Consider the following 72,089-nt stretch of genomic DNA (forward strand, 5'->3'; position numbering starts at 1 on the left):
ACTATAGAATGTGCAAGGATGAATTAAAATTTGAAAAATATTTGGATATCCTACCCGGAAAAGATGCTATAACCTTTTGTAAATTTTGAACCTGTAATCATCACTTACCTATTGAAAGTGGACGCTGTCGAAACGAGCCCCGAGAAACAAGATATTGTAATAAATGTGATTTAAATGAAATTGGTGATAAATTCCACTACATGTTTATATAATTGCAAATCTCTGATTGATATAAGAAAAGTTAACAATGTTTGTCACCAAAACAAATACGTCTCAAAAATATCATCACTTTTAAAAATATAATGAATTCAAACAAGCAATCTTTTCTAAGAAAATTGTGTTCCTTTATAAGAAATATTAATAAACTATGCTCCCCGACCCAATGACTACTCGAATCTAAAATTGCACATGTTGCCTATCTCCATACTCATGCATGTCTTAAAACATTTAGTGATATATTACCATCACTTTTATATAAAATATATGTATTAAATCTCTGTATACAATTGTGTAATTGTGATGAGAAATAAATTCAGTTCTGGGAGGGTAACTCTTTCGAGCCCATAAGTCCCTTTAGTGACAAGAACCTCAATCTAATTCAAATTAGATCGTATGATCCGCTCATCAACTATCGCTTATGCATAGCGATTAATAGAATAGCGGATCATAGGATCAAATTTTAATTAGATTGCAAGAACCCTCACATGATTTGGACATATCTGTAAGGAGGGTACCCTATACTACGATATTACCAAGTATGAGGGAAATTCACTCAGACAAAGATGTTTTTCATGGCACTGTCCTGCCTATCCATAATATATTTTCATCATTGGGCAACAGAAAATGCCATGCATTAATGGTTGCTTCAGGTTCCTGTGTTTTCTATTAGTTGACTTTCGTTGAATGTTTTTGTGTATTTCTTTGAAGACATACCCTACATAAATGGACGCAAACGTTCACCACAGAACTCCCTACCAAGCCAGTGTGGATCAACTGACTTCAGTGGATTTAGGGGGAGCCGAGGAGACAGACGATGAAACAGAGGAGGAAGAAGGTGAAGAAGAAGGAGAGGAGGAGGAGGATTTGGATGAGCCCCTCAGCAGTGTGGAATTGTCTAGAAGAATGAGGAATTTGGTGGATCCAGGCCCATTCAAACACAACCGTAAAGTAGTCCTGGCAGCTCTCCCTTGTTTTCTCATCATTCTGGCCATTTGTGGAGAACCGTAAGGAAATACTTTGAATTCATCGTCTTGATAGATTTAGATTTCTCTTGTAATGTCTGGGACATTATTAAAACGATCTTTGTTTGCCCTTTCCTAATTCGATATTATAACTTTTCTTGAAGATGAAGATATATCTTCATATGGGCTCTAACACAGGCATCAGGCTCACTTGAAAAATGTTGACACCTAGTTTTATATATGCAGGGGTTCAAAAATTTTTAAGGGAGTATAGTGCCTGTGGACTCTGAATAACAAAAGAAAACTCGAGTACTAAATGAGGGAACACAGAGATACACATGAACCTATGAAATTCTGGACCAAATTTACATAAAAGTAATAATCCTATGTTAAAAAAGTACAAAAGAATCGCAGGAAACAAATTTGAAAGGGAAATTATTATTTTTTGGCAAAATCTGCAAGGACCAATGGTCATGCAGAAAAAAAACTGCATTATGATATTTTTGGGGTTGACTGCATATATTTCAAAACTGAAGAACATCACATCATAGGCTTGTATCCTGTATATAGTAATTTAGTGCTGTCTGTGATGAAACATTCTATATCAGTATATTGATTCCTGAAAAGGTGTCTATACATCAGTTAATTAACTTAATTGTATAACTTTAAAAAACAAAAATAAAAAAACATTCAGAGTAAGAGAGACAACACTACTAGTTTATTGAATGTTAAGATATTTTGTTGCTTTTCCACTTGTTAATAAATTTATTAAAAATGAGCAAAGAAAATTGCACAAAAACCAATATTATTTGAACAATTTTAACAATAAACTAAAAGATGTAACAAGATGAATGAGAAATTTTAAAAAGAGAATTATGGACTAGTATGTGAATTTTAAACGAAAACAAGAGCCTCATGGGCCATACGTAAATGTCAAACCGGACAGGAATGGAAGAGGAAATTCCAGAGATTTTGTTAAGGTAAAACAATGAGTATTGTATTTCAGAAATTTAAATCAATGATACTTTGATATGGAATCTGTGAACGACAGCTCTATAGACAATTACTATTAATTAAATGATCATTGTTAAGTATCATTAAAAAAAGAGGAGAGGGATTTGTATTAAAGTTGTTAGAACTTGTTCCCAATCCTTTTGATTTGATCAATAAAATATGTTCAAAACAAACAATTAAAAAAAGTATCAATGAAATTTTCTGGTCAAGTGAAAATGGAGTCTTGACAGGTACCTTAAATATTCTAATTTCATGTGACATGTACTTGTCTTGATAGAAGAAAAGGTATTACTGGAAAACATGGGGTGCCTACATGCATCAGTGTATATTCCATACTTATAATGACGTGTGGGTGTGAGCGCTTTAGTTAGAGTGAAGTATACAGAATAAAAGTAGATTTTGATAGAGTATTTAGAAATCATTGCTTGATGGCAATGCAAAAACTGTTTATGTTCATGATGTTAACAATTGTTAAGTTGTGGTTAACAGAGTCCAATCCAAAACTGGTACTCTGTCAAACACTGTCATACAGTACAAGTGTAAGATGTTTTATATATTTGTAGACTGTTGATGCTGGTGTCAGTGGGACTTATCCTGATTTTAGTGGTGGACACGGGGAGCAAAAACCAAAGGCAAGTCTGGCTAAAACTTAATTTTATTTTATGCAAACATTTTAAAAGGCTATGTACAAGTCTGATATTTCGACAAATTTGATCACTTGTAAGATATCTAACATGCCATATATAAACAGAAATATTTGGGTTTAAATCAATGTTTACAAACAACTGTATATGTCACTTTGACATTTGTAATCCATATTCAACAGAGACTCTGCAGTTGTCTTGAATTCATTATGCTGCATGATGTCAGAAAATGGAGGATGACTGTTTGTTGTTTTTTGTAGGACGGTGATGGTTTTCACCTTTGTATTCATTCCATGTCACATGACCATTCTGTATTTCACATTTCCTCTTGTGTGGTAAGTTTCACCTCATTTTCATTACGCAGAATTATTTCAGACAGACATCTAATATTTACATAATTCAAAAAACAATTTCTATTAATGATTCAGTCAGTGTAGCATGTAGGTCCAAAGGACTAATTCTAATGTACGTTCAATACCTGTATCATACCATTTAAGTGGAATATTTTGTGAGACACAAATTTAGCGATTTTTTCATAAGAATGGGTAGATTTATTTTGTGAGAGCTAATTTTAGCGACTTTATAATTCCAGGAAAGGTAACTATTACCTCTAATATGGAATAAATTGTTCGCGATATTCAATTACATGTATAGTGATATTATCACTTTCGGTAATAATTCCAAAATCAATCATTGCTAAAAATCTTATACAGTATTTACACTTTATTAGTGTAGAGAAAAACTTCAACAGCAAAGACGCACTGTGTATATAACAGATGTATAGGAGCCTTGGTTGTATTGTGTCTGATTGGAGCTTGAACATTTACAGGGTGTCGTTAGTGAACTTTGTGCTGATGATCATGATGAACTCGTTTATATTGCTGACTGGTGGATGGCTTCTGCTTCAGATGATCATCTTTAGGAAACAGGAACCAGAAATCTGTGTGGTAAGATTTATACTAAACTGTGTGGTAAGATTTATACTAATCAGTGTGGTAAGATTTATACTAATCTCTGTGGTAAGATAAGATTTATACTAATCTCTGTGGTAAGATTTATCGTATATACTCGCCTATAAGTTGGTCCGCCTATAAGTCGGTTGTATTTTTGAAGGTTATTTTGTAGGAATTTGCCATTCACCCGCATATAAGTCGGTACAAAGTATTGTCAAAATCGGTTGACAATTTCGAGTCAATGCTCTAGTGTTTGTACCTACATGTATGTTTCAAAAAATATTTTGAGAAATTAATAATTATGAGGTGCTCAATATCTAAGCCATATTTGTTTGGGGTTTAAACACAACCCTTGATCTGTTATGGGCAATGATCCCTTGTTTACCTAAGCAATTATGGTCTCCTAATTACCAGTACCTGACACTGTGTTTACTTAGTGGCATGTGGGATTCTGGTATAATTCATTGTATCAACAATAGAGTTTTTAAGAGTCAAGAATGATGATCTAAATTATCTGTTAACAATATTCAATCTTTTATGAAATATATTTCAGCCGGACCGGTATACATATGAATATTTCAATATTAATTCGGGTTTGTAATTTTGATAGCACATTTTGAAGTATTCAGATACAGGTAAATCGTTTTTGATAAACTCTATAAAACTGTCAATAAGCTTAAAGCAAAGATGCTAGAGTTCCTCATTGACAATATCTGCATAGTCTTTGGAGACCAGGTCTTCCAGCCAACGGTCTATTGACCGATAAACGATAGATTAGTTTAATAGAAAGTATTAGTTACATGTACCGGTATGTAAATAATTTTTAACTAGATAAAAATATGTAAATACTTGTACTTTATACATAATTTTAGAATACATAAACAATACAATATGTCTAGATATTTGTGAACAATAATCATTTGTGTGGTAGTCCATGATAACTGCCGGAGTTGTTTAAAAAACACTACATTATGCTGCCCAGAAAAATACCAATCTTAGGACGCGCCTATAAGTCGGACATAGAGTTTTGGACCAAAAATTTACTCCCAAAAATCCGACTTATAGGTGAGTATATACGGTATACTAATCTGTGTGGTAAGATTTATACTAATAACAAGGTATTAAATTATTACATAATAATTATATTCCCCATAAAGCAATTAAATTTTGATTTCAGCCGTAGTGCATGTTAGTTAGTAAATAAGTACATTAATTTACAAATGTTCTTGCAGAGTGAGGCACTAACTCAGGGTAGTAAGTCTTCATTTCAAGAAAAAAAATTTTTTAACTGTTTTACACCTAACACCATTTTACACTTGATAAACTTTGGGTGTAATCTTATTAATGGAATGTTCTCAGTGTTTATTTGTTTTTGTTTATTATTTTATTGTTTTCAAGTTGTGTTTCATTGTCTGTTAGCCTACTGTAATGTTGGGATATGGGGGTTCATTTTTCTGTTTGTGTTTTTATGTGACGTCACAGAGGGGTTAGTGCCATGCCAGGAATGGCACTAACCCTTAGTGCCATGCCTGGCATGGCACTAACCCTTAGTGCGCATGTCAGTAACCCTTAGTGCCATGCCTGGCATGGCACTAACCCCATCGCTTTGTTCCAAGTATTACCGCGATTCAAACTGCATTTCTCAGTTGTTGTAACAGAAAACAGCAATTTCCACAATTGATCATACATCCAGCCCCGTAAGATCTGCAATAGCTCGATATACAAGCCTGGCCTGCCCTCGCACTTCGCAACGTGCACTTGTCTCGGTTATAAGCAACCCGTCGCATAGAGGAGGAATAAACATACCTACACTTCATCATATCTTCAACTGCGACCATTTGCAACGATTTATAAGAGGCAATGCGACGTTCAAATTCTACAAGGACCAGTACGCCGCAATGTAAACACTCTCTCGATCTGGTATGGCCGCCGCGACCTCGCCTGCTGCAGACTATCTATTTAGCGACGTCACAAATTTAATTCTGACGTAGCGTACACTGATTCCCGTACTTTGGTAATATAACGTAGGAAATATCAACACATTAAAATGTTGCGAATTTTAAAGTCATTTATTCACCATTAAGTTCTCCTATATCATGGTAAACACATATCACGGGTGCATATCCCATGGTATTACGGATCAGCGAGAATAATGGATCGAAATCATTAGAGTTTCATGATCCGCCCCTTGATTTAGGCCCGACTTAAAAGCTCAAATTTAGTGTGCAAAGTCTTCAACTTGGAAGCCAGTGTGACGTGTCGTTGATTGTTACGTCATGGTGAACCATCCCTGTATCTTACAATAAATGCTGGCCGAGTTAGAAGGTGCCCCCCCCCCCCTTTTTTTTTTAAAAAACAGAACATGGTATATGTATGCGACTGTACGCTGATCCTCTTTGTTATCGTGTATATACAATTATGATGTATCATACAGGCCGCATCATATTTAATGACGATTGGATTAGCTGATAAAACAGTGATTCATGATCACAATTCTGTCATCGCCGATGTCTACATAACTCGGTAATTCTTCAATTTTCCAAGCATCGCATGTATTGTTTTTTATAATAATTAGTCTACTATTTTTTTAATTTGGTATTGATCGCATGTATTGTATATTTATTTTAATGATTTTATTATGTTTAGATATTAATTTATAGAGATTTTTTAAAAAGCGTATTTCATTATATACATGTAATATAAAGTTAGCTTATTTTTATGTATATTCATGAAATCTAATTCTGTGTCATTCTATGATATTAAGTTATATGACCGCAAGAAGAAACGGGCCAACAAGTACATTTTTGAAGAATTTGGCTTGAAGATGGAGTTCACCTCAATGATCGCGGGAATCGCCTGTTTAATCGCAGCATTGTATCAGCCCTTCGACTGATCCTGTGAAGTGCAGGTCCTGGGGAGACTCGTGTACCTGAATGGCATCTAACCTGTGCTGCAGACTATCAAGATCCAGTCAAAACGGCCTTTTTCAAGGCCACCAATATTTTAGAAAAGACACCACTATTACAACTTGCAAGAAAGGAATCAATATTGAAAAGTTATGATAAATTGAAGTACAAACGAATTTATATAGTTTTAATATAATTTGAATAACATTAAAGGCATAGGGTCTATCTTTTATCTCAAAAAATGACATCACAATATTTTGCAAGAACTCCAAAAAAGAAATTTGTAGTATTAATTATGAGTTATCTATTAGCCCTATATAAAAATTTTGTCTGGAGGACAATATATTAAACTTGTACCCCGCTGATTGGTGGCTACATACAAACATAAGAGATGCGAAATCAACAGGGTACCAGTTTAGGCAAATGAGAACAGGGAATTATTTTGTAATTACTATCGTTATCCAATGTGTTTGTAAACATTCTGAAGAACATTGTGTGATTTTCTAGTTATGATCTTAAATTTCGCCACCTTTTTGAAACATGCAAAATTTCACCAATATCTTAGACCCTATGCCTTTAAAATGTAACCAAGACTCCTTATAGTATCAATCATATGTAATTATATTTATTGATTATAATTTTCCTTTAATTTTTGTCTCTTTTAAAAGCCACTATGGGCATATCTCTAAAAACGTTTTTAAGGCGGTCAGAATTTACCTCAAGAATTTTTTACGGTTTTCTAAAATCTTATGAATATTGGGAAATCAGTTAGTAAATACTTTCAATACATATATCATCCCGTGGGGATCCGCGGGTTAGAATAGGTCCTCAGTACCCCCTTGCTTGTCGTAGAAGGCGAATAAATGCGGCGGTCCTTCGTTTGATACCGCAAAAACCGAGGCTCCATGTCACAGCAGGTGTGGCACGGTAAAGATCCCTCCCTGCTCAAAGGCCTAAGCGCCAGCATAGGCTTAAATTTTGCAGCCCTTCACCGGCAGTGGTGACGTCTCCATATGAGTGAAACATTCTCGAGAGTGACGTTAAACAATATTCAATCAATACATGTATAGTACATTCATATAAGTTGTCTTTGTTGCGGAAATATAGTAAAAGATGGGGCATTTTGAACCATTTTTGTTGTTAGATTCCATGTCTAATGTTGAATATTTCGTAGCATCATGCATAATCATGCATATTATGAAAGACTTTGTATTTATTATATCACCATGCATATGAAGAGGGAGGACTAAGTTTTTAAAACTTGGGCCCGAAGCCCGATCACTTTGTAATTATATTACACTAAACACATGTACGTTCAAACTAAGTTAGTATTTAATATATGTATTGAATATGTTATAATTGTGTGTGTGTGCGCGCACTCACTTTATTCTGATAAGTACATTCGTACTATTTGCTATGAATATATCAGCCTAATGGACTATCCCTACTTTAAATATTATTTTAATTCAAAGCGTTCAAGAGAAATGGAAGACAAATCTTCTACATGTACTAGATCACTTCCCCCTCATTTTCTTTCTTCTTTTTTTATGAAATCGTTGTTAGGCTAAGTGGACACATTTGGATATAGCTGTTTCGTAGTAAGCTTACGTTGAAGGTCTTTTTTTTTCAATAATAGAAATATGCAAGAATTTTTACCCCTCTATTCAATGTAAACTGCCGAGAACAGTGATCTTACCACACAATGTCTTGGATAGGAACGAATCACAGGGGTTAAGGCTTTTTGGGGCCCGAAATCTAGATATAGATATCTATATTTATGGTAGCACAGAGTTCGGGTCAAAGCGGGCATAGCGTCCCTGTGCCTGCTTGTTATAAGTAGAAATTATTTCAGTCGAGGCTTTATATCGATCGATGAGACAAGCATTATCTGTGGAAAGCCTGGTGTACCTGTAAAATGCGAAACGAAACCTACCCCTACCCCCCCCCCCAAATAAAAAAAAAAAAACAACCCAAATTATTATAGTTTATTGTGAAAAATATCAAGCGCCACTCCATTTTTCCGGCTTTGTCATTTTCTGGAACCCCCCCCCCCCCCATTATCAAAGTAGTTGGTTAAAAGAGAAAAAAACAACAAACTAAAATACTGAAAACGAATCATATAAATATAATATACTGAAAAAGTATTTGTTTTGTACCCTAAAATATAAAGTCTGATTAAAAGCAAGTCAGATATAAAATGGCTGTGTTAGGGGAAAATTGTTAAGGTAGTACTCTACATCGTCATAATGGCTGACTTCCTTTAAAAACATGGATGAAAAATCGATATCAGCAATATTTGACTTGTCCTTTTCAATTTAAATACCTAACCGAGTAGCGCAGCAGGTTAGAATACCGACTGCAAAAAGAGAAAGAAAGAAAAATAGAGAGGGAAAAAAAAAAAGAATACCGACTGCTGAACTGTAGGTCGCATGTTCGAGTCCAGCAGGGGTTTTAATTCTTTTCCAGATTATCTTCGACTAAAACTGTATTTGTTTGACAAAATAAAGTAAATGTGAAAAATTTCAACTTCAAATATTGTACATATTCTTCACTTTTCATCTAGATTAAAATTCTCTGGTGTAGCATACATCCTTAAGAAAATTATTACATATTTTTCAATGTTGTTTCGGGGGAGGGAGGTGGTGGAGATGAAAACCGATTCATTGATTAGGTTCATAAAATCGTCATTTGTTGTGGCAGCCATTAAAACATATAATAAAATTTGTTGAATTATAATTGAAGTCTTTTGCAGTATATCTGTTTCTTACAATATACTATCACAATCGGTGGGAAAAGGAAGGAAAGGGGTAGGGGGTAGGAAATGACAAAGCCGGGAGGCGAGGGTTGGTACCCACAGGCACTTGCTTGATATTTCTCATAATAAATTATGATGATTTTAAGATACATTACATGCATTTGCATGAAGTATATGAAACGGTGGACTCTGAGCATGACTTTCCGTTCTCTCTTTCCTTGTTCATAAGCTCTTTGGTTTTACAAAATGCCGACCTCCTTCCAATATATTTTCCGTGCTCCGTTCCGTTGTCCGTTTAAGTTCTAGACTTACTGCATATTAATAATAATTTCTAACCGAATTGTAATCATATTGCTGACATTTACATGAAAGATTCCTGACATAGTGCAGATTCAAGTTTGTTCAAATCATGGCCCCTGGGGGTATGATGGGGCCACAATAGGGGATCAACGTTTTACATACCAAGATATAGGGAAATATTTAAAAAATTTCTTCTCAAGAACCACTTAGTCAGAAAAGCTGATATTTGCATGAAAGCTTCCTGACTTAATGCTGATTCAAGTTTGTTAAAATCATGCCCCCCCCCCCCCCCCCCCCCCCCGGGTGTATGATGGGGCCACAATAGGGGATCAAAGTTTTACATACAAATATATTGGAAAAATCTTTAAAAATCTTCTGAAGAACCAAGAGGCCAGAAAAGCTGAGATTTACACGAAAGCTTCCTGGCATAGTGCATATTCATGTTTGTTCAAATCATGGACCCCGGGGGTTGGATGGGGCCACAATAGGGGATCGAAGTTTTACATGCAAATATATAGGGAAAATCTTTACATTTAGACCTAGAGTTTCAACACGAAAGAGAGGGGAACAAGGACTTAGTATTGGTTTTAAAAAAAAAAGGGGGGGGGGGGGCTATGGCAAAAATCAAGGTCTTTTTTTATGTAAATGTTTTAAATAAAATTAAAATTGACATTGACTTAGTGTAAGGGAGTTATTAATGTGGAAGAAAATAGTAGTACTCAGAAAAAGCTCACTTTTATACAGCCAGTACTTCGTTTGGGAGACTTTATTATCGGCAGATTATAATCATATGTTGTCTTTCTCATTAGAAATACTTCTTTGGGTTTGCTAATATGGTGTAAAAATTAAAAAAAAATGCATGTTTAGGAAAAGCAGAAAAGGATGTTCCAAGAGAGAGAGAGAATATTTTAATCTCGGTTAAGATTCGGCTGGGCTGAATATTTGGACTGACCGAAGCTGAAAGTAAATTTCCAGACATGAATTATGAAGGACTGCTCCGAGATTCGGTGAAGGCGTCAGTCCAAATATTCAGCCGAGCCGAATCTCAACCGAGATTAATATAAGAATATTTGTGCGAAGTGTGTATGTGAGAGAGAGGATGTGTGCGTAGAGAGAAAAATGGAGATGTGTGTGTGTGTGTGTGGCGAAAGAGAGAGAGAGGGGGGTGGGGGGTGGTAAAACTTCTTTGGAAATTCGAACACACTTTCTCCGTTCTACCCTTAACTCCACATCTAAATGTATGCTGAAAAATGGCACACAAAAGAATGAATGAATGTTAAAGGCGAGCTCAAAGACTTACTGGTTTTAAACAACTTTCAATACTGTAGAAATCGCATTATGGTTACACGATGTTAGTATACTTTTTAGCCGAGTTGCAACGAAGTTGAACTCGTTTTAATTGCTTAAGTGCCAAACCTGCATATCATCATTTTTATTGAATTTCAAAAAGGGGGATGGGGTGTGTGCCCCCCTCCCCTTTCCGGATATCTATGCTGTGTTTAACATATTTTGTATCTCACAAATATTTTATTTAAATAGTAAAATATTTTAAAAATTACAATCAATGCATTTTTTCCCCATATAAAACCATGAAATTCCCTCACCCACTAAATTTAGACCCCAGGTTATGTTTTAAATATTGTAGTAACTAACGTTAACTGTACATTTCCCGCTGTTTACAAATTACTTTATGAATAATTAAGTAACTTGCATTTACAAATTTATTATTCATGGCAGCTGCATATTTAAAAAATAATTCACTTCGTACTGTTGAGTTGTTGGCGGTCTCCAGGTAAACTATCTTCTTTTTACTATATTCAATGTTCATATTCATAATTTTCTTTCCAATCGGGATCGGATGCATCAGTTTCATATTCGTGTCAGATTCATGTTCATCTTCGATTCATGTTCAGAAACATTTCTATTACTGACAGAAAAAAAAACGTTCACAGGTATGTGTATATCTATTACATAACACTTCCTGTCTGCTTCAACACCCCAGACATCGATCGGCGCATGCTTTACCCGTGAAACAGCAAAAGTAACTATTCTATTGTGTAATTCTTACATCCTGGGTATTGTTATCTTCAATGTTTTATCAATTTTATTAGCATTATTTTTTCTTTCTGAATTACAAATGAAAGAAAATATAACAAATGAATGATGAGGCCAAATTCAACTAATTAGTAAATTATCAACCATTGTCACAAAAAATATTGGGCGGATGGGAGAATTTTATTTTTTTAATTTTTATTTCCCGGGGGAAAAAATCATGACAAAAGGCATCACACAATGTGTTAATCAAGTTAACATTCAAAGAATCCTTGGTAGAAGATGTAAAACCAACATTCTGTGACTTTGAATCATTCACTCAAGTCACTGGGAAGCAAGTTTGTTGGAAATCGTAATTTTTGCGAGGCTCTTTTTTGAGGGGCGGGCGGGATGGGATGATAATCAATCAATTAATTTTAATCAATCTATTTAAAATCAGACTTCTTAGATCCGCACCGAATACTCTGCGTATGGTAGCGATTGTGAGCGTAAATCTTAGGATCTGATTTTGATTAGATTAGATTTTAATTGGGCTTAAATAGGAGATATATTTCAAACCCCATAACTTCTGTAAAATCTAGTGCGGGGGGGGGGGGGGGGGGGGGGGGGGGGGGGGGGCAATAAAGTTGCACCCACTCCCCACTAAAGTTCCAGTAAATCTATCACTTACTAAATATTGTGACCCGATGTAATGGGCAGGCTCGCGCTAAGAAAAGAAACTTAGCCGAGTTTGAGTTATAAGGAAATCTTGGTTATACATTAAAGGCGTCTTCACATTAATATTTCCCTCAAAATTTCTTATAAACCAGCTTTACTTCCCCATAAATACATAATATAGATTCGTGTATGCTTCGATGTATCATTATACATTTGCAATTTATTACATTTCTTGCAAGTTGTAATAGTGGTGTCTTTTCTAAATTATTGGTGGCCTTGAAAAAGGCCGTTTTGACTGGATCTTGATAGTCTGCAGCACAGGTTAGATGCCATTCAGACACACGAGTCTCCCTAGGACCTTCACTTCCCAGGATCAGTCGAAGGGCTGATAGAATGCTGTGATAAAACAGGCGATTCCCGTGATCATTGAGGTGAACTCCATCTTCAAGCCAAATTCTTCAAAAATGTACTTGTTGGCCCGTTTCTTCTTGCGGTCATATAACTTAATACCATAGAATGACACAGAATTAGATTTCATGAATATACATAGAAATAAGCTAACTTTATATTGCATGTAGACCTATATAATGAAATACGCTTTTTAAAAAATCTCTATAAATTAATATCTAGATCTAAACATAATAAAATCATTAAAATAAATATACAATACATGCGATCAATACCAAATTATAAAAAATAGTAGACTTATTATTATAAAAAACAATACATGCGATGCTTGGAAAATTGAAGAATTACCGAGTTATGTAGACATCGGTGATGACTGAATTGTGATCATGAATCACTGTTTTATCAGCTAATCCAATCGTCATTAAATATGATGCGGCCTGTATGATACATCATAATTGTATATACACGATAACAAAGAGGATCAGCGTACAGTCGCATACATATACCATGTTCTGTTAAAAAAAAAAGGGGGGGGGGCACCTTCTAACTCGGCCAGCATTTATCTTATCAAACTTTTGTAAGATACAGGGATGGTTCACCATGACGTAACAATCAACGACACGTCACACTGGCTTCCAAGTTGAAGACTTTGCACACTAAATTTGAGCTTTTAAGTCGGGCCTAAATCAAGGGGCGGATCAAGAAACTCTAATGATTTCGATCCATTATTCTCGCTGATCCGTAATACCATGGGATATGCACCCGTGATATGTGTTTACCATGATATAGGAGAACTTAATGGTGAATAAATGACTTTAAAATTCGCAACATTTTAATGTGTTGATATTTCCTACGTTATATTACCAAAGTACGGGAATCAGTGTACGTTACGTCAGAATTAAATTTGTGACGTCGCTAAATAGATAGTCTGCAGCAGGCGAGGTCGCGGCGGCCATACCAGATCGAGAGAGTGTTTACATTGCGGCGTACTGGTCCTTGTAGAATTTGAACGTCGCATTGCCTCTTATAAATCGTTGCAAATGGTCGCAGTTGAAGAGATGAAGAAGTGTAGGTATGTTTATTCGTCCTCTATGCGACGGTTTGCTCATAACCGAGACAAGTGCACGTTGCGAAGTGCGAGGGCAGGCCAAGCTTGTATATCGAGCTATTGCAGATCTTACGGGGCTGGATGTATGATCAATTGTGGAAATTGCTGTTTTCTGTTACAACAACTGAGAAATGCAGTTTGAATCGCGGTAATACTTGGAACAAAGCGATGGGGTTAGTGCCATGCCAGGCATGGCACTAAGGGTTACTGACATGCGCACTAAGGGTTAGTGCCATGCCAGGCATGGCACTAAGGGTTAGTGCCATGCCAGGCATGGCACTAAGGGTTAGTGCCATTCCTGGCATGGCACTAACCCCTCTGTGACGTCACATAAAAACACAAACAGAAAAATGAACCCCCATATCCCAACATTACAGTAGGCTAACAGACAATGAAACACAACTTGAAAACAATAAAATAATAAACAAAAACAAATAAACACTGAGAACATTCCATTAATAAGATTACACCCAAAGTTTATCAAGTGTAAAATGGTGTTAGGTGTAAAACAGTTAAAAAAATTTTTTTTCTTGAAATGAAGACTTACTACCCTGAGTTAGTGCCTCACTCTGCAAGAACATTTGTAAATTAATGTACTTATTTACTAACTAACATGCACTACGGCTGAAATCAAAATTTAATTGCTTTATGGGGAATATAATTATTATGTAATAATTTAATACCTTGTTTAATCTCTGTGGTAAGATTTATACTAATCTCTGTGGTAAGATTTATACTAATCTCTGTGGTAAAATTTATACTAATCTGTGTGGTAAGATTGATACTAATCTCTGTGGTAAGATTTATACTAATATGTGTGGTAAGATTGATACTAATCTCTGTGGTAAGATTGATACTAATCTGTGTGGTAAGATTTATACTAATCTCTGTGGTAAGATTTATACCAATCTGTGTGGTAAGATTTATACTAATCTCTGTGGTAAGATTGATACTAATCTCTGTGGTAAGATTTATACTAATCTCTGTGGTAAGATTTATACTAATCTCTGTGGTAAGAGTTTAGGGTGATCTCAGAGGAGGAATTGTACAGAAGGCTTCATATTTGTTTTGAAACATTTAATATTTGGAAGAATATGCATGAAACAAACACATGGGAAATATTAATTGTAAATATTTTAATCATAAAAATTGTGTTCTATTTCATATGATAAAATGATACTAAATCAGTAAGCATATATGAATAGAAGACAGGTGTCTACTTTCAGTTTCTAGGTACCAATTAATCCAATAACATACTGATTTTGAAGCAATAAAGATGTATATAAATGTAATACAATTGTCTACAGGTTTTGATTCATTCAATAACTTTATGTTGAATCTGAAGTAATAAACATGTATAAATGTATTACAAGCAACTTTCACTTTGTACATGTAGGTCAACCAATAATTGAAGCAATACAAATAACTGTATACAAATGTCATACGATTGTCTACTTTCAGTTTCTTGAGGCGATCCTTTTCTCGGCGTACCCATCTCTCTCAGCATGCCTCATGACCTGGGCTACTGCAACATTTATCCCTCTTAAATATGTTCCGTTTGTTTTGCTGTTTATAGGGTGAGTTGGTTGTCGTGATTTGTGTACCTGTAGATAAACAAGAGCATCAGAACAGTAGAATCATGGTTCCAGATTCAATGCTTTAAACCTTTAATGAATGGTGTATATTTCGGCAGACCCTAGAATGTGATATTAAAGGTGACATGACTGGCTATTTCTGTTATACCCCATACAACGAGTTGTGGAGGGTTTAATGTTTTTGACCCATTAGTCAGTCCGTCAGTCCTGTTCTTGTCAGCGCAACTCCTCTGAAATTATAGAGTAGAATTTTAGGAAACTCTGTAGTTGATATGGTGCTGATGTGCACACTCGCAGGAAATTCTGATGTGATATTTTTTCTTGGAGTTATGTGAAATATGGCCTCCATCAGTCCTGTTCTTGTCAGTACAACTCCTCAGAAATTGCTTGACAGGATTTCATGAATCTTTGTATTTAATAAGAATTTGGATATTTGCAGGAAATTCTGATTTTATGGGGTTTTTTCTGAGTGTTATGCCTCTTTGAATTTAGAAGTTTGGCCAAAATTAAAAATGTTTGTCAGCACAACTCTGAAACTGCTGAACAGAATATCGTGTTAGTTTGTATTCAATAAGGGCATACTGAATAGATATGCACATTCATGAGATTCTCAGAAATTCTGATTTGATTTTTTGCTGGGTGCTATATACCTTTTGAGTATAGAAGTTTGGCCAAAGTATATTATTTTGTGCAACTTGCGTGAAACCAGTTTTTAAGCAATATGTACTTGTAATTGAATTATTTCTGTTTTAATCTTGTACACAATTTACATTTCTAAATAACATTATGTATCATTTGAGTAGCGTCATCTAAATAGTACAGTGAAGCACAGAGGCATAAGAATTATGATGTATTTATGCATAGCATTGTCATTCATTGTGTGTAGCATTGTCATTCATTATCTGTAGCATTGCCATTCATTGTGTGTAGCATTGTCATTCACTGTGTGTAGCATTGTCATTCATTGTGTGTAGCATTGTCATTCATTATGTGTAGCATTGCCATTCATTGCGTGTAGCATTGTCATTCATTATCTGTAGCATTGTCATTCATTGTGTGTAGCATTGTCATTCACTGTGTGTAGCATTGTCATTCATTGTGTGTAGCATTGTCATTCATTGTGTGCAGCATTGTCATTCATTGTGTATAGCATTGCCATTCATTGTGTGTAGCATTGTCATTCATTGTGTGTAGCATTGTCATTCATTATGTGTAGCATTGTCATTCATTATGTAGCATTGTCATTCATTATGTAGCATTGTCATTCATTGTGTGCAGCATTGTCATTCATTGTGTATAGCATTGCCATTCATTGTGTGTAGCATTGTCATTCATTGTGTATAGCATTGTCATTCATTGTGTGCAGCATTGTCATTCATTGTGTATAGCATTGTCATTCATTGCGTGCAGCATTGTCATTCATTGTGTATAGCATTGCCATTCATTGTGTGTTGCATTGTCATTCATTGTGTGTAGCATTGTCATTCATTGTGTGTAGCATTGTCATTGTGTGTAACATTGTCATTCATTGTGTGTAGCATTGTCATTGTGTGTAACATTGTCATTCATTGTGTGTAGCATTGTCATTCATTGTGTGTAACATTGTCATTCATTGTGTGTTGCATTGTCATTCATTGTGTGTAGCATTGTCATTCATTGTGTATAGCATTATCATTCATTGCGTGTAGCATTTTCATTCATTATGTGTAGCATTGTCATTCATTGTAGTGGTGTGGGGTAAGTGAGCTAGCTCACTTTATTTCATCTCTTTGGTTTATCATACAAAAATTCTAAATAAACAAATAGTGCACTTTCTTGACAATGTAACAAAATTTGTCCTGATTAACAATTGGAAGACATTTCCAGGATGACATGAAACGCTATTCGGCATTATTCAGTGTTGTCTCATAGGTGTTACATTTCACATGTTCAATGAGCTTATTCAGCTATGAATATCCGAATATTCAAGAAACTTTGTCTTATTTTTGATGTGGTACATGTACATGAATTTTTTTTTTGTAATTCTTTATGTTGTGTTGTCTTCACATACTACACATCACACAGAGTTTTAGTTTACAGGATTGTCAGAACTTTTGAGAAGCTAAAACGTGAATACATTTTTACTGTAAACTAAAATACGATTCTGAATTTACACACATGGCTGGTCATGTTGCTTCAGTTAAACTTTGATAGATCTTCTTTTTAATGTGAAAATCCAGAAGCATTTTCTTTTGAATCTTAAGTAATGCCAGTTTATGACCAACAAGATTCTATGAATACAGTTGACTCTCGATGGCTTAAACTTCAAACTCTCAATGTTGTTGATCTTTCAAAGTGAAATCCAAGTCCAATCTTCTTCTATATATAACTAAGGAAATTTATTCCTGATCTCTTACATTTTCGATCTCCTGAAGGAAAATCTGGGACAAATAGTATGCATATGATTATATTTCACTCTTCAAACTCCAGTTTGTTGTGTATTTCAGCTGTTAATGAAGTGGATAATTAATTCTGAGTGGACTTTACTTGGAAAAATTATATAGCTTGCATGGGCAGTGTGTTCATTTATTCATGTGGCACTTCATTGCTGATAGCCTTCCTGGTCACTGTAGGTGTTAATTACATATGTATGTGATTAAGATAATTAGTTTTAGCACTGAATTAGGTATGAAATTTGTATTGCCAATTTCTAGATTTAGCCAACTCTTAAAAACTTCAACTCTTGATATCTCAAAGTTTTTTAACAGTCCCTTGGACTTTAAGTTAACGAGAGTTTCCTTATTTCATATTTAAGTTGATGTGTGATTTCCTGCAAAGCTCTGTATTAATGTGTTTTTTTAATTTCAGGTTTGTTTTATTCCAAGTTTTCATGACCCCAGCATCCTCTTCTTTTAAACATAACCTGAAGGACCACAAAGATGATGTCAGTATTCTGAACAACAGAGTGATCGCTGTCATGGCAGCTGGATTTTGTTTACTTCCTGTTTTCATTCAGCTCCTCATTGGTCTTTATCAGAGAGGGATCGATGGAGTCATTCAGTTCGGGTTTTTTGTATGTATCATAGAGTTTCATTTTGTGAAATATACTTTCCATGATTGTACTCTGAGAAACCAGCTACTAAGTCATTTGTTGATTTAAAAATCAATTTTTTAAAGAATTTTTCAAGAAATTCATTTCCCTAAGGTCAGTGGCCCTATCAGAAAAACATTTAATTATGACTAAGGCAAAAGAAATTTCTTTCTGCCTTTCAAAGAAATATACATCACAAGGTCATAAGTAGGTATTCAAATTCCTTTAACCATGGATATTCTTTATACTACTTCAAAACATCTGTGAAAGATGAGATATAAGGAAACTATAGTGTTTCTAAGTTTTAATCTCATTCATAAGATTTTTGATTTAAGATGCATATTGTTTGGTCTTAGTGCTTTACACAGAAAGCTCTTTGTTGGTATTTGTGAGCTCATATATCAAGTATCATGTGGTCATTATAAGGTTAAACTCACAGAGATCAGCTGACGATACAGGGCTCAGATAATGTTTTGATGACTTTCAGGACCTTATTGGAGAATGTCATTGACATGCGTTGTTATGCGGTTCTTACAGAGCAAGCTTACATATGTACTGGGAATTTTATAGAGTAAGCTTACTGGGGATTTTATAGAGATGCTTGCTGGGAATTTTATATACCGGTAGAGCAAACTTACTGGGAATTTTATACAGAGCAAGCTTACTGGGAATTTTATACAGAGCAAGCTTACTGGGGATTTTATATAGAGCAAGCTTACTGGGAATTTTATACAGAGCAAGCTTACTGGGAATTTTATATAGAGCAAACTTACTGGGGGATGTTTTAATATGGATAAAAATGCCTGCATTATGACATTCAGTAGGGATTCTGAGAAGACCATTATTTTAATTTTACTATTATGAATCAGACAGAAGTTAAGTGTTGAATTGATTAACATAGAGACTTCACATTGATTAACATAGAGACTTCACATTTGGACAGAAATGTCAAAGACAAAGCTACACACCTGGTTAAGATCTAGGTCATATGTCAAGTTCAAATTTTTAACTACAGGGCTTGGCCTTACTTTTTAGCATTCAACTTTTTTCATTTCCATGAACACAGTCATGCTATTTCTGTTGATAGTTTATAAGATTACTGTTTGCAACAAAATGCATGGAATTTGTTTGTTAAGGTAACATAAAGTAATGAAAATAACTGATACATTGTGAAACTGTTTGCTTAATTGATACATATCAATGCTGTAATTGTTACTTTGACTTTCAGTGTGAGTTGGTCTTCCTGTTGTGTTTGGCTGTATTTTTAACCACGTTGATGAGTATCAGACACATTGTGGAGGTCCTGGGTAAGTGAATGGGCTTATGTCTGTCTGGACGTCTGTTATCAGTAAACTTCACATTTGTTGGAACCATTGCATCAATGTCTACCAAAGTATCCTTAAGTTTAGTAAAGGGAATTCAAGTTTGTATAACTAAAGGGTTTTCTTTTTGCATGGGGAGATAATTAAGAAAAGTGAAAAAGAGTGGGATATTGAGAACATTTTCTCCTAAGGCACTCAGGGTTCCAACTTTGACAAAATACCAAGTGGGCCCCTAAAGAAGAAATCTTTTTAGTCCACATGAAATTTTAGTAGCCCACACATATGAAATTTAATAAAATGTTGGGTTTTTTTACAATAAAAAAGAAACACTAGGTCAGACTGCAATTTAATTAAAAAATTAAAATATCAATATTCAAATTCTGTTTCCATTTCTGTAATTGTTTCAAACACTTCTCTCTCTCCTTTCCCTCTCTCATTTCCACTCTCATTTTGTTAACCTAGCAAAAACATCAGAGTTTATGGACTTAATGATCTTCGTGGTATCTGACTTCAACACACGCTTCTTCAGATTTTCTATGTGATTTCGAAAGTTCTCAGCTTTACAATGCTGTCAAGTTTATAACTTGGGCAAGCTGTTATAACAATTGGACCTTTTGTGTCATGTTTTGTACACACAGCACATGGCACCCCCTTTTCGCTGTCATCGAGCCATATTCTCCCTTCTTTCTACTTTGAAAAAACAGACGCTTTCTCTTCGTTTGAAGTAACCCTTGCGTTGTTCAACTTCTTCTGGTTTACATTTTGGAAGGTTTGATACCTTATACACCAGGAATGTCTCACAAAGTGGCAAAATCTCAACCGGAAATTGAACTTTGTTTATATTAGGACTCAGATCGGTCAGAAAGATTGATTGATTGTATCTTGCTTAACGTCTCGCTCGAGAATTTTTCACTCATATGGAGTCGTCACCAAGACCGGTGAAGAGCTTCAAATTTAGGCCTATGCTCGGCGCTAAAGGCCATTGATCAGTGAGGGTTCTTTAGCGTGCCACATCTACTGTGACACGGGTCATCCGTTTTTAAGGTCATCTCCGAGGACCCGTGACATTCACACCTGATGCCGAGCGTTTGGCAATGGAACTGTCACTACCTGTTTTAACAACTTAAGTCTGTCGCAGCCGGGATTCAAACCCTTGCCTTCTGCATGTGAGGCGAATGCTCTAACCTCTCGTCCACCGCGGCGGTCGGTCGGAAAGAAGAATGTTGATCAGACAATTACGGTCGCCAAGTGGGCAACGAGAACGTAATTTGGGTGCCCATAAGCGAAGTATAGTCGTCAATGCGAGTGGGTGAGTTGTAATTTGGAACCCTGGGCACTGAACCAAAACACCACAACTTGCTTAGAAGAGACAAAATAGATCAAACCAATGAACCATGAACTCCATGGCCTTGATGGCTGCAAGAGAATCTCATTGTTTTACATAGGAATACATGTATATAGAAACAATCTTTTAAAATATTCTGTCAAGAACTCTAAGGATGTAATTTGTAAAGTGATATGCAAGCATCCACTTGTAATGTAAATTAAGTTTTGCTCATGTCATGGTATGTTTGACAGGATTTCAGTACAGCCTTGTGATACAGTTACGCAGTCTGTGTGGGGGCGTGTCTGCCTTCCTGTCCTACCCAGTGTTCCTAGAGTTAGGAGTGACATCACACTTCCTGTCATGGCTGCCCTTTGCAGTGGGAGTGTATGCGGTGTATGGGACACTGCTCAGCTATAAAAAACTCAAGGTCAGAGAAAAAAAATCATGTCCTTAGTTTAGAACTTAAAAAGGAATACAAATGCAACAATTTGTTGGACTAAGGACACACTTTTGAGTTTGGGAATACACAGAAAAACACACGTATATATAGCATTGATAAATGACATATTTTCATAGTATGTGCAACTGAACTTTAGTTACTTTATTTGAATACAAAATTTTAAAGTACTCTTACTATGGGAATGAATCCTTTAATTTGCTGTTTGATGTCTTTTTCAGTTTGTTTCTACAGTATTCTTTGTAGTGGCCGTGGTGCTCTCATTGGTGTGGGCAATCAAATTGCCATGGAAACTTTCATATCCTTTATCTGAAGAAAATCATTCTTATTCACATGGAAATTTCAACAACGCCTTTCTTTCATATTTGTCTTAGTGAGCCATTCATGCAAGTATTGATAGACACAATAGAGGGTCACACCACTGATTCAAGAATGAAAGAAGTCGAGACGTAGATGCTGTTCATGCTGTTCTATGATACTGCAGTCTACATGATATTGTGTAATAGTAATAGATAATCGTAGGCATCTAATAGAAATTTTAGTTTCTTCCAACCATGGACCGCAGGGCCATATGGCATAACAACAATCTGAGATGTAATTACAAGATAATTTGATTCCTAGATACTCTTGAGATTGAAGAAAAAATTGGGAAAATCTGTGCATATATTAAACCATTGAATGGCTTTATTCACACATTATAAGTATATGACACCTTAACAGAAAGTTACTTATACGTTTATGTTTGGGATATCTCTGAAGGCCATTTTCTGCCTGATGATAGCTAATTCCGTACTGTGTCTGACGGCAGCCCACCTATCTACACATGGATCTCAAGCAAGCTTCAGTTTCCTAGTTGTTCTGCAGACCATAGGTAGGTGTCAAACCACACCATAACAGAAATGGAACTATAGTATACATGTAAAAGATTAGGGACACAGTAATTACTGCACATTTCTGTACGAACAAAGAATTATTCTTAAGCGATAAAACTTGCACACCAAACCTAGTGATGCTGAATTGAAAAATGTATAATCCTCATTTTGAAGAATTTTTGATATTCTAAGGATCAACAGAGTGGGAGTCTGACAAATCATTCTTGTGAGGGAGCTGATGTGAAATTTGTCTTTGTTTTAAAACCTCGTTTCAGTTGCCATTGATTGGATTTCATTTCAGTTTTTATCAAGTGTGAGGTGATCCTGTTTGACTCGGGTCTGTACAGCTGGCCCCTGTTCATGGTCACTGGCATTGCTGCGTCGTACGCTCTCCAGAGGTAAGTCAAGGCTTCTTCTACTTCACATCTCATACGCTCTCCAGACCTAAGTCAAGGCTTCTTCTGCTTTAGCTGCAGAACTGTAGCTCTCTTAAAAATATTTTGACATAACAGAGAGCTACAGATCCACCCCTTATAAAAACCTTCGATTTACGGCGCACAAAAAGCTGTGCACGGTTGAGGCCTTATATCGTTGTATTCTTGAGTTGCTGTCTCATAAATTTAATATAAAAAAATTCTTAACATATTTTCCTACTGTACTTGTGTCTAAACATACCTTCAAATATTCATTAAAGCCCCATACGACCCCAAAACTCCCAGCTTTAAATGATTTCGTTTGTTGACGTAGCCATGTTAGGTAGCCGGTCAATTCGAACCCTGTTGTTGTTGGTATCTATTCATAAAATTCGTTATATGTTATGTATTCGCTCTTCATTTATCATCAATACGAATAATTTATAGAAATTAAAAAATAGTTTTTCTAAAGGTAAAATAAACTCTTGATTCATGAAAATGCTACAAAAGTCCTTATTAACACTCGTGTGGCAGGGATGGAGACCGGACCAGACTAATGAAAGCTGCATTGTCGTGAGTTTAGCTATTTGAATAATTATTATTTAAAGGCACTGGGATGATATATTATTTAAAATATTTAGCTAAAATATTTGTGGGGATATTAGTTCACATCTAGAGGTTGTTGTGCAAGTATGGAAATTAACCGGGATTCGAATTGACCGGCTACCTAACATGGCTACTTCTGCTTCACATCTCATACGCTCTCCAGAGGTAAGTCAAGGCTTCTTCTACTTCACATTTGGGAATTAGTAAATCAATGAAACACACCAGAATGTGCACCTTGAAATTGTGAAATTAGAAGTAAAGAGATTTTCAATTTCTAATCTCTCTGTAACCTGAAATGATTTGCAGTGTACATTTATCATCTTGAAAAAATCAAATTGCTGAATAAACAGCTATTGTAAATGTGTGTTATAGATTGCCGAGTAAACAACTGTTGTAAATGTGTGTTACAGATTGCTGTGTAAACAACTATTGTAAATGTCTGTTACAGATTACAGATCGCTCGAAGGCTGCCTGTCAACTTGTCCTGTGCTTGCATGTCTGCCCACATCACAAAATCGGCACTGGTTGCCATGGTGATCTTCACCAAAGAGGCACGAGACTTGCCCTATACCAGCATTCTCACCATGTTCTTCTTTATCTTCATGATGATCAAGATGCTTCTCCTGGAAGTTCCAGTAGATATATCGAAGAAACAGGTTTGTCAAAACTTCAGCGAATACATGAAACTGCAAGGAGAAACTTTCCATAGCAGTCTTCCATATATAAGTCCATAGCAGTCTTCCATATATATATATGTAGTTATATTGAGTTGACTATATTCAATTTAAACTTTGATTGTTTATGAGTACTCAGGAAGGGTACATTATTCTACCTTAGCAAATGAGATGAACATTTATTGTGAACAGCTGCTACGGTCATTACATGTAAATGTACTTATCATTCGTCACTTTTAAAAATTGCTGCACAATATGTAGAAACAGCCAGGGGTTTTAAATATTTGAAAGGATTTGATACATGTAATAATTCCTAGAGATTTCTGCTGTGATAATTGGCAGAAAATACTCAGGATTATGATACATGGGTGTTATAAATGTATTGTATTTAGTTGATGCTATAAGTTGTGTTCATTGGGTGTGTTGTATTGTGTTTAGAAGGTTGGATGAATGTATTGTGTGTAGTGGGTTGGATAAATGTATTGCGTTTAGTGGGTTGGATAAATGTATTGTATTTAATGGGTTGGATGAATGTATTGCGTGTAGTGGGTTGGATAAATGTATTGCATTTAGTGGGTTGGATAAATGTATTGTATTTAATGGGTTGGATGAATGTATTGCGTGTAGTGGGTTGGATAAATGTATTGTATTTAATGGGTTGGATGAATGTATTGCGTGTAGTGGGTTGGATAAATGTATTGTATTTAATGGGTTGGATGAATGTATTGTGTGTAGTGGGTTGGATAAATGTATTGTATTTAATGGGTTGGATGAATGTATTGTGTGTAGTGGGTTGGATGAATGTATTGTGTGTAGTGGGTTGGATAAATGTATTACGTTTAATGGGTTGGATGAATGTATTGCGTTAATCAGATGTGATAAATGTACTGCATTTAGTGGGTGTGATAAATTATGGAAAATTGATTCATGGACAATGAACATAAATACTGTGGTTATATCAACTTTCATTTTCATCATGTCAAAATGTTCAGGTTTATAGGCAGCTTTAATGGAAATATACTTCTTTGTTTTTTCATATGCCAAATATATATATTTCAAAGAGCATTTAATTGATGGTCTGATTCTATCATAAAAAAGGTGAATTAACCTTTAGTTTATATATGTAAGATCCTGTGAGGTATATTGAGTACCAGAAAGCTTAATGTTAGATGTAATTCTTGGTTTGTTTCAGTTGGCTGTCAATGTGATCCTGATGTGTATCTCAGTATTACTGAACGCCAACCCCGCCCTGTTTATTCTGGGCTCGTACCTGTTCAAAGTCCAGGCGAGTGCTGCCGATGCGATGGGTAAGAACCACATCACATATACACGTAATAGTCGCATCTTCTTTTCAAGGTGAAGGTAACGAACAGTGATCGATCTCATAACTCCTATAAAGGTGAAGATAACAAACAGTGATCAATCTCATAACTCCTATAAAGGGCCTCCGTGGCCAAGTGGTTAGAGCATCACGCTCAAAATCACAAGGCCTCTCACCTCTGGCCAGCGTGGGTTTCTGAAAAGCAGTGATCAATCTCATAACTTCTATAAAGGTGAAGATAACGAACCGTGATCAATCTCATAACTCCTATAAGTAATACAAAATAGAGAATAGAGTGGACCCCTAGATATACCAGAGGTGGGATCTAGACTGATTGAAACAAACAGTAACCAGAGCAAATATAGACAAATTATAACATGGGAGGATGAGCTAGCCATTCTTCAACACACTTGCTCCTCTGTTTGATTTCTTGCTTTAAAACATCGTCATAGCAAATAGATTATCTCCTTCTGGTATCTAACCTGTGTAAAGTATTCTATGTCTATTATACTATGTACTTACACTATGTACTTACATTATGTACTTACACTATGTAATTGATGGGTGAAATCGTCATTCAGCATCTGTCTTTGATTCACAAGAAAGTAAAAATGTGAGTGCTATTCTCCATTGGATTTGAATTAGTGATAAATAGGTAAAAGTAATCATACTGATTTTGCTAGAGTGGCTCATCTGAAGTAATGTAAACATTCTATAAGAATCAAATGACCAACAAAAACACACAGGGTTGAGATCATGCATCAATACTCAGAAAAAATCAACACTGATTGTATGAAACTTGCAGATCATGTAAAACTTGTAGTGAATTTCTCCAGAGATTTGAAAATGTTCCATCTTTAAATTTTAAAAAATGAATTGAAAAAGGCAACATTTTTATTTGGAATTTTTATTGGGAATACTCAAGCATTTTATCTAATCATATCAGCAGTTATCTTTCCTTGTGTGTACTCTCAAAGTAAAAAACTTTGGTACCTAAAGAAAGGTCTTGTCAAAGACTGCTGTGGAGTGAAATAAACATCATTTGTCTGTTACAGCATCAAAGAAAGTGACAAATGAAGTGAAAAAGCAGACATCTTGTAAGGGTGATAATTATATACAATTTCTTTGCTAATCATAATTTAGATTGTCTCCTATTATTGGCTGTCTGTAGGAAATGAATCTTAGTTTTGTGGTTAGAGGAGTGAATTTTACAAAAGTGAGATACAGATACTGGAGTGTTTTTATGCTCCCATAATTGGAGATTGAGGGGCCTATATATATAGTCTTTGATCTGTCTGTTTATCTATTTGTTTGCAAAAACTTTAACCTTGCTCATAACTTTTGAATGGTTAGTGATATGACTTTGATATTTCACATATGTATTCCTTGTGATAAGACCGTTCTTGGGGTACCAAAGTTTTTTTCACTATGAGCTTGGGATTTTACCTACTTTTGAAAATCTTAGATATTGGCCATTACCAACTTTGGGGGGATTTTTTGTTTGTATTTTAGTTGTATTTTAGTTGGGTTTTTTTGTTTTTTTAAAAAGTGTTTCTGTTATTTCTATTTATAGGAATGTGTTTCATCATCTGTGGTATGCTGATTATAGCAACATGTGTCCTTCACCTGCCATCTGAGGTCAAGGTCAAACAACTAGGAATTCTAGGGGTGGTTACAGGAGTGATAGTTATCTTGTTTCAACCAGATGTATCACTGACAATGTATGTATAAGAATATTCATATCACTGACAATGTATGTATAGGAATATTCATATCACTGACAATGTATGTATAGGAATATTCATATCACTGACAATATATGTATAAGAATATTCATATCACTGAAAATGTATGTATAGGAATATTCATATCACTGACAATATATGTATAGGAATATTCATATCACTGACAATGTATGTATAAGAATATTCATATCACTGACAATGTATGTATAAGAATATTCATATCACTGACAATGTATGTATAAGAATATTCATTTTGTAAGACAGAGATATTTAAGCTGTGCATTACTTACCAATCTGATTAAACCAGATCTCTGATCTGCTCCAATGTTCTGATGTCACTAATACAAAGACAGTATAGGGTCACATCAGACTGAACTTTAGATAAACCAATCAAATCGCTGGCAAAATCCTGTAGTGTTTTCCGGATAATGACTTCCAAAGGAACCGTAACTGCTTGATTCAACATGTAAGAAAAGGTTTGAATGGTTCTTGTAGAAGCATTTGATTGGATAACCTTAGGTCACCAAAGTGCATGCAGATGTGACCCTATACAATCATGATGTATTAGCGACATCAGAATATTGGAGCGGATCAAAGATCTGGTTTCTATCAGATTGATGGCTCTCTGAATTTTACTGACATATTGGTGTATACACATACATTGTACATGACCACATTGCAGTTATCACTTTCACCATTGATTTACGAGGTAAAGGTGCACTCCAATTTGTCAGAAGGATTATGCTGGTGCACAATTTACTGATATGGCAGACATAAACCAATGTATTAAGTGCTCTACAGGGAAGATAAAGAACAGAAAGTAGATGTCTAAAATTGAATGTTATAATAACGTTTTCTTGTTTCCAAATCTAGGTTATGGTAATGTTTTCTGTACACAAAATGGTTAATTTACATGATGTATGTTTGATATCTTTGGCACGACCATCGTAAAATGGTTGAAATAACGCCAAATGGCATAAAACCACAATTAATCTTTGGTATGTTTTTACAGGACTGGCCTGTTTCAGTTATGTGAGGTGATCAGCATCATGTGTATGATTATCATTATGTATGCAGACACTATCAAGACCTTCCCCCACATTGTGGTGGCCTCTGTGTTGGTGGGAATCACGCCTGGGCTCAGGGCCGCTCTCTTTGTACGTTTTTTTCGTGGAGAAGATTTTTAATCCTTATAGTTCATTACAGAAAAGCTTTTTGATGGTTGATTTTCAATCAATCTAGCTGACATTCCTCTGAGGTTAATACTGTTCTGTATGTCTTTCAAAACTTGAAATATTGATGTAAGTCACGGGTGATCAAGAATCACAATTTTAAGTGGTGAGTCAAAGGAAATTAGGAGAACAAAATTGTCGTTAATGTGAAACAAAGGTTTCAATACTTGATCTTATTTTCGGCAGAAGTTTGATTTTGATGTAATCTTTGTGTCTTTACAGTTGTATCCTGAGGACCAGGCACCAATTGTTAACCTCATCTTGTTTGGACTGGTCTCCATGTGTCTTGTGTGTGCTCTCTTTGCTTTCTCTAAATCTGAACATCTTGGTTGCAAGTTTGAGAAAAATATTCTTACCGTGTAAGTGTTACAAGTATTCTGTAACTTTGTAATTCAAGTTAAAATCATACACCAGTGTGAAAACAATTGGCAATCCCAAAATGCAGTGCTTAAAAAGTATCTCACTCAACGGAGTCAAAATTGTAATTTGTAAGTGCTAAGGGCCACAGATTTCTCGTTAGAATGTACAAGTTTAATTCGGGGAGAACTTAATTTTTGAAGTGTAAAGTATTTTTATAACTTTGGATGAGTTATAATTGTGACAATATTTGCTGATTTCAGGTGCATGCTGGTGGTTGTCCTCAGTGTGCTATCATTGATTGTTGACTTGGTTACCAAGGAACGCAAGCAACCCATTTTGACCTTACCATCTTGGAAATTATTCCTTGCAGCCAATCTCATCATAAGCATATGCACCAAAATAGTTGTCTCTAGGGTAAGATACTGAAGTACTATACATTAAGTTGTCTCTAGGGTAAGATCCTGAAGTACTATACATTAAAAGGGGGCAAATGTCTAATGCAGTTCAGACTGTATTGCGCTAATGCTTGTAAATTGACTCACGTGAAGTTTTAGTCCACATCGTCACAAAACATTCAGATTAGCAGGTGGCAATTAGTGTTTATAAATTCCAGACAAGAACCGTGCATTATAAAGTTGTTTTCATTCTCATTCAGAATGCTGAATACATCCCACTGCATGAGAAGGATGACAAGGAGATCCCGTATCTGCCATTGGTAGGCAATCTCACCACCATCACCGCCTTCTTGTTCCTGTGCTTGCTGGGGCCCGCCACAGGGCTGCTTTATGATATATGGGTGAGTGTTGTAATTACACAGGGCTGCTTTATGATATATGGGTGAGTGTTGTAATTACACAGGGCTGCTTTATGATATATGGGTGAGTGTTGTAATTACACAGGGCTGCTTTATGATATATGAGTGAGTGTTGTAATTACACAGGGCTGCTTTATGATATATGGGTGAGTGTTGTAATTGCATGCGTAACGGGTGGTTATACTGAAATTCTGGTAATCTTTCTAGTCTCGTACTGATCATACAATAACTGTTACAGTATTTAGACAAAGAAGTTATTTAGACACCAAAGTTTTCTTTGTCAGTACTGCGTTTCTTTGTCAGAACTTTTTCATGGTTCTCTTGCATGTAGCCAGAGTGCTTTATGTACCATTTCAGAAGTTTAAGGAATAGTCACCCTACATTAACTGTTCTCTTAGCATATACAATACTTCATGTCCATAGTAATCAAATAATTGAAAGACTGATCATGACTAGTCGTTGATATAGTCTTTGAGAGATAACAAAAGAACCCATTACCTGATAGTTGTTAAATTTCATTGGCAGGCCAATCATTAGAAGTAAATGAATCATGTGTCACATGGTTTTCTACCATATAAATTGATGTACCAGTTACTAATATTTGGGCATTCTAATATCTAGTCATGTTTAGTGACCGACTCCTCGTCATTTTCTGGTGAAATAGTTAAAGGTTATGTGTTCTGTGGTTATGCTAGTGTTTGTGTGACTGATAACCTCTGACCCTGAAGCCTCTTACAATACCACCTGAATCATTCTGCTACTATTCCATTTTTAGTCAGGAATTGTTCCAGTTGCATTCTAAAGCATTTTACTCAAACTCTTAAGATAATTAAGAAAAGGCAAAAATAGGGTGAGGTCATTTAAAAATCTTCTCAAGAACCACTTGGCCAGAAAAGCTGAAATTTACATGAAAGCTTCCCAACATATTGCAGATTCAAGTTTGTTAAAATCATGGCCCACGGGGGTATGGTGGGTCCACAATATGGGGATCAAAGTTTTACATGTGAATATATAGGGAAAATCTTTAAAAATCTCTTCAAGAACCACTGGGCCAGAAAAATTGAAATTTTCATGAAAACTTCTTGACATGGAGTAGATTCATGTTCAAATCATGGTCCCTGAGGGTAGAGTGAACCCACGATAGGGGATCAAAGTTATACATGCGAATATATAGGGAAAATATTTTGATATCCTCTTCTCAAGACATGATAAGTGTTCTTAGTCATGTTAATATGCAAGCTTGGTATTTGCAGATTCAAGTTTGTTCAAATTATGCCTCTCTTAAGGAGGATGGGTCCACAATAGGGGAATCAGTTTTACATGTGAAGATGGTGTTTATATATCTCAACTGATTTGATACGCAAGAGTTTGTTCTGCATATGGTCAGTTTTTAAATTGAGGCAGGCTATTGACAAACAAGATGATGGTGCAGGGGTTTCATCAGTCTCGTTTAAAGTCAGCATTTCGCAAATTCAATGGTCATTATAATGATCTAGTTTACCAATACAACCTATCATTGGGTTAAATGCTGTCTAACTTTTTTCATACCGATTGTTAGGCCGTTCTTGGCACACTGATTTTGACAACAGATAACTCTGTTTACTTGATCAAGATATAGGGCTTACGGCAGGTGTGAGCGGTCAGCAGGGGATGCTTACTTCTCCTAGGCACCTGATCTCACCTCTGGTACATTGTATATCCTGGGGTCCGTGTTTGCCCAACTCTCTATTTTGTATTGCTAATAGGAGTTATGAGATTGATCACTGTTTGTTATCTTACATCTTTTTTTTAGTTTTACCCATATTTCAAATCTTTAACCTTACTCAGAACTTTTTAATGGCTAGAGATAGGATTCTCATATTTTATATATACATCCCTTGTGACAAAACTTTTTCATTACCTAAGTTTCCTTAACCTTGTAGTTCGACCTGCTTTCAAAATTTAACCTATTAAATGTCTCCTGAACCTAGGTAGTGCTTTCATATTTTGTAGATTAATTTCATATGGCAAAATCCATTTCATACCATGATCTTTGACCTTGATTTTCTCCAGAACAGCAAGGTCGTGTTCGTCATTTTGAGGCATCCCCTTGTTGTGTGAATTCAACTTCAGTTATGTCCTGACCCCTTGGCTTAGGTTGGGACCACAATATGGGGTCAAAATTTTTCATGGAAATTAAGATTGAAATAAAATTCTAAGAATCACAACAGCTAAACAACAGCAAGGCCAAGGTGATTCAGGGGAGCACTGTGGCCCATGGGCCTTATGTAAGAAATAGTTGTTCCTCTATTTCATATTTCAGTAATACATTAATATAGAATATGCTTTCACAAAACTTATAAATTTTGATATCCTTTAAGAAAACTCGAAACATTAAACATTCTTGTACAATATTCAAAATGTTTTTTTTTTTTTTTTTTTCTTAATTAGTACTTAAATCAATCACTACTTGTATTAAGGCAAAAGTGTTTAATTTCTCTCAACATTTGTCCTGTACTTGAAAAGAACTATTCCATTTAAAGTATGTTCAGCATTGGTATCCCCAATCAAGAGCATCCTGTTCCAAACTATTCAGCGTTCGTTCAGGATTCTACTGGTGCAGTAAGATGCTTCAAGATCCGTAGATTCAGAACAGTAAACTTCATAGACCTAATCATAACCGGTAGATGACCATTATTGATCTTATTGTCAAAAAGTCATCACATTATCTACAAGTAGGTGTTATTATGGGGAAAGAAGGGCTTGTATTTTTTAACAGACATCTCCGGTATGGATTGCAGGAAGAAACTTTTATAACTGAAGCGATAATGATGTAAATAGATTCATTACTTCATGCTTTTCTATTCTAGTGTTGTGGATCCAGTGTAATTTTAATGTGCTTACAAAAGGACATGAAGATATTTTACAACCTCAAGGACGCCAACCACACAGCCCCTACCAAACTGACCTCCATAGCAGTGTTAGTCCTCTCGTCAATATGTCACAGTGACCTCTGGCATTCAAGTTCATGGACATTCGTCAGGTCGTGTTTAGAGATGTTTCTAGTACTCGGCAGCACCCCTATTTATTATGTGTTGTGGGGCATATTATGGAAGTCCGTGGTGTTGCTGCCCGAGCCCGTGGTTGTGTTTTTATTGCCGCTAAATGTTGCTATGTTGCTGTACGGCAGCAGTTGGACTTGCTGGGCATTAGCCTTTGTAGGTGGTAGCTCCTCATTGTGGATGATGTCAACTCACTTTAAATTGCAACCTTATTCCGAGAAAAGATAACATATGATAAAATTAGAGACTTCATGGCTGTAGATTGTAGTGTTTTTTTAATATTGTATATGATACAGAATGTTTGTATTTTATAGTCTGTATGCTGACAACATTGTCAATAAAACGTTTCTTTCTTACTGGAGTACTCGCTTCTACTTGTTCTGAAGTCTCCCATATTTCTCAAAATCAATCAATATAAAAATACAATGTACACTAATTATAAAGAGCAGCAATCTTTTAGGATAATTGAGTCATTCCATTGAGCTCTATTTCCTCGTATTGATTTGGCGTGGCAGTTTCCTGTTCTGAAATCCTTCCTCGCAGTTGTGTGTTCACAGTATCTGAAACTCGAATCAACACGTAGGCCAGCATCAACAAAAATACCAAAATGGAAAGGGAAACGAGAGTTATTATTAGTGTCCTGTTTGTGAAGAATCTGGAACCTTTACTTCCTTGTCTTGTTGTGGAATCGAAACTTCCTTGTCTTGTTGTTGAACCCAGACTTCCTTGTCTTGTTGTGGAACCGAAACTTCCTTGTCTTGTTGTTGAACCCAGACTTCCTTGTCTTGTTGTGGAACCGAAACTTCCTTGTCTTGTGGAGGCCAGACTTCCTTGTCTTGTTGTGGAATCCTGCCCTTCTGTTGTATTGTCGTGGTTCACTGAAGTGTGTGAACCCGTTGTTAGAGTGGACTCTGTAGAAAGGAAACCACCCATGGCTAAGATTCAAAGTAATACACTGAATATGTCATATATTAATTTTGAAATAGATATTTCATGAGCTATAAGACATACATTGCACTCTGAACAGACATCAAACATAAAGTGTTACAGTAACATGATCTATATGTAAGTGCCTCTATGTTTTTAGTCTCTTTAATAAATATATATTGGAAAATGATCCCTTGTGCAATTTATCAATAGTAATTCAAAGGAAAAGCTATTTATAAAATAATCAGCATCATTTTATTTAAACACACGCACAACCTACATGTATATAGATGCAACTGTAGGTACATGTACATGTATGTATGTCCTTAGTGAATATTATACATGTAAATCATCTGCATCCTGGAAAAATACATGTTCTGTGGAGCGCCAAATTAACATAAACTGAAATAAATGAAGGTATCTTTAATTATTAGAATGTATCAATTCAATTATTGTGCGCAATAATTAAAATCTTGCACACATCCAATCAATTATTGCTCTGATGAGGTGAATTGATGAGCGCATCAATTCAATTAGATTCAATCAATGAGAGCAAAAATTTATTTGATGCGCATGTTAAATGAATTGATGAGAGCAATTATTGATTAGATGTGCGCATCAATTCAGTTATTGCTGTCGTCAATTCAAGTGATGCGCGCATCAAGATGATGGAATCATTGCTCGCAAATTTAATTTGGAGCTCGGTGATGATCTCTTTAATTCAAATGAAGATATCGTTAATTATTCACAACGCTTTTTTATAAATAAGAAATTGATACACGTATTGTAATTCAATTAAAGAGATATAATCCAAGTGCATCGTTGGAACCCACGGGTTTTCTCTCCGTTACATTACATTCTGGGAAAACCCGTGGGTTTCGACGATGATCTGAATGTGGATAAGTTGAATTGAAGATATCTTTAAACATAGATCAATCAAAAAGAACTCGTGCACATTTATTGAATTGATGCGCGCATTAATTTAATTATTTCTTTCTTCAATTCAGTTGTAGCGCGCATAAATTCGATTGTTGATACGTCAATTCATTTGAGGAGAGCAACAATTCGATTATATAGCGCTCATCAATTCAGCCATCCTCGCTAGCCAAGGGTTTTTGGTCCACGACGGGGAGCGGAGTTGACCGGAAACCCTTGACTAGCGAAGATGCAATTCAGCAGAAGAATTGATGCTATAAACAATTCAATTAATGCACGCAACAATTCAAAATTGAAGATATCAACATCTATTTGAAGAGATAAAATGAATTGTTGCATATATCAAATGAATTGATGATATCTTTAAATAATTAAAGATATCTTTAATTAGGTTTGAGTTTATGTTAATTTGGCTCTATAATGTTCCTATCATCCATTAACTACACCAGAACAACATTCTTAATTGTACCCGAGTTTTATAGGTTTGATTCAAGTGGAGAGTTTGAATCCCCAACCCCCACCAGCAATATCAACACACATGTACTTTTGATATCAGATAGGCACATTGAATATTTTTGAGGGAATTACTGTCTTGCGTTTACGGTATTAATTTATTGTAGAACGTAATAATTTGCATAAATAGCAAAGGTGTTTTAAAAACCAACTACCAACTGTGCTATTCAATTGACCATCCCCATCTACCCTAAATCGTAGACACTTATCCCCTAAAGGTACATTTTAACTAATAAAGATTTCTGTGGTGTTTTTTTATATATATATATAAATTAGATAATAACAATTACAACTTTTTCGTTAAGTGAAGGATCGCATTTGTCATATCATAAAGAAACTCACTCATTACGTGTGATTCTAAACAAAAGAAATAGTCACTATTCTGAATCTTAATGCTCTGCGTCAAGACTTTTCATGAGCAATACGTGGATGACAGTAATGGTAAATAAGGAGAAATCTTTGTCATAAAGATTTGACAGAGCGAAGCGTTTCTCATCCTTTACGACGAAGATTTCTCTTAATATCATCCTACATGTAATACATGTACCTATAGGACAAGCTGAAGTAACACGGGCCATATTTCCAAATTATACTGCAATAATACGGATACAAGGGACAGCATGCATCTGATTATGAATGATGACTGATATTACCTGTAGTGATAGGTGTTGGTCTACAACCGTCAAACCTGTTGCAGTTGGCCTCAGTACAATTACACACATACTGACAAAGCAGTCCATAATGGGGATACTGGCAACCTGCATGTACACTACCCACCGTAAATAAGCTTTTCACACATTTTGGCATGAAATTTATTCAATATAATGAAAAAGCGAAGAATTCACTGTGTATAACTTTCAATTTATCTCAGTAAAATAATCAGTTAAGGGTACAACTTCATTATATGAGTGAAACAATAATGGACATTCGATATTTTTGGCATAGTCTGTTAAATTGTGATAAAGGATCTTGTAAAAGTACACGTCAAATACACAATTAGTTTGAAACGGTTTCAAGTTAAGGTTTGCATAATATCTTTTTTTAAATAATTCAAAAAGTCAGAAAATCAAGTACTATAATAAAAATAAAGGATTTAGAAAGTTAAAAGCCTAACGTCATCTAGAGATAGGTATTTTGCATCAGAAGATCTGTATCTATGATGTAACCCTTTTTTATGCGCAAGTGACTTAGTTTGGTGAGTGTATATGGTACTTATTTAGACCTATGGTTGACAGTGTATGATTTATTCAAGGAATGTTAATGATTACAATATGATCTTTAACAATGAACAAACAAAACATCCATCTATACAATATTTACCAACACAGCTCTCTGTTTGGGCGTCCCATTTGTACCCTCTACAACATCTGGCTGGTCTGTAATAGAGACATTAGTTTTATTTTATGCACAGGCAATTATATCTCTTGGGTTCGAATTTACCATTAAAGGGTATTCTTTAATAGTAAATTGGAACCCAAGCGATGTAATGATAGTAAATTTGAACCCAAGCGATATGATTGCCTGTGGTTTCATGTAATGTATCTACAAATCCGATTTATCTATGCACAGTTCTAAGTGTTAATTAAGCCATGTTGAAATTTATATGATTTGTCCATTGTCATTGCATGATTCATTGGAAATAGACTCTTTCCATTTCACACTTTGAAATACCTTAATTAATCCACACCACATAAATGGAACGTGAATGTTTTAGGACTTCGACTATAATTGAATAAAAGGGTAGGGATTGAAAGTATGGGGCTTAATCCTTCCTAAAGTTTCACATCACTCAATACATATGTATACTCTTCTTAGTACACAGAATTAGTGAACAATGTTACCTTTATTACCAAAATGAGTATATCATACTAAATCCATAGTTACATTTGTAGGTCTAGTTTGCATCAAACTATGTGTTATATTAAAGCTATAAAGTTTTTTTTTTATTGTGAATTAAAGCAATAAAATTTGTAAATTTTCAGCTCAAATGGTGTCCATGCCCATTAACAAGAAGGCGCAATGTTATTAGTACATGACATAAAATCAAACTTTCATAGTACGTTATCACAATAGAAATTCACTGTTTCACAGTTTGTTGGTTTACTTGCTATTCGAGACTTTTAACGAGCCATTAAATAAAATATTGGTGTAATGAGCTTAATTAACATTTAGTAAACTATACATTAAAGGGATAGTAAAGGTACTTTTGTTCAGGTTTTTAAAAAAAAAGAATTAAAATGAGTCCAAATGACTCATACAAGTCATTTTCTGCAAAAAATAACAAGTTTTTATATCTATATGCATTTATTTCCAAATTTAAAACAATTATAATCTTGAAATTATGTCAACTGAATATTTTCTTTCTGGACAAAAGTTCAATCTGCTATGTAAAGTTGACTCCTAGCGTAACTTTTGACAAACATGCAGTCTTTTCAGAGCTTAAAAATATCTTTTATATATCATTTTTTAATTATATTAGAAAGGACCCAGACGACTTGGGTTGAGAATTTTTCCCCACCAAAATGAGCTTTACTATCTCTTTAATTAAATTCACGATATGATCGCTATTTTTAGCATTTTGTTAGGAATAAAAAAACCAGCTGGTATTTTATTACACAAACGTCCTGGTTTTAGTCATTATTCCATGACCCATATTGTCTAAAGGATATCTATACGGAAATATTTTATCTGCCTATTTAGTGCTTAAATAACTATATTCTATAAGGGTCCTTGGTAATTTCTCATGTTCAATTTCATGTGATCGTTATCAATGGATATATATATATATATATATATATATATATATATATATATATATCAACAACAAAAACCAGAAGCAGCCCCCCTTTTTAATTACTTTGACCTTCATAACCGATTGCTTTGTAGATTAGTGTAGTTGTAGTGCTAGGTGTATTTATATGTAGTTTTTGTTATTATTCTCTGTTGATATTGGCCACATTATGTAATTCTTTTCGTTTGTCCTGAAGAAGGGACGGGTCGTCCCGAAAATTTGACAATATGGTTGTTCGTGTCGTTGGTCATTTTAGTGCTTTTGTATAATTTTTTGTATTTGACCTTGTATCCATGTTGTGGATCCGACACTTTTAGGTATCGGGTGTTGTGGGAACTTAGTGCTTTTATATAAATATATATATATATATATATATATATATATATATATATATATATATATATATATATATATAAAATCCAGAATTAAGTATAGAAAAAATCTAACCAATTAATAGTATAATAAAATATTCTCTTGAAGGTCAAGTATACTCAACCGGCTATGTAACATTTTTATATAATGAATACAATGGAACCTTTGATTTAATTATATATTGATACATTGTATCTCTGAAAGTTAACACTAAAGCTTAAACTTTGAAAAATATGTTACTATTCTTTCTTTGTTTATCACAAACTCTAGAATCTAAGTCTCCTTAATTTGTATATACAAAAGGTAATCTTTCCGTGCTTAAGGTAAACGATACTTACAATATTTGCATCAATTAAATTTATCAGAATTAAAATTAGTGAACATACCCTGCACAGAAACCTATCCGTTCTGATGCTGATGCACACTGTAATAATGTAGATAAACAGGTTATGATGCAGAATGTACAAATCATGGTTTGAATCAGAGTAATCCTGAGCTTGATGTAAAATTTATACATGTTTTCCTCATTTCCGGCTCATACAGTTGTAATTGGTTGACATATATTTTAAATCAATCGTTTCACAATATGTTGTATTTGTGAAAAGTAAATCTCTATAGAAATTTACATGGAATGAATGAAGGGAGAAAATGTCAAAGATCAAAAGAAACAAATGGTGACATTCAACTTACATGTATCCGTGGCAGACATACGGGTTAGATCACCTCTGGCCAATTAACTCAGTTGGTAGAACATCTGACTAGAGATTAAGGGGGCCCAGGTTCGAATCCTTATCTTGTCCTTTGAGTTTTTCCCTTCCTGTTACATTTAGTGCCATGACTAGTGCCTGGAACTGACAGATGAAAATGCCTGCCAGCGAAAAATATTTCTGGGTTAATGTCTTCAAGTCGTGAAAGCATTTAAGGAGGGAGGAATATGGCAGTTAGACGGTTCAATCGCAAGTGACGAGGCTTGAGTTGATAAAGCACCTGGCTGGAGATTCAGGAAAACCGGGTTGGAATTCCGGTCTAGTTCGTTGCATTTTCTTCCTTTATGTTACATATCTCATAGTTTTGTATGTTTTAAAAAATCCATTTGTTCCCTGAAAAGTAATGGAGTTTATTGTCAGAGAATCAGTCATGGAACATACTGGTATGACACGCATGAACTGTTCTGCGATGAGCAACACGGTTGTGTTCCTGGGAGATCATGTATGACACAGCTGTTGGTATGCATTGACGACTGGACAGAAGCACTGGATAGAGGGAACCCACTCGACTCGATATATCTCGACTTCAGGAAAGCCTTTTATACAGTGCCCCACGAGAGACTGCAGAAGAAGATAAGAAACTATGACATTAAAGGTAAAATCAGCACCTGAATCACCGACATTCTTCGAGAAAGATAACAGAGAGTGTCAATCAATGGAAGTAGCTCAGGGTGGTCGGAAGTGAAGAGTGGAATCCCACAGGGGAGTGTGCTTGGACCAATTCTGTTTGTCATCTTCATTAACGATCTGCCAGATGTCGTAACTCGCGTGACACCTATATTTGCTGACGATATCAAGGTGTATGGCAAGGCGGCCACGGACGATGATCGAACAAAACTACAAGCGGACATTGTCAGGTTCTTGAACTGGTCAGACGAATGGCAATTGGGATTTAACGCCAACAAGTACAGCGCCATGCACCTCGGTCAGAACAATCCACAATATAACTATCACATGCGAGACAAAGATGGGCAACGTTAACAACTGGAAGTCACAGAAATAGAAAAGGATTTGGGCGTCTATGTGGACAACAAACTGTCATTTCACCAACATGTGACCACGTCAGTAGGGAAAACTAACCGGCTTGACTGGAAAAGATAGATCGGACCAAGACAAGCTACTGCCTAGGTCACACACAACCAGAACGAGAAGCCACGGCATAAAACTGGCAAAGCAACAGAGCAGGCTCAACATCAGGAGATTTTCCTTCAGTATGAGGGTAGTAAACAGCTGGAACAAGTTACCGGATTGTGTCATTTATACCAAAGATCTCAACGATTTCAAGATCAAATTAAACAGGCATTGGGGTGATAAGAAGTATAAGACCAGATCCACGCATGCAAATGTCAACTGACTAGAAAGATTTGAGTAGGAGTTACAGGCTTAGGCCATTTTCCCGAAGAAGAGGTATCAAGTTATATATATTTTAAAAGTAAGATACTCACCAACAGCTTGTCATTTCCGGTCCGTTTTAATTCACGGGTGATAATGGATACGACCGAGTCTTTACCAAGTTCTTCCATGTATCGGAATAGCGCTCGCTGATGTAGACAGATCGGTCTCTTATTGAAACGAACATTATTTCGAAGATTTGATGAGTCATTCTATATATACTTATGAGAAGTATTAAAAAATTGTGTATGTAAAGATCACTAAAATCACAGGCTTTTTGAATAAACATTTCTTATTTCGATGAATTTTGCCTTTTGAATTTTGGTCTAAGACATTGAGAAGTTTTTAGAGGATATCTGACTATTCTTTACATTCCATTCTCCGTCTCTGCTGGATTCTGATATAATTATGCTGTAAGGAAGGAAGAAAATGCAATGGACCAGACCAAAATTGGAATCCCAGTCTGGTTCATTGCATTTGCCCCCATCCTAATACATGTACATTAGGTACTGTAGACCAGCCACTGGAACTGAGAGTTGAAAATGTTTGCCAGAGGATATAGATACTGGGTTGCGGTTGATGTCTTCAAGGCGTGAAGACATTTAAGGAGGGAGAAATATGGCGGTCAGACAGCTTAGATCGTCGGTGTCCAGATATCTCAGTTGATAGAACACAGTTTCAAAAGGACCGGGATCGAATCCCAGTCTGATTCGTTGCATTGTCCCCCCTCCGGTTACAATGAAATTAAAATTTGTAATGAATTTACCTGTTGGTTCCTTTATTGTGGTTGACATTGTCACCCTTGGTTTTGTGGTGTGTTGTGACGCATTGGGTGATCGGGTTGTTACCAGAAAAGACGACGACATGTCTGTACGCAAAGTGTTCACCGTGGATGGGAAATGTTGAATAATCATACCTGAGCATAAAATCACATATACAGTAATGCTGTTTTTTCTCAAAAAAATTTGGATTAGGAAAAATTCAATGATTACAAGATTAATAGACTTACTTAAGAAATAAAATTTTGAAAATACCTGAGGATATGAAGTGCGACGCTCCACGCAGGCCCACTTCGTGACGTGCCGTTGAGAAGCGTTACACTTCACACCCTCATGTATTTTGAAAAATAAAATTAATTTCTGATATTTACATTCTACTTTCATCTTTGTCGGAATTCCTAGCCGTTGAAATAGACGTCCTATATTTATCTTTATATGTTGATTGTTATCAATTGCAACTCTTTCACAAGGAAATGACTGTCCTCACAATTTGTAGAAATATTAAAGGCAAAAACATTGATTATGTAAATATTGAAGAAATAAATTTCAGTTTTGAAAATACTTTATGCCAGCATACTTCATAAAGCGCATTTGTACTTCATGAAATTCAAGGTATGCCGGTGTAGAGGCAAATTTTGACTCTCATAGAATAATGACCGGGGGTCATTTTTCGCCGTCGAAAAATGACCCCCTAGCCGTAGAAAAATTGGATAATTTTGTAGAATGAAGACCCAGGGGTCATATTTTGCGTGTCATACCTGAAAAATATTGACCCCCGTAGAAAAATGACCCCCCCCCTTTCTTAGCAGATTGATTTAGAATAAATGCTATTGGATTTCTTATAAATAATTTGAAGGGGAGCGACATTGTCCACGCATTTTTTTGAATGACCCTCGTACATTTACAAATTGTAGAGGACAAAAATCAAAACGAGAATATCTCCCCTGACATAAAGTAAGATATGTATGATGAAGTACACAAAGAAAGTATGCATGTGCAAAACTCTAACTTGAACTGTTACCTATCATTTCAAAATAACCTGAAAAGGTAATCAAAAGTCGAGATATTTCATTTTTGACATATACATTCAAGACTATAAAGTGCAATATATGTACACGCGCGCGCGCGCGCGTGTGTGTGTGTGATACAGGACCTCAGTGTTTTATGGTCATTCCGAAAGTATGTGCCATTTAGTAGCATATTCTATGACAAGCAAAGGATGCTAAAGACTTATTGTTGGTCGGTCCTCAAAAATATTTCATGTCATGCAATGCATAAATATGCATATCCATTGTATCTTCCGATTATGAACCTGTCTCAACCAATTGCATTCATAACACTGTGAACCGCATACAATCCTCAAGGAACGTAATTGCTTACATTAACTCTAAGAAGTCATAGTCAATATACCTAAAGCAGTGAAATGCTTACACATGAAAATTTGCTAAGTGTTTTAGATCTGTCAGTTACAAATTTTAATTTCGATTTGCAGTTTTTGCCAAATCTGACTTTGTTAAGAATTTCTAAAGTCAATAATAAAGAACAAAAGTGAAAAAGAGATAAATTTTGACATTTCATGAGGAATGCTCCCGGAATTATTCATTTCGTTGGTATCATTTGAAAATACACCTGTTGTTGATAAATAGTTACGTATTCCTCTGCCTGCTCCTCTATGTCTCAAATTTCCTTTTAATTAGTGAATTGCACCCAAACTCTTGGATTTTTTGCAAATAACGTAATCCACAACTATTCGACTCAGTTCGAGTACCCCCTCCCCTTGCTTATAGACACATATAAGGTGGAACGTGATAGAGACCTTTGAGGAAGTTACAAAACTATATACTTAAATTATAAAACAAATATGTATGCGGATTTCTTCATGAAATTACGTTCAAAATGTGATTTAAAAATGTTCCCTTCAATATTTATCATAACCGACCCATACAATGGTACACGAAGCAAATATGTCAAATCAATAAATGTTTTATCGTTGAGCATGACATTTATATGAAGTGCGATAGCTCTGCAGACAAAATCCCTATCATGCGTGTTAAGTGCATCGTAGAATATACCATCAGAGTAATTGCACTTCATTCTTCATTTCTTATATGATAGACATTTCACTTTTCGATTCATATCACAGTACTATATCACAGATATGATTCAATATCATAATATGATTAAATGGAATAGCATCATATGTATCAATATAACATCAGCCTGGAGGTTATAAAACTTTTACCGCACTCATACTCAAACTCAGCCATTTTTGTTTTAGGTATAATTCTGAGCAAGATTCAAGCATACTCGAAAAAGTTTGAGCATGTACTTCATTTGAATGTGAGAATAATTTTATTAAAGTTTTATAACCTTCACTTTTGAGTATGAGTACAATTTAGAGGACAGAGTTTTAGTTTATATATATATATATATATATATATATATATATATATATATATATATATATATCAAGACTCGTACTTGGTCACAGCTGTATCGCATTAATCAAAATTATAAATTCAAAGGGCTAATTCAATGGTTCAATGTACTATGGTGTTCCCCCAAATTCAACATTAAAGTCTCCTAATCTACTCTATCATATTTATCAAATTATATCTGTTGAAGTTTGGAATTAATTTTCCCCCGTAGAGTTCTATGTTAAACCCAATACCCATTTGACACCCCCCCCTCCTCCCCAAAGAAATATAATCTAACCCTCTTCAATCTGAAAACTGCGAACTCTGACGGAAGTTTGTAATACACCCAATCAGATCACGCGCTCGTCCTTTTCCGTAACCGTACGGGAATAAACGAGTAGTTACGATTGTAATACATCCTCCGTATAGAGACGTAATATAAAAAATTTCAGGACGTCATGTGATTACATATGCAGCTTTTATCCAATCAATTATCTACAAATTTGGCTGAAGCGGGATCATATAAAGATATATGGCTTAGCCTGTTCTCCATAATTTACTTTTACATCTTTTTTAATATCTTATTTTCATACTCTTAACTTGCATAATTTGTATCCCTGTCCAGAAATTCATGTTTGTATGTTATTCATTGACCTCATGTATCATGTGTTATTAATGATTCTGAGGGAATAAATGATATTTGGTTTGCTTTGGTTATAGTTTTTTTTTCCTTTGTTCGTTTTAACAGTGAATTGATATTGTTTTCTTCTTTAGCCATTTTTATTGCACATGTTAGCACCTTTTTCTAGAATATGCTTGAATTTCAATTCACAAGAAAATCTAACTTATTTGCACTTATGTTTATGCTAAGCGCTCCGGGTTCTTTAACATGCAAACTTCTGTCGTGACACGGAACCTCCTTTGTTTCGTGGTTAAAACTGAGAAACCCGAGACCCGTATACATTTAAATAACGAGCATTAGGTGAAGGAGCGATCACTACATACATGTATCTGCTGAACCCCTTTCAATTTCAGCTCACGGACTTACATACGTACAATTAAAAAGTAAAGATACACGTAACAAACATTGGTCAATTTCATAATTCCTATCAAGAATTATATTACGGATTACTCCGTTTACCTGATCAAGACGTAGGATATACCAGAGGATGGATCAGGTGCCTAGGAGGAGTAAGCATGCCCTGTTGACCAGTCACACCCGCCGAGAACCCTATATCTCTACCAGTTAAACGAAGTAACCCGCTGTCAATATGAGTGTGTAAAGAACGACCTCAAATGGTATAAGACATGTCAGACAGCATTTGACCCAATGACATATTTTATCGGTAATTTAGATGTTATAGCGACCATAGAATTTGCGAAATGCTGACTTTAAACAGACTGTTGAAACACTTGTAACACCAACGTATTTGTCAGTAGCCTGTCTCGATTTAAAAACTGACCGTACGCAGAACAAGCTGATAGATTTACTGAATAGAAATCAAAACCTTTTCTTTCTGTTGATGATCGCGACTGCATGGTAATGAATTATAAGCTCTAAATCACATCCGGAAATTTTTCGAATGTACCTACCGGTAACATAGTATCCACCTCAACTAATGTTTTATATGTTAACTGACAACTGTTATTTCTTTCTTTTAATGTTCTATGTATCAGTTTGAAATTGAAATAAGCTTACTAATCAACCGCATGAATGATACCCTTTAAGCTTCAAAACGTAATATTATTTCATTTTTGAACTTTGAAGTTACATGTACAGATATTGCACCATTAGTATATTTTCTGAGAGGTAATGTTAGTATTAAGAAAATATACTGTATCATGGTGGTATATTCGGAATAACTTTAGATATCTTTTATTTAAAGTAGTAAGATTATGTGATTTTATGTATAATGAAATTCAGAGTTTACTACAATATGATACTTGTATTCACGGGATGAAATTAACCCAGGTCGGGATATAGTAATTATTCAATATTATATATCCAGCCAGGATACAAATGGAACTTGTTACTTATTGGTATTACCTGTAGGTATAGGTGTTGTTCTACAACCGTCAAACCTGTTGCATTTGACCTCAGTACAATCACACAAATGGCGACAAAGCAGTCCAAAATAGGGATACTGGCAACCTGCATGTACACTACCCACCATAAATAAGTATACACATAAGATTTTCACACATTTTGGCATGAAATATATTCAATATAATAAAAAAGCTGAATTTACTGTGTATAACTTTCAATTTATTTAGAAAGGAAAGCACCCATGGCTAAGATTCAAAGTAATACACTGAATATGTCATATATTAATTTTGAAATAGATATTTCATGAGCTATAAGACATACATTGCACTCTGAACAGACATCAAAAATAAAGTGTTACAGTAACATGATCTATATGTAAGTGCCTGTATGTTTTTAGTCTCTTTAATAAATATATATTGGAAAATGATCCCTTGTGCAATTTATCAATAGTAATTCAAAGGAAAAGCTATTTATAAAATAATCAGCATCATTTTATTAAAACACACGCACAACCTACATGTATATAGATGCAGGTACATGTACATGTATGTATGTCCTTAGTGAATATTATACATGTAAATCATCTGCATCCTGGAAAAATACATGTTCTGTGGAGTGCCAAATTAACATAAACTGAAATAAATGAAGGTATCTTTAATTATTAGAATGTATCAATTCAATTATTGTGCGCAATAATTAAAATCTTGCACACATCCAATCAATTATTGCTCTGATGAGGTGAATTGATGAGCGCATCAATTCAATTAGATTCAATCAATGAGAGCAAAAATTTATTTGATGCGCATGTTAAATGAATTGATGAGAGCAATTATTGATTAGATGTGCGCATCAATTCAGTTATTGCTGTCGTCAATTCAAGTGATGCGCGCATCAAGATGATGGAATCATTGCTTGCAAATTTAATTTGGAGCTCGGTGATGATCTCTTTAATTCAAATGAAGATATCGTTAATTATTCACAACGCTTTTTTATAAATAAGAAATTGATACACGTATTGTAATTCAATTAAAGAGATATAATCCAAGTGCATCGTTGGAACCCACGGGTTTTCTCTCCGTTACATTACATTCTGGGAAAACCCGTGGGTTTCGACGATGATCTGAATGTGGATAAGTTGAACTGAAGATATCTTTAAACATAAAGATCAATCAAAAAGAACTCGTGCACATTTATTGAATTGATGCGCGCATTAATTCAATTATTGCTTTCTTCAATTCAGTTGTAGCGCGCATAAATTCGATTGTTGATATCGTCAATTCATTTGAAGACAGCAACAATTCGATTATATAGCGCTCATCAATTCAGCCATCCTCGCTAGCCAAGGGTTTTTGGTCCACGACGGGGAGCGGAGTTGACCGGAAACCCTTGACTAGCGAAGATGCAATTCAGCAGAAGAATTGATGCTATAAACAATTCAATTAATGCACGCAACAATTCAAAATTGAAGATATCAACATCTATTTGAAGAGATAAAATGAATTGTTGCATATATCAAATGAATTCATGATATCTTCAAATAATTAAAGATATCTTTAATTAGGTTTGAGTTTATGTTAATTTGACTCTATAATGTTTCTATCATCCATTAACCACACCAGAACAAAATTCTTAATTATACCCGAGTTTTATAGGTTTGATTCAAGTGGAGAGTTTGAATCCCCAACCCCCACCAGCAATATCAACACACATGTACTTTTGATATCATATAGGCACATTGAATATTTTTGAGGGAATTACTGTCTTGCGTTTACGGTATTAATTTATTGTAGAACGTAATAATTTGCATAAATAGCAAAGGTGTTTTAAAAACCAACTACCAACTGTGCTATTCAATTGACCATCCCCATCTACCCTAAATCGTAGACACTTATCCCCTAAAGGTACATTTTAACTAATAAAGATTTCTGTGGTGTTTTTTTATATATATATATAAATTAGATAATAACAATTACAACTTTTTCGTTAAGTGAAGGATCGCATTTGTCATATCATAAAGAAACTCACTCATTACGTGTGATTCTAAACAAAAGAAATAGTCACTATTCTGAATCTTAATGCTCTGCGTCAAGACTTTTCATGAGCAATACGTGGATGACAGTAATGGTAAATAAGGAGAAATCTTTGTCATAAAGATTTGACAGAGCGAAGCGTTTCTCATCCTTTACGACGAAGATTTCTCTTAATATCATCCTACATGTAATACATGTACCTATAGGACAAGCTGAAGTAACACGGGCCATATTTCCAAATTATACTGCAATAATACGGATACAAGGGACAGCATGCATCTGATTATGAATGATGACTGATATTACCTGTAGTGATAGGTGTTGGTCTACAACCGTCAAACCTGTTGCAGTTGGCCTCAGTACAATTACACACATACTGACAAAGCAGTCCATAATGGGGATACTGGCAACCTGCATGTACACTACCCACCGTAAATAAGCTTTTCACACATTTTGGCATGAAATTTATTCAATATAATGAAAAAGCGAAGAATTCACTGTGTATAACTTTCAATTTATCTCAGTAAAATAATCAGTTAAGGGTACAACTTCATTATATGAGTGAAACAATAATGGACATTCGATATTTTTGGCATAGTCTGTTAAATTGTGATAAAGGATCTTGTAAAAGTACACGTCAAATACACAATTAGTTTGAAACGGTTTCAAGTTAAGGTTTGCATAATATCTTTTTTTAAATAATTCAAAAAGTCAGAAAATCAAGTACTATAATAAAAATAAAGGATTTAGAAAGTTAAAAGCCTAACGTCATCTAGAGATAGGTATTTTGCATCAGAAGATCTGTATCTATGATGTAACCCTTTTTTATGCGCAAGTGACTTAGTTTGGTGAGTGTATATGGTACTTATTTAGACCTATGGTTGACAGTGTATGATTTATTCAAGGAATGTTAATGATTACAATATGATCTTTAACAATGAACAAACAAAACATCCATCTATACAATATTTACCAACACAGCTCTCTGTTTGGGCGTCCCATTTGTACCCTCTACAACATCTGGCTGGTCTGTAATAGAGACATTAGTTTTATTTTATGCACAGGCAATTATATCTCTTGGGTTCGAATTTACCATTAAAGAGTATTCTTTAATAGTAAATTGGAACCCAAGCGATGTAATGATAGTAAATTTGAACCCAAGCGATATGATTGCCTGTGGTTTCATGTAATGTATCTACAAATCCGATTTATCTATGCACAGTTCTAAGTGTTAATTAAGCCATGTTGAAATTTATATGATTTGTCCATTGTCATTGCATGATTCATTGGAAATAGACTCTTTCCATTTCACACTTTGAAATACCTTAATTAATCCACACCACATAAATGGAACGTGAATGTTTTAGGACTTCGACTATAATTGAATAAAAGGGTAGGGATTGAAAGTATGGGACTTAATCCTTCCTAAAGTTTCATATCACTCAATACATATGTATACTCTTCTTAGTACACAGAATTAGTGAACAATGTAACCTTTATTACCAAAATGAGTATATCATACTAAATCCATAGTTACATTTGTAGGTCTAGTTTGCATCAAACTATGTGTTATATTAGAGTTATAAAGTTGTTTTTTTTTTATTGTGAATTAAAGCAATAAAATTTGTAAATTTTCAGCTCAAATGGTGTCCATGCCCCTTAACAAGAAGGCACAATGTTATTAGTACATGACATAAAATCAAACTTTCATAGTACGTTATCACAATAGAAATTCACTGTTTCACAGTTTGTTGGTTTACTTGCTATTCGAGACTTTTAACGAGCCATTAAATAAAATATTGGTGTAATGAGCTTAATTAACATTTAGTAAACTACACATTAAAGGGATAGTAAAGGTACTTTTGTTCAGGTTTTTAAAAAAAAAGAAGAATTAAAATGAGTCCAAATGACTCATACAAGTCATTTTCTGCAAAAAATAACAAGTTTTTATATCTATATGCATTTATTTCCAAATTTAAAACAATTATAATCTTGAAATTATGTCAACTGAATATTTTCTTTCTGGACAAAATTTCAATCTGCTATGTAAAGTTGACTCCTAGCGTAACTTTTGACAAACATGCAGTCTTTTCAGAGCTTAAAAATATCTTTTATATATCATTTTTTTAATTATATTAGAAAGGACCCAGACGACTTGGGTTGAGAATTTTTTCCCACCAAAATGAGCTTTACTATCTCTTTAATTAAATTCACGATATGATAGCTATTTTTAGCATTTTGTTAGGAATAAAAAAAACCAGCTGGTATTTTATTACACAAACGTCCTGGTTTTAGTCATTATTCCATGACCCATATTGTCTAAAGGATATATATACGGAAATATTTTATCTGCCTATTTAGTGCTTAAATAACTATATTCTATAAGGGTCCTTGGTAATTTCTCATGTTCAATTTCATGTGATCGTTATCAATGGATATATATATATAAAACCAGAAGTAGCCCCCCTTTTTAATTACTTTGACCTTCATAACCGATTGCTTTGTAGATTAGTGTAGTTGTAGTGCTAGGTGTATTTATATGTAGTTTTTGTTATTATTCTCTGTTGATATTGGCCACATTATGTAATTCTTTTCGTTTGTCCTGAAGAAGGGACGGGTCGTCCCGAAAATTTGACAATATGGTTGTTCGTGTCGTTGGTCATTTTAGTGCTTTGTATAATTTTTTGTATTTGATCTTGTATCCATGTTGTGGATCTGACACTTTTAGGTATCGGGTGTTGTTGGAACTTAGTGCTTTTATATATATATATATATATATATATTCCAGAATTAAGTATAGAAAAAATCTAACCAATTAATAGTATAATAAAATATTCTCTTGAAGGTCGAGTATACTCAACCGGCTATGTAACATTTTTATATAATGAATACAATGGAACCTTTGATTTAATTATATATTGATACATTGTATCTCTGAAAGTTAACACTAAAGCTTAAACTTTGAAAAATATGTTACTATTCTTTCTTTGTTTACCACAAACTCTAGAATCTAAGTCTCCTTAATTTGTATATACAAAAGGTAATCTTTCCGTGCTTAAGGTAAACGATACTTACAATATTTGCATCAATTAAATTTATCAGAATTAAAATTAGTGAACATACCCGGGACAGAAACCTATCCGTTCTGATGCACACTGTAATAATGTAGATAAACAGGTTATGATACAGAGTGTACAAATCATGGTTTGAATCAGAGTAATCCTGAGCTTGATGTCAAATTTATACACGTTTTCCTCATTTCCGGCTCATACAGTTGTAATTAGTTGACATATATTTTAAATCAATCGTTTCACAATATGTTGTATTTGTGAAAAGTAAATCTCTATAGAAATTTACATGGAATGAATGAAGGAAGAAAATGTCAAAGATCAAAAGAAACAAATGGTGACATTCAACTTGCATGTATCCGTGGCAGACAGACGGGTTAGATCACCTCTGGCCAATTAACTCAGTTGGTAGAACATCTGACTAGAGATTAAGGGGGCCCAGGTTCGAATCCTTATCTTGTCCTTTGAGTTTTTCCCTTCCTGTTACATTTAGTGCCATGACTAGTGCCTGGAACTGACAGATGAAAATGCCTGCCAGCGAAAAATATTTCTGGGTTAATGTCTTCAAGGCGTGAAAGCATTTAAGGGGGAGGAATATGGCAGTTAGACGGTTCAATCGCAAGTGACGAGGCTTGAGTTGATAAAGCACCTGGCTGGAGATTCAGGGAAACCGGGTTGGAATTCCGGTCTAGTTCGTTGCATTTTCTTCCTTCAAGTTACATATCTCATAGTTTTGTATGTTTTAAAAAATCCATTTGTTCCCTGAAAAGTAATGGAGTTTATTGTCAGAGAATCAGTCATGGAACATACTGGTATGACACGCATGAACTGTTCTGTGATGAGCAACACGGTTGTGTTCCTGGGAGATCATGTATGACACAGCTGTTGGTATGCATTGACGACTGGACAGAAGCACTGGATAGAGGGAACCCACTCGACTCGATATATCTCGACTTCAGGAAAGCCTTTTATACAGTGCCCCACGAGAGACTGCAGAAGAAGATAAGAAACTATGACATTAAAGGTAAAATCAGCACCTGAATCACCGACATTCTTCGAGAAAGATAACAGAGAGTGTCAATCAATGGAAGTAGCTCAGGGTGGTCGGAAGTGAAGAGTGGAATCCCACAGGGGAGTGTGCTTGGACCAATTCTGTTTGTCATCTTCATTAACGATCTGCCAGATGTCGTAACTCGCGTGACACCTATATTTGCTGACGATATCAAGGTGTATGGCAAGGCGGCCACGGACGATGATCGAACAAAACTACAAGCGGACATTGTCAGGTTCTTGAACTGGTCAGAAGAATGGCAATTGGGATTTAACGCCAACAAGTACAGCGCCACGCACATCGGTCAGAACAATCCACAATATAACTATCACATGCGAGACAAAGATGGGCAACGTTAACAACTGGAAGTCACAGAAATAGAAAAGGATTTGGGCGTCTATGTGGACAACAAACTGTCATTTCACCAACATGTGACCACGTCACTAGGGAAAACTAACCGGCTTGACTGGAAAAGATAGATCGGACCAAGACAAGCTACTGCCTAGGTCACATACAACCAGAACGAGAAGCCACAGCATAAAACTGGCAAAGCAACAGAACAGGCTCAACATCAGGAGATTTTCCTTCAGTATGAGGGTAGTAAATAGCTGGAACAACTTACCGGATTGTGTCATTTATACCAAAGATCTCAACGATTTCAAGATCAAATTAAACAGTCATTGGGGTGATAAGAAGTATAAGACCAGATCCACGCATGAAAATGTCAACTGACTAGAAAGATTTGAGTGGGAGTTACAGGCTTAGACCATTTTCCCGAAGAAGAGGTATCAAGTTATATATATTTTAAAAGTAAGATACTCACCAACAGCTTGTCATTTCCGGTCCGTTTTAATTCACGGGTGATAATGGATACGACCGAGTCTTTACCAAGTTCTTCCATGTATCGGAATAGCGCTCGCTGATGTAGACAGATCGGTCTCTTATTGAAACGAGCATTATTTCGAAGATTTGATGAGTCATTCTATATATACTTATGAGAAGTATTAAAAAATTGTGTATGTAAAGATCACTAAAATCACAGGCTTTTTGAATAAACATTTCTAATTTCGATGAATTTTGCCTTTTGAATTTTGGTCTAAGACATTGAGAAGTTTTTAGAGGATATCTGACTATTCTTTACATTCCATTCTCCGTCTCTGCTGGATTCTGATATAATTATGCTGTAAGGAAGGAAGAAAATGCAATGGACCAGACCAAAATTGGAATCCCAGTCTGGTTCGTTGCATTTGCCCCCATCCTAATACATGTACATTAGGTACTGTAGACCAGCCACTGGAACTGAGAGTTGAAAATGTTTGCCAGAGGATATAGATACTGGGTTGCGGTCGATGTCTTCAAGGCGTGAAGACATTTAAGGAGGGAGAAATATGGCGGTCAGACAGCTTAGATCGTCGGTGTCCAGATATCTCAGTTGATAGAACACAGTTTCAAAAGGATCGGGATCGAATCCCAGTCTGATTCGTTGCATTGTCCCCCCTCCGGTTACAATGAAATTAAAATTTGTAATGAATTTACCTGTTGGTTCCTTTATTGTGGTTGACATTGTCACCCTTTGTTTTGTAGTGTGTTGTGACGCATTGGGTGATCGGGTTGTTACCAGAAAAGACGACGACATGTCTGTACGCAAAGTGTTCACCGTGGATGGGAAATGTTGAATAATCATACCTGAGCATAAAATCACATATACAGTAATGGTGTTTTTTCTCAAAAAAATTTGGATTAGGAAAAATTCAATGATTACAAGATTAATAGACTTACTTAAGAAATAAAATTTTGAAAATACCTGAGGATATGAAGTGCGAAGCTCCACGCAGGCCCACTTCGTGACGTGCCGTTGAGAAGCGTTACACTTCACACCCTCATGTATTTTGAAAAATAAAATTAATTTCTGATATTTACATTCTACTTTCATCTTTGTCGGAATTCCTAGCCGTTGAAATAGACGTCCTATATTTATCTTTATATGTTGATTGTTATCAATTGCAACTCTTTCACAAGGAAATGACTGTCCTCACAGTTTGTAGAAATATTAAAGGCAAAAACATTGATTATGTAAATATTGAAGAAATAAATTTCAGTTTTGAAAATACTTTACGCCAGCATACTTCATAAAGCGCATTTGTACTTCATGAAATTCAAGGTGTGCCGGTGTAGAGGCAAATTTTGACTCTCATAGAATAATGACCGGGAGTCATTTTTCGCCGTCGAAAAATGACCCCATAGCTGTAGAAAAATTGGATAATTTTGTAGAATGAAGACCCAGGGGTCATATTTTGCGTGTCATACCTGAAAAATATTGACCCCCGTAGAAAAATGCCCCCCCCCCCTTCTTAGCAGATTGATTTAGAATAAATGCTATTGGATTTCTTATAAATAATTTGAAGGGGAGCGACATTGTCCACGCATTTTTTTGAATGACCCTCGTACATTTACAAATTGTAGAGGACAAAAATCAAAACGAGAATATCTCCCCTGACATAAAGTAAGATATGTATGATGAAGTACACAAAGAAAGTATGCATGTGCAAAACTCTAACTTGAACTGTTACCTATCATTTCAAAATAACCTAAAAAGGTAATCAAAAGTCGAGATATTTCATTTTTGACATATACATTCAAGACTATAAAGTGCAATATATGTACACGCGCGCGCGCGCGCGTGTGTGTGTGTGTGTGTGTGTGTGTGTGTATGTGTGTGTGTGTGTGTGTGTGTGTGTGTGTGTGTGTGATACAGGACCTCAGTGTTTTATGATCATTCCGAAAGTCTGTGCCATTTAGTAGCATATTCTATGACAAGCAAAGGATGCTAAAGACTTATTGTTGGTCGGTCCTCAAAAATATTTTATGTCATGCAATGCATAAATATGCATATCCATTGTATCTTCCGATTATGAACCTGTCTCAACCAATTGCATTCATAACACTGTGAACCGCATACAATCCTTAAGGAACGTAATTGCTTACATTAACTCTAAGAAGTCAAAGTCAATATACCTAAAGCAGTGAAATGCTTACACATGAAAATTTGCTAAGTGTTTTAGATCTGTCAGTTACAAATTTTAATTTCGATTTGCAGTTTTTGCCAAATCTGACTTTGTTAAGAATTTCTAAAGTCAATAATAAAGAACAAAAGTGAAAAAGAGATAAATTTTGACATTTCATGAGGAATGCTCCCGGAATTATTAATTTCGTTGGTATCATTTGAAAATACACCTGTTGTTGATAAATAGTTTCGTATTCCTCTGCCTGCTCCTCTATATCTCAAATTTCCTTTTAATTAGTGAATTGCACCCAAACTGTTGGATTTTTTTTTTTACAAATAACGTAATCCACAACTATTCGACTCAGTTCGAGTACCCCCTCCCCTTGCTTATAGACACATATAAGGTGGAACGTGATAGAGACCTTTGAGGAAGTTACAAAACTATATACTTAAATTATAAAACAAATATGTATGCGGATTTCTTCATGAAATTACGTTCAAAATGTGATTTAAAAATGTTCCCTTCAATATTTATCATAACCGACCCATACAATGGTACACGAAGCAAATATGTCAAATAAATAAATGTTTTATCGTTGAGCATGACATTATGAAGTGCGATTGCTCTGCAGACAAATTCCTTATCAAGTGTGTTAAGTGCATCGTAGAATATACCATCAGAGCAATTGCACTTCATTCTTCATTTCTTATATGATAGACATTTCGCTTTTCGATTCATATCATAGTACTATATCACAGATATGATTCAATATCATAATATGATTAAATGGAATAGCATCATATGTATCAATATAACATCAGCCTGGAGGTTATAAAACTTTTACCGCACTCATACTCAAACTCAGCCATTTTTGTTTTGGGTATAATTCTGAGCAAGCTTCAAGCATACTCGAAAAAGTTTGAGCATGTACTTCATTTGAGTGTGAGAATAATTTTATAAAAGTTTTATAACCTTCACTTTTGAGTATGAGTACAATTTAGAGGACAGAATTTTAGTTTATATATATATATATATATATATATATATATATATATATCAAGACTCGAACTTGGTCACAGCTGTATCGCATTAATCAAAATTATAAATTCAAAGGGCTAATTCAATGGTTCAATGTACTATGGTGTTCCCCCAAATTCAACATTAAAGTCTCCTAATCTACTCTATCATATTTATCAAATTATATCTGTTGAAGTTTGGAATTAATTTTCCCCCGTAGAGTTCTATGTTAAACCCAATCCCCATTTGACATCCCCCTCCCCAAAGAAATGTAACCTAACCCTCTTCAATCTGAAAACTGCGAACTCTGGTGGAAGTTTGTAATACACCCAATCAGGTCACGCGCTCGTCCTTTTCCGTAACCGTACGGGAATAGACGAGTAGTTACGATTGTAATACATCCTCCGTATAGAGACGTAATATAAAAAATTTCAGGTCGTCATGTGATTACATATGCAGCTTTTATCCAATCAATTATCTACAAATTTGGCTGAAGCGGGATCATATAAAGATATATGGCTTAGCCTGTTCTCCATAATTTACTTTTACATCTTTTTTAATATCTTATTTTCATACTCTTAACTTGCATAATTTGTATCCCTGTCCAGAAATTCATGTTTGTATGTTATTCATTGACCTCATGTATCATGTGTTATTAATGATTTTGAGGGAATAAATGATATTTGGTTTGCTTTGGTTATAGTTTGTTTTTTTCGTTTGTTCGTTTTAACAGTGAATTGATATTGTTTTCTTCTTTAGCCATTTTTATTGCACATGTTAGCACCTTTTTCTAGAATATGCTTGAATTTCAATTCACAAGAAAATCTAACTTATTTGCACTTTTGTTTATACTAAGCGCTCCGGGTTCTTTAACATGCAAACTTCTGTCGTGACACGGAACCTCCTTTGTTTCGTGGTTAAAACTGAGAAACCCGAGACCCGTATACATTTAAATAACGAGCATTAGGTGAAGGAGCGATCACTACATACATGTATCTGCTGAGCCCCTCTCAATTTCAGCTCACGGACTTACATACGTACAATTAAAAAGTAAAGATACACGTAACAAACATTGGTCAATCTCATAATTCCTATCAAGAATTATATTACGGATTACTCCGTTTACCTGATCAAGACGTAGGATATACCAGAGGATGGATCAGGTGCCTAGGAGGAGTAAGCATGCCCTGTTGACCAGTCACACCTGCCGAGAACCCTATACCTCTACCAGTTAAACGAAGTAACCGCTGTCAATACGAGTGTGTAAAGAACGACCTCAATTGGTATAAGACATGTCAGACAGCATTTGACCCAATGACATATTTTATCGGTAATTTAGATGTTATAACGACCATAGAATTTGCGAAATGCTGACTTTAAACAGACTGTTGAAACACTTGTAACACCAACGTATTTGTCAGTAGCGTGTCTCGATTTAAAAACTGACCGTACGCAGAACAAGCTGATAGATTTACTGAATAGAAATCAAAACCTTTTCTTTCTGTTGATGATCGCGACTGCATGGTAATGAATTATAAGCTCTAAATCACATCCGGAATTTTTTCGAATGTACCTACCGGTAACATAGTATCCACCTCAACTAATGTTTTATATGTTAACTGACAACTGTTATTTCTTTCATTTAATGTTCTATGTATCAGTTTGAAATTGAAATAAGCTTACTAATCAACCGCATGAATGATACCCTTTAAGCTTCAAAACGTAATATCATTTCATTTTTGAACTTTGAAGTTACATGTGCAGATATTGCACCATTAGTATATTTTCTGAGAGGTAATGTTAGCATTAAGAAAATATACTGTATCATGGTGGAATATTCGGAATAACTTTAGATGTCTTTTATTTAAAGTAGTAAGATTATGTGATTTTATGTATAATGAAATTCAGAGTTTACTACAATATGATACTTGTATTCACGGGATGAAATTAACCCAGGTCGGAATATAATAAGTATTCAATATTATATATCCAGCCAGGATACAAATGGAACTTGTTACTTATTGGTATTACCTGTAGGTATAGGTGTTGTTCTACAACCGTCAAATCTGTTGCAGTTGGCCTCAGTACAATCACACACTGACCGACAAAGAAATCCATAATAGGGATACTGGCAATCTGCATGTACACTACCCACCATAAATAAGTATACACATAAGATTTTCACACATTTTGGCATGAAATATATTCAATATAATGAAAAAGCGAAGAATTCACTGTGTATAACTTTCAATTTATCTCAGTAAAATAATCGGTAAAGGGTAATGGACATTCAATATTTTTGGCATAGTCTGTTAAATTGTGATAAAGGATCTCGTAAAAGTACATGTCAAATACACAATTACATGTATATATAGTTTGAAACGGTTTGAAGTTAAGGTTTGCATAATATCATTTTTTAAATAATTCAAAAAGTCAGAAAATCAAGTACTATAATAAAAACAAAGGATTTAGAAAGTTAAAAGCCTAACGCCATCTAGAGTTATGTATTTTGCATCAGAAGATCTGTATCTATGATGTAAACCCCCCTTTTTTATGCGTAAGTGACTTAGTTTGGTGAATGTTAGCTGCAGAACTGTAGCTCTCTGAAAAAATATTGTGACGGAACAGATATTTATACTTAATTATGGTTGATAGTCTATGATTTATTCAAGGAATGTTAATGATTACAATATGATATTTAACAATGAACAAACAAAACATCCATCTATACAATATTTACCGACGCAGCTCTCTGTCTGGGCGTCCCATTTGTACCCTCTACAACATCTGACTGGTCTGTAATAGAGACATTAGTTTGATTTCAAATAATATTGGAAAGTTTCATACAACCGTGTATCTGATATGTTGATTCATTCTTCTACAAATCCGATTTACCTATACAGAGAAGAGTTAAGCTATGTCTATTTGCAACACGTGATACACGCACACTATATATACTTTTTCCTATTCACATATTGAAATAGCTTAATTATCCATACTACATAAAATGTGAAATAAATAGTGGGAATGTTTTCGAACTTCGGTTATAAATCATAGTAAACTGAATAAAAGGGTCGTAGTTTGAAATATGGGGCCTGCTTTCCGCAAAATTGCATATACTCTTCTTACACAGTATTAGTGAACAATATAACCTTTATTTTCAGAATGAATATATCCTATTTTCAGATCCATGGTTACATTTGTAAGTCTAGTTTGCAATACTTAACTATGTGTTACATCAAATCAAAGCTATAACGTTTCCACTAATTACGTTTGTAAATAAAAATATTTACATTTCCAATGTTTTTGCCTTTGATATTTTTACGAATTCTAATGATATTCATTCCTCATGAATGCGTAGCAGTTGTGAACAATGTGCTAATAACTCTTATATCAAAGATATTACCCCTATTTTGATAGCTACGACCAAATGCTACTTCGGTCTAGAGGGATGTTTACATTGGCACTAGGTCTATGAAGCCTCGAGTAATGCCAATCGTCTGAAACAGGTTCTGCCAGCAAATTTCATATCACACCTCCACGTTTGGTGGACCTGGAAATGCTTGGCAACTGAGTGATAGAGGTGAAAGACGCCTAAAAATAACTGCAACACGTTGTTAAGGGAAAGAAAACCATAACAGAAAACCACTGGTCCTGAGAGTTCAATGGGTTTCTACATGGCAGAGGAAAAAGGTCAATATTATGTAAACCCATGGCGGGCACGAAAAGAGTACGCGAGGTAATTTGAATGACTGAAAATTCCGACAGAAATTATTAAAGTGTAAAAAAAAACCACCTTTATTTTTGAAAATACATAAGGGTATGAATTGCAGTTTTTCACGCCGGTATACCTTTCATGAAGCACTTCATGAAATATTCCGTGAAGCATAAAAGAGCATACACTAATGTATTTTCAGACATAAATTTATTTCTTAACGGTTTTGATATTCTTGACTATCATGGTATATCAAAAACGTTTCCAGATAAAGCCAAAGTTTATACAATGTTTTGTCTTAGTTAACAGTTCATTACGTAAAATCAAAATTTAATAATACATTATTACTATAAGAAATTAATGTTTTACTGTTTTTTCTTTGTTTTACGTTCCATTCGAGACTTTTTCACTCATATAGTGACGTCGTCATATGTGGGTGACGTGTCACCAATTTTGACCTGTGAATGGCGATCAAGGGTTCTTTCCAGTGATTTTTGCTTCTGGTGCCAGACGTTTGTCGAAGGAACAATCACTATCTGTTATAAATCTTAGGAAGTAAAATTGGATTCTATTTTGTTTCAAGAATGCTATTTTCTACAATCACCAACAAACCCTTCAGATATTTCCTCATTTCTAACATTAGCAATTCATTAATACAAATTCTCTTAGTACCGAATCAAGACAGGCTTCTTCAAGTAAACAATTTCGTAAAAGTGTTATCTTTGATAATATCAACAATCCGAAACTCCCTGTATATTTTTCATATGGTTCTCGTTTACTAAATATAATTCATACCAAAACTGAGACACACCTGTGTGTTGAATTATGATTTTTACAGCCGCAATATTGTTAATTCATGTGGCATGCTTGAAGACGCATATCACTTGTTCTTTATTTGTAAGAAAGAAATTTTCAGTTGCTAGATACAAATTAATGGATAGATTGCCAGGGTTAAATGATTCAATACACATCTACATTGGAATGATAATGTCTTATCTACCGAACTTAATAATTGTACTTTTTTCGATCCCCGGACGCGACAGACCTAAGTCGTTAAAACACGTGACAGTTCCATCGCCAAACGTTCGGCATCAGTTGTGAATGTCACGGGTCCTTAGAGATGACCTTAAAAACGGATGTCTCGTGTCCCAGTAGGTGTGACACGCTAAAAACCCTCGCTGTTCAATGGCCGTGAGCGCCGAGGAAAGGCCTAAATTTGAAGCCCTTCACCGGCAGTGGTGACGTCTCAATATGAGTGAAACATTCTCGAGAGGGACGTTAAACAATATACAATCAATAAATCAATCATACATTGTAGGATTTTAGGTGAAAAAAAACAACCAACAACAGACATGCAACACATCCCCCCCCTCCCAGTTTTCGCCCTAGTATTTTAAAGTTTCATAGATATCAATATAAAATTAGATCAAGAGCGGATACGTGTTCACGATGATAGTCAATCACATTTTCATTGTATTAATTATATAGCAAAATGTCTCAATATGAGCGAAAATTCTTGACGTTAAACAATACAAAGTAACCAACCAACCAACATTAACGAGGTGAAAATACGATATCCATTTTTAGCAATTTTGTTCCGGTTATAAAAAAAAGTACGACACAAATATCCCGGTTTTAGCAATTTCTACGAACTAAATGTACAATGTATGTCAAGTGATTCAAATTATCTAAAACATGTGGTTTGTAGATGTATGCGGACATATTTTAGCATGTATTGCCATATTTTATGAGAATTCTTCAAAATGAAATACTTAAATAACTATGCTGAATAAAGACCCTAGACATTCCGTCATGTTATGAAAAAGAGGTTCAATTTCTTGTGAACTTTATCCATAAATACAATCGTCATACTGTAGTCAATCGGTATGGAATTTTCTTTGCTTAAAATAAAACATACGATGCAACATTTACATTGTTAGAATTAAAGTACTGAACATACCCGCCACAGAAACCTCTCCTTGCTGATGCCCACTGTAATAATGTAGATATCCAGGTTATGATACAGAGTGTACAAAGCATGGCTTGAATGAGCGTAATCCTGAGCTTGATGCCAAATTTATACACGTTTTCCCAATTTCCGGTTCATACAGTTGTAATTCAGACTTTAATTAAAACAATCATCTTTTAAAGAATTCTATTTGTGAAAAATGAATTTCTATAGGGTTTTCACATTAAATGAGTGGGGAAAAAATCAAATTGATCAAAGATATTTCAGCAGATGAAAAAACAAAACAAACGGTGACATTCAAATTACATGTATCTATGGATCGTCGGTGGCCAAATAGCTCAGTTAGTGGGATACCTGATTAGAGATTCAGGGAATCTGGGTTCGCATCCCGGTCTGGTCCAATGCATTTTCTCCCATTCTGTTAGATATAAAAATTATGTTTGAAATGATCACACATGATTAACGACAGACATAAATACATGTAGTTATGTTTGCTATCAAGATAATCCATTTTTAGAAAATTATAGTTATACTACCCAAATGAAAGACTTGAAAGATACTCATCGACAGCTTGTCATGTCCAGTGCGTTTTAATAATGGTTACGACCGAGTCTTTACCAAGTTCTTCCATGTATCGGAATAGCGCTCGCTGATGTAGACAGATCAGACTCTTATTGGACCGATTATTATTTCTAAGATTTGATAAGTCATTCTATGTGTACTTATTAGAAGTATTAACAATTAGTGTGTGCAAGCATCACTTAAGTGATAAGCTATTTGAATGAATTTTATCTTTTGAGTATTGGTTTACTACATGATTTATAAATTTTCAGAGGACATCTGGCTATTGTTTACATTCTATTTTTCGTCTCTGCTGCAAATAAGTTCATGGATTCTAATATAAATATGACGTAATATTAAACGATAAAATGCGATGAACCAGAGCGGAATTTGAATACCGTTCCATCCTCCCTTCCTAGGCGTGAAGACATTCAAGGAGGGAAGAATATGGGTCAGACGACTTAGATTAGCTCAGGTGGTAGAGCACCAGACTAGATATTCAAGGGACCCGAGTTCGAATCCCGGTCGGGTTCGTTGTATTTTCTCCTTTCCGGTTACAATGAAATTAAAATTTGTAATGAATTTACCTGTTGGTTCCTTTATTGTGGTTGACATTATCACCCTTGGTTTTGTGGTGTGTGGTGACGCATTGGGTGATCGGGTTGTTACCAGAAAAGACGACGACATGTCTGTATGCAAAGTGTTCACCGTGGATGGAGAATGTTGAATAATCATACCTGAGCATAAATCATGTAATAATACGTTTTCCTGTAAGATGAAGAAGAATTGAACTTTAGGGTAACTCATCATATCAAGACGTACACATCTGATTACCCTATGTCACAAGTTTTGATTAAATGTTCTGAGAAATTACTTGTATCGATCGAATTGTTTGTATGTACATGTATACGTAGCCCAGTGGATAAGGTATCGGGTTACTGACCTGATTTTCAGAATTCATTATATACATCAAAATGACAAATCTAAACCCTTTGTCACATTTTCATGTTCACTTCCTTTAATTAACACTTAGAACTGTAACACTTAGAACTGTGCATAGATAAATCGGATTTGTAGATACATTACATGAAACCACAGGCAATCATATCGCTTGGGTTCCAATTTACTATTATATATTACATCGCTTGCGTTCCAATTTACCATTAAAGAATACTCTTTAATGGTAAATTCGAACCCAAGAGATATAATTGCCTGTGCATAAAATAAAACTAATGTCTCTATTACAGACCAGCCAGATGTTGTAGAGGGTTCAAATGGGACGCCCAGACAGAGAGCTGCGTCGGTAAATATTGTATAGATGGATGTTTTGTTTGTCCATTGTTCACAACAAAGATGATATTGTAATCAAATATTTCTTGAATAAATTCTACATTCAGGTTGCCAGTATCCCCATTATGGACTGCTTTGTCAGTATGTGTGTAATTGTGCTGAGGCCAACTGCAAGAGGTTTGACGGTTGTAGAAGAATACCTATAACTACAGGTAGTATCAAAAATACATGTATACATCACAGGTGGGTATATAGTGAAAAGGTGAAGATAACCAACAGTGGTCAATCTCATAACTCCTATAAGCAATACAAAAGAAGAGAGTTGGGCAAAAACGGACCTCTAGATATACCTCCGGTCATTATTCTATGGGAGTCAAAATTTGCCTCTACACCGGCGTGAGGCTTCAAACTTCATATCCTCATATATTTTCAGAATTGAACATTGAAATTCATTGCTTAATCAAAGTGGTTCACAACATCTTGAAAGAGTTTATCATATCAGCCCAAAAGGATTTAATCATGAAATATATGGTGATATGTAATAAGTACATGTGTCAAAAATGCAAAATATATGCAATTTTGGAGAGAGAAAAAATATGATTTTCAAAACCTTATAGACAGTAGATACATGTAATACAAAATATAAAAACACTGTCAGAATTTAACTCCGGATATACAGGTCAGTAACCCGATACCTTATCCACTGGGCTACCTGTAGTTATAGGTATTCTTCTACAACCGTCAAACCTCTTGCAGTTGGCCTCAGCACAATTACACACATACTGACAAAGCAGTCCATAATGGGGATACTGGCAACCTGAATGTAGAATTTATTCAAGAAATATTTGATTACAATATCATCTTTGTTGTGAACAATGGACAAACAAAACATCCATCTATACACTATTTACCGACGCAGCTCTCTGTCTGGGCGTCCCATTTGAACCCTCTACAACATCTGGCTGGTCTGTAATAGAGACATTAGTTTTATTTTATGCACAGGCAATTATATCTCTTGGGTTCGAATTTACCATTAAAGAGTATTCTTTAATGGTAAATTGGAACGCAAGCGATGTAATATATAATAGTAAATTGGAACCCAAGCGATATGATTGCCTGTGGTTTCATGTAATGTATCTACAAATCCGATTTATCTATGCACAGTTCTAAGTGTTACAGTTCTAAGTGTTAATTAAAGGAAGTGAACATGAAAATGTGACAAAGGGTTTAGATTTGTCATTTTGATGTATATAATGAATTCTGAAAATCACTAAGATGTAGCTTTCTTCAGTAGGGAGATATTTTATAAAGATTAACTAATCTTTTCAATCCTTGGGAGCTTCCATATTGAATTTCTTTTTTACCTCCCTGCTGGGTTATCTCTTAGCATCCACTAGAGGGCAGCACTGATGCTGACATCAGCAGGACACATTGTGTGTATTTTTGGCACATTGTAAGCATCAACTTTAAAATGTCATTAGCAGAGAGTGAATTAGATATGGGATATCAGGTTGAACCTGATGTTACAGAGGAAGAAATTGTTTCTCAGAATAATGCTTCTTCACCAGCAGTTGATTTTAATGAGAGAGGAATTTTCCTTGATTGATGTGCTTGTGGAAATTGTACAATGTAACTATGTACATTCAAGGGGTGTCTTTGTTGTCATGAGTTTGAATATTATGTGTCAGCTAGATTACATAAATATACACCAAAAGTGCAATTCTCTACACCCATATTTTAACACTGTGTGTCGAAGTCCTGTTATAATTGATACAGCTTACATTTATCCATGGATTTAATACGTATCCAGAGAGGGGTCTCAGAGGACCTGGATAACAACTTATTAAACAAGTAAGAAAAACACGAAAATGAAAAATATCTTCTGTATTCACATGTATTAAAATCTTAACACAACATGGCATTTGTGTGTAAACATTTCCAATTACACACACACACACACGTGATAGAATACAGTAACAATTCTGTTGCAGACATGCTATCAAGATTTATGGCCTAAAGACAGTTTATCAACTAGGTCAAAGGCAGTCAGCCTCTTGGGGGAAAAATCAGGATTTTTTTAAAAACATCAGACTCTGATACAGATTCTAAATATTAGTAAATAAGTATTTTTTAATGTCAATAAAGAATATAATTGTAAATTGAATCTCCAAAATTTATCTGTGGTCCATGTACATAAATTGTTATAAAGTGTATAAGTTACATGCCTATGTTGCAATACTTTTATGACACAATCACCTTAATATTTAAAATCTAATGAAATTAATTGATATGGATACTTGAAACATACAGTGTACTGAGTAAGTTCAGAAGTTGGAGGAGCTGGAAATATTTTGTGGGAGTGTTTTCTTCTTTTTCTTAATCCATCAATTGTAATATGAATCCATAAACTTTTTCTGCTGTATTAAACAGTGACCCAGTCAACAGCAATGTGTCTCATCTACGTCAGAGCACAGATGCATACTGGGAAATAATGGATGACCTCCATAAGCCTTTAACTTAGAGTGTTCAATTGATCAAATCTCGTAATAGAAACAAGCAAATTAGATTTAGACCACACTATTCAGTTTCAGGAGGTCTTTTAAGTTTATTATGCAACAAATATAGTTTTCATGTTCACTTCCTTAAGCTATGTTGAAATTTATATGATTTGTCCATTGTCATTGCATGATTCATTGGAAATAGACTCTTTCCATTTCACACTTTGAAATACCTTAATTAATCCACACCACATAAATGGAATGTAAATGTTTTAGGACTTCGACTAGGGTAGGGGTTGAACATATGGGGCTTAATCTTTCCTAAAGTTTCATATTATTCAATACATATGTATACTCTTCTTAGTACACAGAATTAGTGAACAATGTAACCTTTATTACCAAAATGAGTATATCATACTAAACCCATAGTTACATTTGTAGGTCTAGTTTGCATCAAACTATGTGTTATATTAAAGCTATAAAGTTTTCTTAATTGTGAATTAAAGCAATAAAATTTGTAAATTTCAACTCAAACGGTGTCCATGCCCCTTAACAAGAAGGCGCAATGTTATTAGTACATGTAAAATCAAACTTTCATAGTACGTTATCACAATAGGAGATCACTGTTTCACAGTTTGTTGGTTTACGTTCTATTCGAGACTTGTAACGAGCCATTAAATAAACTCTTGGTGTAATGAGCTTAATTAACATTTAGTAAATTATACATTAAAGGGATATTAAAGGTACTTTTGTTCAGGTTTTTAAAAAAAAGAATTAAAATGAGTCCAAATGTCTCATACAAGTCATTTTCTGCAAAAAATAACAAGTTTATATATCTATATGCATTTATTTCCAAATCTAAAACAATTATAATCTCGAAATTATGTCAACTGAATATTTTCTTTCTGGACAAAAGTTCAATCTGCTATGTAAAGTTGACTCCTAGCGTAACTTTTGACAGACATGTAGTCTTTTCAGAGCTTAGAAATATCTTTTATATATCGTTTTTTAATTATATTAGAAAGGACCAAGACGACTTGGGTTGAGAATTTTTTTTTCACCAAAATGAGCTTTACTGTCTCTTTAATTAAATTCACGATATGATAGCTATTTTTAGCATTTTGTTAGGGATAAAAAAAAAAAAAACAAAAAAAAAAACAAAACAAAAAAAACAGCTGGTATTTTATTGCACAAACGTACTGGTTTTAGTCATTATTCCATGACCCATATTGTCTAAAGCAAATATATATATACGGAAATATTTAATCTGCCTATTTAGTGCTTAAATAACTATATTCTATAAGGGTCCTTGGCAATTTCTCATGTTCAATTTCATAGCCCCCCTTTTTAATTACTTTGACCTTCATAACCGATTGCTTTGTAGATTAGTGTAGTTGTAATGCTAGATGTATTTATATGTAGTTTTTGTTATTACTCTTTGTTGATATTGGCCACATTATGTAATTCTTTTCGTTTGTCCTGAAGAAGGGACGGGTAGTCCCAAACATTTGACAATATGGTTGTTCGTGTCGTTGGTCATTTTAGTGCTTTGTATATTTTTTTGTATTTGACCTTGTATCCATGTTGTGGATCCGACACTTTAAGGTATCGGGTGTTATATATATATATATATATATATATATATATATATATATATATATATAAAGCACTAAATAATCACGACTAGGTACTGAACATTTTCGCCCCAGAATTAAGTATAGAATAAAATCTAACCAATTAATAGTATAATAAAAATATTCTCTTGAAGGTCGAGTATACTCAACCGGCTATGTAAACATTTTTATATAATGAATACAATGGAACCTTTGAGTTAATTATATATTGATGCATTGTATCTCTGAAAGTTAACACTAAAGCTAAAACTTTGAAAAATATGTTGCAATTCTTTCTTTGTTTACCCAAAACTCTAGAATCTAAGTCTCCTTAATTTGTATATACAAAAGGTAATCTTTCCTTGCTTACGGTAAACAATACTTACAATATTTGCATCAATTAAATTTATCAGAATCAAAATTGTGAACATACCCGGCACAGAAACCTATCCGTTCTGATGCTGATGCACACTGTAATAATGTAGATAAACAGGTTATGATACAGAGTGTACAAATCATGGTGTGGATCAGAGTAATCCTGAGCTTGATGTCAAATTTATATATGTTTTCCTCATTTCCGGCTCATACAGTTGTAATTAGTTGACATATATTTTAAATCAATCGTTTCACAATAAGTTGTATTTGTGAAAAGTAAATCTCTATAGAAATTTACATTGAATGAATGAAGGAAAAAAATATCAAAGATCAAAAGAAACAAATGGTGGCATTCAACTTGCATGTATCCGTGGCGGACAGACGGGTTAGATCACCTCTGGCCAATTAGCTCAGTTGGTAGAACATCTGACTAGAGATTAAGGGGGTCCAGGTTCGAATCCTTATCTTGTCCTTTGAGTTTTTCCCTTCCTGTTACATTTAGTGCCATGACTAGTCCCTGGAACTGACAGATGAAAATGACTGCCAGCGAAAAATGTTTCTGGGTTAATGTCTTCAAGGCGTGAAAGCATTTAAGGAGGGAGGAATATGGCAGTTAGACGGTTCAATCGCAAGTGGCAAGGCTTGGGTTGGTAAAGCACCTGGCTGGAGATTCAGGGAAACCGGGTTCGAATTCCAGTCTAGTTCGTTGCATTTTCTTCCTTCATGTTACATATCTTATAGTTTTGTATGTTTTAAAAAATCCATTTGTTCCCTGAAAAGTAATGGAGTTTATTGTCAGAGAATCAGTCATGGAACATACTGGTATGACACGCATGAACTGTTCTGTGATGAGCAACACGGTTGTGTTCCTGGGAGATCATGTATGACACAGCTGTTGGTATGCATTGACGACTGGACAAATGCACTGGATAGAGGGAACCCACTCGACTCGATATATCTCGACTTCACGAAAGCCTTTTATACAGTGCCCCACGAGAGACTGCAGAAGAAGATAAGAAACTATGACATTAAAGGTAAAATCAGCACCTGAATCACCGACATTCTTCGAGAAAGATAACAGAGAGTGTCAATCAATGGAAGTAGCTCAGGGTGGTCGGAAGTGAAGAGTGGAATCCCACAGGGGAGTGTGCTTGGACCAATTCTGTTTGTCATCTTCATTAACGATCTGCCAGATGTCGTAACTCGCGTGACACCTATATTTGCTGACGATATCAAGGTGTATGGCAAGGCGGCCACGGACGATGATCGAACAAAAGTACAAGCGGACATTGTCAGGTTCTTGAACTGGTCAGAAGAATGGCAATTGGGATTTAACGCCAACAAGTACAGTGCCATGTACCTCGGTCAGAACAATCCACAATATAACTATCACATGCGAGACAAAGATGGCCAACGTCAACAACTGGAAGTCACAGAAATAGAAAAGGATTTGGGCGTCTATGTGGACAACAAACTGTCATTTCACCAACATGTGACCACGTCAGTAGGGAAAACTAACCGGCTTGACTGGAAAAGATAGATCGGACCAAGACAAGCTACTGCCTAGGTCACACACAACCAGAACGAGAAGCCACAGCATAAAACTGGCAAAGCAACAGAACAGGCTCAACATCAGGAGATTTTCCTTCAGTATGAGGGTAGTAAATAGCTGGAACAACTTACCGGATTGTGTCATTTATACCAAAGATCTCAACGATTTCAAGATCAAATTAAACAGGCATTAGGGTGATAAGAAGTATAAGACCAGATCCACGCATGCAAATGACAACTGACTAGAAAGATTTGAGTGGGAGTTACAGGCTTAGGCCATTTTCCCGAAGAAGAGGTATCAAGTTATATATATTTTAAAAGTAAGATACTCACCAACAGCTTGTCATTTCCGGTCCGTTTTAATTCACGGGTGATAATGGATACGACCGAGTCTTTACCAAGTTCTTCCATGTATCGGAATAGCGCTCGCTGATGTAGACAGATCGGTCTCTTATTGAAACGAGCATTATTTCGAAGATTTGATGAGTCATTCTATATATACTTATGAGAAGTATTAAAAAATTGTGTATGTAAAGATCACTAAAATCACAGGCTTTTTGAATAAACATTGCCTTTTGAATTTTGGTCTAAGACATAGAGAAGTTTTTAGAGGATATCTGACTATTCTTTACATTCCATTCTCCGTCTCTGCTGGATTCTGATATAATTATGCTGTAAGGAAGGAAGAAAATGCAATGGACCAGACCAAAATTGGAATCCCAGTCTGGTTCGTTGTATTTGCCCCCATCCTAATACGTGTACATTAGGTACTGTAGACCAGCCACTGGAACTGAGAGTTGAAAATGTTTGCCAGAGGATATAGATGCATAGCTCTTATCCTTGGACGAATTTGGCTCCACTTGCTTGGCACGCTGTTTTTGGCTATATTTAGATCTAAAACTTCGTAGTTATTTCGGATTTCAAACATTTCGGTTGAGCATCACTGAAGAGACATTATTTGTCGAAATGCGCATCTGGTGGATCAAAATTGGTACCGTATAAGTTTTACATACTGGGTTGCGGTTGATGTCTTCAAGGCGTGAAGACATTTAAGGAGGGAGAAATATGACGGTCAGACAGCTTAGATCGTCGGTGTCCAGATAGCTCAGTTGATAGAACACAGTTTCAAAAGGACCGGGATCGAATCCCAGTCTGATTCGTTGCATTGTCCCCCCTTCGGTTACAATGAAATTAAAATTTGTAATGAATTTACCTGTTGGTTCCTTTATTGTGGTTGACATTCTCACCCTTGGTTTTCTGGTGTGTGGTGACGCATTGGGTGATCGGGTTGTTACCAGAAAAGACGACGACATGTCTGTACGCAAAGTGTTCACCGTGGATGGAGAATGTTGAGTAATCATACCTGAGCATAAAATCACATATGCAGTAATGCTGTTTTTTCTCAAAAAAATTTGGATTAGGAAAAATTCAATGATTACAAGATTAATAGACCTACTTAAGAAATAAAATTTTGAAAATACCTGAGGATATGAAGTGCGACGCTCCACGGAGGCCCACTTCGTGACGTGCCGTTGAGAAGCGTTACACTTCACACCCTCATGTATTTTGAAAAATAAAATTAATTTCTGATATTTACATTCTACTTTCATCTTTGTCGGAATTCCTAGCCGTTGAAATAGACGTCCTATATTTATCTTTATATGTTGATTGTTATCAATTGCAACTCTTTCACAAGGAAATGACTGTCCTCACAATTTGTAGAAATATTAAAGGCAAAAACATTGATTATGTAAATATTGAAGAAATAAATTTCAGTTTTGAAAATACTTTACGCCAGCATACTTCATAAAGCGCATTTGTACTTCATGAAATTCAAGGTGTGCCGGTGTAGAGGCAAATTTTGACTCTCATAGAATAATGACCCCCTAGCCGTAGAAAAATTGGATAATTTTGTAGAAAGAAGACCCAGATTGATTTAGAATAAATGCTATTGGATTTCTTATAAATAATTTGAAGGGGAGCGACATTGTCCACGCATTTTTTTGAATGACCCTCGTACATTTACAAATTGTAGAGAACAAAAATCAAAACGAGAATATCTCCCCTGACATAAAGTAGATATCTATGATGAAGTACACAAAGAAAGTATGCATGTGGAAAACTCTAACTTGAACTGTTACCTATCATTTCAAAATAAGCTAAAAAGGTAATCAAAAGTCGAGATATTTCATTTTTGACATATACATTCAAGACTATAAAGTGCAATATATGTACACGCGCGCGCACGCGCGCGCGCGCGTGTGTGTGTATGTGTGTGTGTGATACAGGACCTCAGTGTTTTATGGTCATTCCGAAAGTCTGTGCCATTTAGTAGCATATTCTATGACAAGCAAAGGATGCTAAAGACTTATTGTTGGTCGGTCCTCAAAAATATTTCATGTCATGCAATGCATAATTATGCATATTCATTGTATCTTCCCATTATGAACCTGTCTCAACCAATTGCATTCATAACACTGTGAACCGCATACAATCCTTAAGGAACGTAATTGCTTACATTAACTTTCAGAAGTCATAGTCAATATACCTAAAGCAGTGAAATGCTTACACATGAAAA

At 35.0% G+C, this 72,089-nt stretch overlaps 1 protein-coding gene, 1 long non-coding RNA gene and 1 pseudogene across 2 annotated transcripts; 2 read left to right on the forward strand and 1 right to left on the reverse strand.

The window, feature by feature from the left end:
• The first annotated feature begins 924 nt into the window (after nt 1-924).
• LOC125674965 (uncharacterized) lies at nt 925-33,188 on the forward strand. Its single transcript, XM_056158222.1, has 19 exons — nt 925-1,223; nt 2,759-2,827; nt 3,100-3,174; nt 3,669-3,786; nt 15,440-15,555; nt 18,421-18,625; nt 19,872-19,950; nt 21,544-21,719; nt 21,971-22,046; nt 22,477-22,620; nt 22,923-23,019; nt 24,089-24,296; nt 25,507-25,621; nt 27,209-27,356; nt 28,393-28,537; nt 28,835-28,971; nt 29,233-29,386; nt 29,628-29,768; nt 32,636-33,188. Exons 1-19 carry the CDS (start codon nt 943-945, stop codon nt 33,053-33,055), a joined length of 2,904 nt encoding a protein of 967 aa, XP_056014197.1. The 5' UTR covers nt 925-942; the 3' UTR covers nt 33,056-33,188.
• Nucleotides 33,189-64,192: 31,004 nt separating this feature from the next.
• LOC125674978 (uncharacterized) lies at nt 64,193-68,226 on the reverse strand. The gene is made up of 3 exons (XR_008801022.1): nt 68,019-68,226; nt 64,386-64,441; nt 64,193-64,291 (listed from the first exon to the last, which is right to left on the reverse strand). It is a non-coding gene; the product is annotated as an uncharacterized LOC125674978 (long non-coding RNA).
• Nucleotides 68,227-68,742: 516 nt separating this feature from the next.
• Nucleotides 68,743-72,089, forward strand: part of LOC130053595 (uncharacterized) — a 34,852-nt pseudogene continuing 31,505 nt past the window's right edge.

This window comes from Ostrea edulis, chromosome 3 (genome assembly GCF_947568905.1).
Source record: "Ostrea edulis chromosome 3, xbOstEdul1.1, whole genome shotgun sequence".
NCBI lineage: Eukaryota > Metazoa > Mollusca > Bivalvia > Ostreida > Ostreidae > Ostrea > Ostrea edulis.

Bases quoted from the DNA above. Each gene is read 5' to 3' on its own strand.
- LOC125674965 (XM_056158222.1), top strand. From the start codon at position 943: ATGGACGCAAACGTTCACCACAGAACTCCCTACCAAGCCAGTGTGGAT. The intron at 3,175-3,668 runs GTAAGTTTCACC...GAACATTTACAG, and splicing joins TTCACATTTCCTCTTGTGTG to GGTGTCGTTAGTGAACTTTG. The intron at 27,357-28,392 runs GTATGTATAAGA...ATGTTTTTACAG, and splicing joins CCAGATGTATCACTGACAAT to GACTGGCCTGTTTCAGTTAT.